The sequence below is a fragment of the Bombina bombina genome, chromosome 4, assembly GCF_027579735.1.
Source record: "Bombina bombina isolate aBomBom1 chromosome 4, aBomBom1.pri, whole genome shotgun sequence".
NCBI lineage: Eukaryota > Metazoa > Chordata > Amphibia > Anura > Bombinatoridae > Bombina > Bombina bombina.
In genome coordinates, this window is record NC_069502.1 from 1,161,903,295 (window position 1) to 1,161,975,383 (window position 72,089).

Below are 72,089 nucleotides of genomic sequence, written 5' to 3' on the forward strand. Positions count from 1 at the left end.
CCTAACATCGCCGACCCCTATATTATATTTATTAACCCCTAATCTGCCCTCCCTAACATCGCCGACACCTAACTTCAAACATTAACCCCTAATCTGCCGACTGGAGCTCACCGCTATTCTAATAAATGTATTAACCCCTAAAGCTAAGTATAACCCTAACACTAACACCCCCCTAAGTTAAATATAATAATTTAAATCTAACGAAATTAATTAACTCTTATTAAATAAATTATTCATATTTAAAGCTAAATACTTACCTGTAAAATAAATCCTAATATAGCTACAATATAAATTATAATTATATTATAGCTATTTTAGGATTTATATTTATTTTACAGGTAACTTTGTATTTATTTTAACCAGGTACAATAGCTATTAAATAGTTAAGAACTATTTAATAGCTACCTAGTTAAAATAATTACAAAATTACCTGTAAAATAAATCCTAACCTAAGTTACAATTAAACCTAACACTACACTATCAATAAATTAATTAAATACAATACCTACAATTATCTACAATTAAACCTAACACTACACTATCAATAAATTAATTAAATACAATATCTACAAATAAATACAATTAAATAAACTAACTAAAGTACAAAAAATAAAAAAGAACTGTTACAAAAAATAAAAAAATATTTACAAACATTAGAAAAATATTACAACAATTTTAAACTAATTACACCTACTCTAAGCCCCCTAATAAAATAACAAAGCCCCCCAAAATAAAAAAATGCCCTACCCTATTCTAAATTACAAAAGTTCAAAGCTCTTTTACCTTACCAGCCCTGAACAGGGCCCTTTGCGGGGCATGCCCCAAGAAATTCAGCTCTTTTGCCTGTAAAAAAACACATACAATACCCCCCCCCCAACATTACAACCCACCACCCACATACCCCTAATCTAACCCAAACCCCCCTTAAATAAACCTAACACTAAGCCCCTGAAGATCATCCTACCTTGTCTTCACCATACCAGGTTCACCGATCCGTCCTGGCTCCAAAATCTTCATCCAAGCCCAAGCGGGGGCTAGACATCCATCATCCGACGGCTGAAGAAGTCCAGAAGAGGGTCCAATCAGCCAATCAGATTGAGCTTGCATTCTATTGGCTGTTCCGATCAGCCAATAGAATGCGAGCTCAATCTGATTGGCTGATCGGATCAGCCAATCGGATTGAACTTGATTCTGATTGGCTGATTCCATCAGCCAATCAGAATTTTCCTACCTTAATTCCGATTGGCTGATAGAATCCTATCAGCCAATTGGAATTCGAGGGACGCCATCTTGGATGACGTCCCTTAAAGGAGCCGTCATTCTTCAGTTGGACGTCGTCGGAAGAAGATGGGTCCGCGCTGGAGGTCTTCATGATGGAGCCGGTCCTCATCGGATGAAGATAGAAGATGCCGCTTGGAAGAAGATGGTTGCCGGTCCGGATGTACTCTTCTTCCCGGATAGGATGAAGACTTTGGACCCTCTTCTGGACTTCTTCAGCTGTCGGATGATGGATGTCTAGCCCCCGCTTGGGCTTGGATGAAGATTTTGGAGCCAGGACGGATCGGTGAACCTGGTATGGTGAAGACAAGGTAGGATGATCTTCAGGGGCTTAGTGTTAGGTTTATTTAAGGGGGGTTTGGGTTAGATTAGGGGTATGTGGGTGGTGGGTTGTAATGTTGGGGGGGGGGTATTGTATGTGTTTTTTTACAGGCAAAAGAGCTGAATTTCTTGGGGCATGCCCCGCAAAGGGCCCTGTTCAGGGCTGGTAAGGTAAAAGAGCTTTGAACTTTTGTAATTTAGAATAGGGTAGGGCATTTTTTTATTTTAGGGGGCTTTGTTATTTTATTAGGGGGCTTAGTAGGTGTAATTAGTTTAAAATTGTTGTAATATTTTTCTAATGTTTGTAAATATTTTTTTATTTTTTGTAACTTAGTTCTTTTTTATTTTTTGTACTTTAGTTAGTTTATTTAATTGTATTTATTTGTAGATATTGTATTTAATTCATTTATTGATAGTGTAGTGTTAGGTTTAATTGTAGATAATTGTAGGTATTGTATTTAATTAATTTATTGATAGTGTAGTGTTAGGTTTAATTGTAACTTAGGTTAGGATTTATTTTACAGGTAATTTTGTAATTATTTTAACTATTTTAGCTATTAAATAGTTATTAACTATTTAATAGCTATTGTACCTGGTTAAAATAAATACAAAGTTACCTGTAAAATAAATATAAATCCTAAAATAGCTAAAATATAATTATAATTTATATTGTAGCTATATTAGGGTTTATTTTACAGGTAAGTATTTAGCTTTAAATAGGAATAATTTATTTAATAAGAGTTAATAAGAGTAGATTAGCTAAATGGAAAGGAAACACGGCTTGTCTCAGATGTAGATTCCCTTATGCTGATCTCTTCCATGTCTTTTATGCCTGTCCTAAAATCATTAAGCTATGGAAACAGGTAGAATTCTGGCTAAACAGATTTCTACCGGTCAGAATAACACTTAAGCCGGTACATATCTTTTTCCTGATACACGACCAGGCTCAAAATAAACCTCTGATAAACACAACGATATTATTAGTAAGACAGATGATCTTAAGAAGGTGGAAGGATAGAAATGCTCCAAGTATAGCTTCTGTTACCCGTAATATCCAATATCAAATGTTACTAGAACAGCAGGACCCACAAATATTCGAAGAAAACAAGATTAAAAAGTTTTTAGTAAAATGGGATAAAGTTATCTTAAGTCAACCTAAGGAAGTTCAGCTACAAGTACTAAGATACTTTAGTAAATCAGCAGAATTTTTACAACTAATGTTATCAGATAGTTACCCAGAACTCTGGAGACAATCGATTCTATAGATGAGAAGGGGAGAGGGGGCAGAGGACGGGGAGAAGACTTTTTTTTTTTTTTTTCTTCATTAGATAATATCTTTTTGATATCCTCTGCTATTTATTGCATGGTGTAGCACTGGGATCTGCTTTGTATACTGTGCAACGTTCTTTGTGTTGGTAACAGATAAATGCCTATAAAGAAGGGAAAAAAGAAGGAAAAAAGGGGAAAACAGAAATCAAGGTCTTTTTCTTGATGTTTAAGTTAAGGGTAAGATGGAACAGAATTGTTCCCAACCATTGTGATTTTTTTTTTTTTTCTTCTTTTTCTCTCTTTCCATTTCCTTTTTGCGTGTTCTTGTTTATTTGAGTGTTCAATCGTTTTCTCTGTGTACTTAAAATAGAAAAATCCCAGCTTAGTGTACAAATATCTCATATAAGGGGATCATTAATTTGCTAAGAGAAAGTGAATCTGTTGATCTAAACTGTTCCGCTTTGTTTTATATTTTGTTTTACCTAGCCCTGCGTGGCACAAAGAGGTTGAATCCATTTGATTGTACACTTTGTTGGATATAAATAAATATTTAAAAAAAAAAAAAAAAAAAAAAAAAGAGTTAATTTATTTCGTTAGATTTAAATTATATTTAACTTAGGGGGTGTTAGGGTTAGGGTTAGACTTAGCTTTAGGGGTTAATCCATTTATTACAGTAGCGGCGAGATTCGGTCGGCAGATTAGGGGTTAATAATTGAAGTTAGGTGTCGGCGATGTTAGGGAGGGCAGATTAGGGGTTAATACTATTTATTATAGGGTTATTGAGGCGGGAGTGAGGCGGATTAGGGGTTAATAACTTTATTATAGTAGCGGTGCGGTCCACTCGGCAGATTAGGGGTTAATAAGTGTAGGCAGGTGGAGGCGACGTTGTGGGGGGCAGGTTAGGGGTTAATAAATATAATATAGGGGTCGGCGGTGTTAGGGGCAGCAGATTAGGGGTACATAAGTATAACGTAGGTGGCGGTCGGCAGATTAGGGGTTAAAAAATTTAATCGAGTGGCGGCGATGTGGGGGGACATCGGTTTAGGGGTACATAGGTAGTTTATGGGTGTTAGTGTACTTTAGAGCACAGTAGTTAAAAGCTTTATGAACCGGCGTTAGCCCAGAAAGCTCTTAACTACTGACTTTTTTCTGCGGCTGGAGTTTTGTCGTTAGAATTCTAACGCTCACTTCAGACACGACTCTAAATACCGGAGTTAGAAAGATCCCATTGAAAAGATAGGATACGCAATTGACGTAAGGGGATCTGCGGTATGGAAAAGTCGCGGCTGAAAAGTGAGCGTTAGACCCTTTCCTGACTGACTACAAATACTGGCGGTAGTCTAAAACCAGCGTTAGGAGCCTCTAACGCTGGTTTTCACGGCTACCGCCAAACTCTAAATCTAGGCCTGTGGAAATAGGACTGGATAGAGGGCTGTGTGTGACATATAGGAGAGAGGGGGTCTGAGAGAGTCAGGAGGGTGTGTGTGTGTGTTTGTAAGTGAGAGGGGATATTTAAAATACTTGTAATTCTATAAGCTTTATTTGTATCTTTACATCTTTGTGATAAAAGAATTCTCATGACCTCTCTATCATAGTATGTATAACTCTCTATTTGTGTCGCAAGGTTTTGCATCACTGTAATGTCCTTGTTATCATCATAAAAAAAAACATAGAAATACGGCCCAGTGTTACTCAACTGTCGCTAATTGTCAGCATAATTCTTCATTATATACAGAAATATTGGTGTTCCACAAGTACAAATGGATGATTGCAATGTATACACTGTTATAGTGCTCCACATTTGTGGATTTGGTTGTGCATTACCTTAAAGGGACATTGTACACTAGATTTGTCTTTGCATAAATATTTTGTAGATGACCCATTTATATAGCCCATCTGGGAGTGTTTTTGTAAAAATGTATATTTTGCTTATTTTTAAATAACATTGTGCTGATTTTTAGACTCCTAACCAACCCCCAATGTTTTAGATGTATACTCATGTCTACAGACCCCAGGTTATGTAATGGGTCTTTTCATATGCAGGAGGGGGGCTGCCTGCTCTTGCTTTCCCAGCCTAACCTCATCAACAGAGCAAAACTGGGAGCTTCTAAGTAAGTTTTTAAAAGGCTTTATACTGGTATTTTTATATCAGTATCTGTGCATATTCTTCTTTATAGTAATGTCTATTACATGCAATTATATGAAAATTAGTGTATACTGTCACTTTACATAGTTCTTCTCCCATTTTTTTCATTTTAAAGTGGAGTTCGGGGCGGGATTGTTGGAGGGGTTGGGGGTGGGAGACAGGGGGCCCCATTTTGTCATCCTGCCTTTGGCCCCGCAATGGCTAGGGCTGGCCCTGCAGTGCAGTCCAGCACCAAAATACCAGGCAATCCCTCTCTGAACAAGGGAAACAGCAAAACCCTAGACGTACGTTTCGGCCTAATGTGGGCCTCGTCAGTGAGGTGCAGCGCTTCTCTCTTTTTATTTATGCAAATTTTGACACGTAGGAAAGTCTCCCTAAGTGTGATGCGGAAATCCAGACATGGACCCGTTGCTCAATGTGCCTAGAAGGATATGGCTGCACCTCACTGCTGAGGCCCACAATAGGCCGAAATGTACGTCTGGGGTTTTGCTGTTTCTCTCGTTCAGAGAGGGATTGCCTGGTATTTCGGGGCTGGACTGTACTGTGAAGTCAGGATCAGACTGATATGCTTCAGGAAAGTTCTTCTCTGTAAAAGGCACATGTTGAGCAAAAAGAGGCTGCTTCTTGGGTGGTAACTAGCCATAGAACAAGCTATTATGATATTGTTCCCAGGTTGAGTACTTCTCTCTTTTTATTTATCTTTAAATTGTTGCCTTCTGGAAGGCATCTGAAAGGGCTGAGTACTAGAAGATCCAGGCACAGGAGCAGCTTTTGACCACAGGACATTTACCTTAGGAACAAATAGTTTACCTCTATGGCTCTTATGAGAGGAACACTACCATGGCTAGAGAAATCCTTACTGTTAGTGTAATTCTCTATGGTAATACAGTCTATTAAACATATAACATTTTTTGCACATAAGTGTACTAACTCCCAGAAAATGTTATTCTTTCTTAGTAATTATGATTTATATTGTACATTTTATCTTGTTTTACTTATGTCTGTTGTGAAATTGTGTGTGTGTAACACGTAAGCCCATTCACTGAGAAAAAATCCTTGTGTGTGCATGCACACTTGTCAATAAAGCTATTCTGATTCTGATACTGCTTTTATATTACATCTGCCTATTGGAACAATTCCCAAAAAGATTCTAAAAAATATTTTTTTACTGTATCTTACTTTTAGGAGTTCTCTACATTTTTGGATGCAAAAGCAAATCAAGCACAGTACAAAATAGCACTGCATGAAATGAAAGATCGGTTACATTTACAATTTGTATTTTAATTGACTTTAGACTTCAGATTTTGTATTTTGAGTTTCATGCCATTTAAACTTTCTACTTTCTTTTTGTTTTAATGCATATAGATTTTGTTTGGTACATTTTATATACCAATGTATTTGGGGATGTGATTTCTACAAATTCTGCTTGTAGATTGCATGTTTCTGTGCAAAAAGCAAAAGAAAAAAAAATATAATTATTGCACTATTACATATAAACATGGGGTTAATCACAATACTTTCGTATGTCACCATTATTACAATGTGCAATTATAATTGTTTATTTGAAACACTTTTTTCATCATTTCAGTGAAAAAGGGCTCTATACTTAAAGGGACACTAAACCCAAAACTTTTCTTTAATGATTCAGATAGAGCATGCAATTTTAAGCAACTTTCTAATTTGCTCCTACTATAAATTTTTCTTCGTTCTCTTCTTATCTTTATTTAAATGCAGGCATTTAAAGCTTAGGAGCCAGCCCATTTTAGGTTCAGCACCCTGGATAACGCTTGCTTATTGGTTGCTACATTTAAAACAACTTTGCAATGTCTTTCCTTATTTATTTTGAGTCCTTTTCTTGTAATATAATTCTGAATATTGTTGGTTTCCCAAATTCCTATTAAAAGTGGAAGTGCAGCTTTATTCTACACAGTCATTGGTTGCCCACTCTAGTGAGCTATTTATAACTGTCCTTAACTGGCCATAGCAGAAAATGAAACCGAAGTTAAAGTCACAATAAGGAAATGTTTTCCTTATTTTTTTTAATGTTTAAACACTTAATAGCATTTTAAAAATACATGTATATAATTATTTATTTAGTGTGTAATGTCCCTTTAAACCTGCATGCTCTATCTCAGTGGTTTTTTAATCTCTCCTCACGCCTCCCTAACAGGCCACATTTTGAGGATATCTGAACTGGAGCACAGGTGGAACAATCAGCTGATTAGTAAACATTCACCTAGATTACGAGTTTTGCGTTAGAGGCTATGCGGTGCTAACAAGCAGTTTTCCCTCACCGCTCACTTACCTACAGCACTGGTATTACGAGTTTTAAGAAACCCGTCGTTAAAAGACAAGAAGTGAGCGTTGAGCAAAATTTTGCTCATTACCGCACTCCAATTCCAGCGCTGCTTAAGTGAGCGGTGAGCTGGTGTAACGTGCTTGTGCACAATTTCCCCATAGGAATCAACGGGGAGAGCCAGCTGAAAAAAGTCTAACACCTGCAAAAAAGCAGCGTAAAACTCGCAGCCCCATTGATTCCTATGGAGAAATAAAAGTTATGTTTACACTTAACACCCTAACATGAACCCCGAGTCTAAACGCCCCTAATCTTACACTTATTAACCCCTAATCTGCCGCCCCCAATGTCGCCGCCACCTACCTACACTTATTAACCCCTAATCTGTCGCCCTCAACGTTGCCGCCACTATATTGAAGTTATTAACCCCTAAACCTAAGTCTAACCCTAAACCTAAAACCCACTAACTTAAATATAATTTAAATAAATCTAAATAAATATTCCTATCATTAACTAAATTATTCCTATTTAAAACTAAATACTTACCTTTAAAATAAACCCTAAGCTAGCTACAATATAACTAATAGTTACATTGTATCTAGCTTAGGGTTTATTTTTATTTTACAGGCAAGTTTGTATTTATTTTAACTAGGTAGAATAGTTATTAAATAGTTATTAACTATTTAATAACTACCTAGCTAAAATAAATACAAATTTACCTGTAAAATAAAACCTAACCTAAGTTACACTAATACCTAACACTACACTATAATTAAATAAATTAACTAAATTAAATACAATTACCTAAATTAAATTAGCTAAAGTACAAAACCCCCCCACTAAATTACAGAAAATAATAAACAAATTACAGAAATTTAAACTAATTACACCTAATCTAATAGTCCTATTAAAATGAAAAAAGCCCCCCCCCCCCAAATAAAAAAAACCCTAACCTAAACTAAGCTACCAATAGCCCTTAAAAGGGCCTTTTGTGGGGCATTGCCCCAAAGTAATCAGCTCTTTTACCTGTAAAAAAAAAATACAAACAACACCCCCAACAGTAAAACCCACCACCCACACAGCCAACCCCCCAAATAAAAGACGTCTCCCGGTAAGTCGATCTTCAGGGGGTTAGTGTTAGGTTTTTTAAGGGTGTATTGGGTGGGTTCTATTTTTTAGATTAGGGATTGGGCGGCCAAAGAGCTAACTGCCCTTTTAAGGGCAATGCCCATCCAAATGCCCTTTTCAGGGCAATGAGAAGCTTAGGTTTTTTTAGATAGTATTTTATTTGGGGGGTTGGTTGTGTGGGTGGTGGGTTTTACTGTTGGGGGGTTGTTGTTATTTTTTTTTACAGGTAAAAGAGCTGATTACTTTGGGGCAATGCCCCGCAAAAGGCCCTTTTAAGGGCTATTGGTAGTTTAGTTTAGACTAGGGTTTTTTTTATTTTGGGGGTCTTTTTTTATTTTAATAGGGCTATTAGGTTAGGTGTAAATTTCTGTCATTTGTTTATTATTTTCTGTAATTTAGTGGGGGGTTTTGTACTTTAGCTAATTTAATTTATTTAATTTAGTTAATTTATTTAATTATAGTGTAGTGTTAGGTGTTAGTTTAACTTAGGTTAGGTTTTATTTTACAGGTAAATTTGTATTTATTTTAGCTAGGTAGTTATTAAATAGTTAATAACTATTTAATAACTATTCTACCTAGTTAAAATAAATACAAACTTGCCTGTAAAATAAAAATAAACCCTAAGCTAGCTACAATGTAACTATTAGTTATATTGTAGCTAGCTTAGGGTTTATTTTACAGGTAAGTATTTAGTTTTAAATAGGAATAATTTATTTAATGATAGGAATATTTATTTAGATTTATTTAAATTATATTTAAGTTAGTGGGTGTTAGGTTTAGGGTTAGACTTAGGTTTAGGGGTTAATAACTTTAATATAGTGGCGGCGACGGTGGGGGCGGCAGATTAGGGGTTAATAAATGTAGGTAGGTGGCGGCGATGTTAGGGATGGCAGATTAGGGGTTAATAATATTTAACTAATGTTTGCGAGGTGGGAGTGCGGAGGTTTAGGGGTTAATATGTTTATTATAGTGGCGGCGACGTTGGGGGCGGCAGATTAGGGGTTAATAAGTGAGGGTAGGTGGCGGCAACATTGGGGTGGCATATTAGGGGTTAATAAATATAATGTAGGTGTCGGTGATGTTGGGGGTAGCAGATTAGGGGTTCATAAGTATAATGTAGGTGGCTGCGGTGTCCGGAGCGGCAGATTAGGGGTTAAAATTTTTATTACAGTGTTTGCGATGCGGGAGGGCCTCGGTTTAGGGGTTAATAGGTAGTTTATGGGTGTTAGTGTACTTTTTAGCACTCTAGTTATGAGTTTTATGTTACGGCGTTGTACCATAAAACTCTTAACTACTGACTTTTAAATGCGTTAGGACTCTTGACGGGGTAGGGTGTACCTCTCACTTTTTGGCCTCCCAGGACAGACTCGTAATACCGGCGCTATGCAAGTCCCATAGAAAAAAGACTTTACAAAGTTTACGTAAGTCGTTTTGCGGTAAGGCCAAAGAAGTTGTGCGGTGACCCTAAACCTTCAAGACTCGAAATAGCAGTGGGCGTAAAAAAGCAGCGTTAGGACCTCTTAACGCTGCTTTTTTACCCTAACGCACAACTCGTAATCTAGTTGATTGTTATTTTACCTGCACTCATCTAAGGTAATCCTGAAAATATGGCCTGTTAGGGAGGGCTGCGGACAGGTTTGAAAATCAGTTCTCTATCTGAACCAAGAAAGTTTTTGACTTTTTATGTCCCTTTAAACAGTTTTAAAAAAACACACAGTATTTCCAAAATTTTATTTTTAAGCACTGAATTAAAAAACTCACCAATCATCAGCTAGCTCCCAGCAATGTATTACTGTTCCTTAGCCTACCTGAGTATGCTGTTCAACAAAGGATACCAAGAGAATGAAGTAAACTTGGTGATAGAAGTACATTGAAAAGTCTCTTTAAACTGCATGCTTTATCTGAACCATGAAAGCTTAAAGGGATATTAAACACTCTGAGATGGTAATATCTCATAAAAAATGATAAATTGTATGTATAAAACAAGTCTGCAATATACTTTCATTATTTATTTTGTCCCCTTTTCCTGTAATTCCATTCTGAAATTGTGAGCTTTTTAGTTCCTGTTAGAATTGGAAGCGCAAGAAAAACTGTTATATTCTACACAGCCATTGGCTGCACACTCTAGTGACCTGTTTATAATTATAACTGTTCCTAATTGGCCACAGCAGAGACGGTAACCTAAGTTACAACATGGCAGCTTCCATTGCGTTAAAGATACTAAAACATTACACTTATTTTGTCAATATTTAAACAGCTAATGAAACTTTAAAAAATACATCTACATGGTATTCTCATACTAATCTTTTCTTTGAATGTACCATTCTATATAGCATTTATTTAGTGTTTAATGTCCCTTTAATTTTGACTTCAATGTCTCTTTCACAAATTAAGATGTTATTTTTACTCATTTATCCCTGATTTACAGTATCTTGTCAATTGTATGATGGTGATGGTATGTATGCTAGCGAGGGATTGTTCAAAGTTCAAAATACTATTTAACTGATGGAAAAGAAGGTAGACGCATAGGAGCGCAGGAATGTGCATTGGCAGCAGTGTTTACAACAATGAGTAACATTTCTAAAACGTAACAAAATTTCTTTCATTTTTCATGTAAATTGAGGACATTTATTATTATTATTATTATTATTATTATTACAAATATTTTTTTCTTTTTCACCCCGACAATGGCGGAGAGGGAAGAAATATTATTTATCAAATTTAGTTTCCAAGTAACTTCAGGGCTCCTATGATTTTTAATAAAAAATACTGAAAATCAATACTTAAACTAGAGCATAATGTCTACAGAAATAGGCAGCTCTAATTTAGAAATGTTATGAAGCAATTAAGCAAAGTCAAGGGAGAAAATTAGTCTTTAAAATGATTTATATACTAATTAGAATAGTTTGTGTATTAATTACTAAAGACCATTATATTTAGAATAAATAAATCTGGCCAATTTATATTCTGAGGATCTCCAATGAAAAATATTAGTCAGTTCTGACTATACTATATCATAAATATTGATTATCAGGTTCCGGAAAAAAGATTATTTCAAGAAAATGAGTTATATGCTTATAATTATGTTTTAAATGTTACACTTACTAATATTGCTTAGAATATTCATCATATAAGACAGGCTGAAACTGAAATAAATAAAAAATAATTATCATTTAATTGGTCCAAAATATCTTGTTTTTAGTAGACCTTTTAAGAAACATACAGTTTGGTATTGTGAGGGTTAGTGTGTCCTCCAATATTATATCATATTTGTCTATATCTCAAAACTGAATTATTAGTTATAAGCTGCATGATGTCTGTACATAAAACACAATATTTTACATAAAACCTTCTAATAACTATTATAAAGCAGGGCTTTATTTCTGTATTTACCAAACATATACATTGAAAATGAATGTAACCCTTGTATTGCCAGTAACACACTTTAAGTACAGACACAACTCTCTTGCTGGGCACATAGAGAGACGGGGTTTAAACCATTTTCTGCCTCGGCACACACTTTCCTTCACCTGGATTTGGTGATTCCTGGTATCTACAAAGAGTGCACAGTTCTTGTTCAGCAAAGGGATGTCTGTAGCAGGAGAAGATCAGTGATATCACATGCAACATTGCACTTAATACCAAGCCTAATATATCACTTGCCCAGTGGGGTTACTGGGGTGATCTGGTTTACCTACGCATAATATATATATTTATTTATTTGCTAGCTGTTGGGGTGTGGTACAACAGTGAATGCCATGCAAGGACTCACAATTAAAGGGATACTAAACACAAATTAAACTTTTATGATTCAGATAGAACATGCAATTGTAAACAACTTTCTAATTTACTCCTATTATCATTTTTTCTTCTTTCTCTTGGTATATTTATTTGAAAAGCAGAAATTAAAAGCTTAGGATCCAGCCCATTTTAGATTCAGAACCCTGGATAGCACTTGCTTATTGGTGGCTACATTTAGCCATTAATCAGCAGGTGCTACCCACTGGTGCTGAATCAAAAATGAGCCAGCTCCTAGGCTTACACTCCTGCTTTTCCAAATAAACACCTAGATTACAAGTTTTGCGTTTGTGGCACCGCAGTCATTCCAAGTCTTGTCGGTATAGCTGTACCGCAAGCCTTTTAGCCTGTAACGCAATGTCAGTCCCGCACACATAAAAATGATGTTTTTTTCATGGGACTTCCATAGCACAGCCATTACGAGTTTTGCGGTGAGGCTAAAAGGCTTGCGTTGCAGCCTATTAAAAAAAAATCCGTTTCGCAATCTGAGAGCAGTAGTTATGAGTTTTACGCAACAAAACTGTTACATAAAACTCATAACTAAACTGTCACAGCGGGTCCATCCTGAAGACATCCAGCGCGGAGCATCCTCTTCATATGGTCGCCATTGTATACTGAATCTTCAATGCAAGGAACGCGTTTCAAAATGGCGTCCCTTGCATTCCTATTAGCTGATTTGATTTTGGAAATTCAAATCAGCCAATAGGATGAGAACTACTGAAATCCTATTGGCTGTTCAAATCAGCCAATAGGATGAGAGCTACTGAAATTCTATTGGCTCATTTGAACGGCGGCGACCGTATGAAGAGGATACTCTGCGCCTGATGTCTTCAGGATGGACCTGCCGGGATGAAGATAGAAGATGCCGCCTGGATGAAGATGGAGCCGCCTGGATGAAGATGGAACCGCCGGGATGAAGATGGAGCCGCCAGGATGAAGATCTTTCAAGTGGGACTTCAGCAGGCCATGTTGGTTTGCCTTTTCTGCTTATCTAGGCACAAGACCATAGGCCTTTTCAAGGAACTTTGATTGTCTCTACACTGAGGATCACCAGTTAGCTGGACTACTGTGAAGCTCCAGCCTGCTCCATTAGCACCGCGGGGTGCTTCACGTTTGTGAGTATCCACTTCTACCTGTACTTCGATATTTACATGTTTTGGTGGTACTAGGCCATGGTGGCGCCTCTGTTTTCTACCTTTTTTTTTAATTTAGTTAATAATTGTAACTTTAATTTAGTTCTATTTTAATTATGTTAAAGTTAGGGGGTGTTAGGGTTAGGTTTAGGGGTTAATAGTTTAATTTAGGTTGTTGCGATGTGGGAGGCTGGCGGTTTAGGGGTTAATTGGTTTATTTAGTGGTAGTGATGTGGGAGGCCAGAGGTTTAGGGGTCAATAGCTTTATTTAGTGGTTTTGATGTCGGGGAGCGACGGAATAAGGGTTAATAGATTTATTATAGTGTGGGCGATGTTGGGGTGCGAGGGAATAGGGGTTAATAACTTTAGTATAGTGGCATTGATATCGGGAGTGGCAGATTAGGGATTAATAGATTTATTTAGGTGTCGTGATATCGGGAGTGGCAGATTAGGGGTTAATAACCATTATGTAGGTGTCGGCGATGTCGGGGCAGCAGATATGGGGTGTTTAGACTTAGGGTTTATGTTAGGGTGTTAGGTTTAAACATAATTTATCTTTCCCCATAGACATCAATGGGGCTGCGTTACGGAGCTTTTCATTCTGCGCTTCAGGTGTTAGGTTTTTTTCTAACCCGCTCTCCCCATTGATGTCTATGGGGAAAGCGTGCATGAGCACGTCAAAACGCTTGTATTTTGTGCGGTATGGAGCTCAACGCAACCATATCGCATGCACAACCCGGCTGTTTCAAAACTTGTAATGGCAGCGCTATGGAGGGTGAAATAACGCAACTTTTGTTGCGTTCGTTAAAATCCCTATAGCGCGCATAACTCGTAATCTAGGCGAAAGATAGCAAGAGAATGAAGAAAACTTAATAATAGGAGTAAATTAGAAAGTTGCTTAAAATTGCATGCTCCATCTGAATCACAAAAGTAAAAAATTGGGTTTAGCATCCCTTTAAATACCACCCTAGACATAGGTCTCAAGAACTACCGAGAGGTAAACGATCATGCTCCAACGTATCTATAAATCAAGTTTTTTTACTCCAAACACATAGAAGTATTTTCTACATTTATAATAGAATAAAGAAAAAAACATTATTATTTTATTAGTCACAAATGGGATAAACTTTATTAAGCATGACTTTATTTTTATTTTGCTAGATTCTCCTCTATATTGTAATATGATGTTTTATCTTTCAGCATGGGAGCTTATTGAATGGACATAAAATGGCAAAAACGACATGAGCTAATGAATATTTTATTATAGTTTCCTGTAAATGTGTTGAGTCAATGGCGAGGCATATGTGTGTAGCTTCATTCCAGTAGTGCATTGCTGTTTCTGAGCCTACCTAGGTATGCTTTTCAACAAAGGATAACAAGAGAATGATGTCAGCGTGATAATAAAAGTAAAAAATGTCTCTTAAAATAAAATGTTCTATTTAAACCATAAAAGTTAAATTGATAATAATATTTAGCTGGTATTACTTTGCTCATACATATCTAGATTTGTTTATGTATTGTATTTGTTTTTTATTCTTGTATTCTTTCAAAACTGATTTATAGAAAAATGCCTATACACTATTAGATGGTAGCTACATTATTCATTTCATTTCTGGTACATCACATCAACATATACATCATAGTCTTAGGACGATCTGACATTAAATCTATAGCAGGTGACCAAAACAGACATACGGTTTGAGCCGCTCTGACTTTTGTCAGATTTATACGCTAAATCTATGGAATATCAAGTGGTGTACCTGCTTTTTACTGTGTGAGATGGGCAGGATGACATCTTACCAGGGTTTCCTCTGGGAAGGAGAATTGTAAATTAGTGTATAAGACAGATCCTAAGCCTGCAGCTGTATATAGAGCTGAATGTAAAAAAATAAAATATATGCATCTTAATAGGTCAGCCAGGGAACAGCAGACCTTGTGGAGCAGCAACAGATTTTATGAACACTGGGAATAAAGTAGAAAATTACCTGATATATCACAAAACATGATCTCATCATTGCAATCTAAAAATCAGGTAGCATTAGAATAAAATAATTGTATCCCAGAATGAGAAACACAAGAATCTGTTATTAAATGAACATTGCGTTCGAAAAATAGAGAGCCTGATTTCAAATGGAAAATCAGATTTTTTGGCTTGTGCACTAACTGCCCTCAAGGTAAATTTTAACGAGGTCGGGATAGCGTGAGTATTACAAGTTGAAAGTAAAAAGTTAGCGTGAGAGCAAAACCTGATGTGCGCTCACTTCAGAACTTTGGACATCGTGAAGTTAACTTCTTCTTCCCCATAGACGTCAATGGAGCACGATTAATAAACTAACACACTAACACTTATCGCTTGAGTGATAACCCAACGCTGAGTAAGGGCTATATATACCTGATATATTTTGTAAAATGTACATTTATATTATATATCGATATGAATATATACAGATATATATATATATATATATAGATAGATAGATAGATAGATAGATAGATAGATAGATAGATAGATGATAGATAGATAGATATTTAAAAATACTAAGGATATTGGAATGTAAAATATTTACATTAAAGACATAGCAAAACACATTATAGAATATTAAAAAATCAATCTAAAAATTGATTAGAAATTATTTTTTAAGTTTTGAGGTATTTAACTGGAAAGTGCTCCAAAGTGTATATATGTATACGTATATACCGGTATGTATGTCTATGCATGTGTATATATGTATGTATCTACATTTTTTATATACATATATACACACATAAATACACGTGTATATATATATATATATATATATATATATATATATATATATATACAGGGAGTGCAGAATTATTAGGCAAATGAGTATTTTGACCACATCATCCTCTTTATGCATGTTGTCTTACTCCAAGCTGTATAGGCTCGAAAGCCTACTACCAATTAAGCATATTAGGTGATGTGCATCTCTGTAATGAGAAGGGGTGTGGTCTAATGACATCAACACCCTATATCAGGTGTGCATAATTATTAGGTAACTTCCTATCCTTTGGCAAAATGGGTCAAAAGAAGGACTTGACAGGCTCAGAAAAGTAAAAAATAGTGAGATATCTTGCAGAGGGATGCAGCACTCTTAAAATTGCAAAGCTTCTGAAGCGTGATCATCGAACAATCAAGCGTTTCATTCAAAATAGTCAACAGGGTCGCAAGAAGCGTGTGGAAAAACCAAGGCGCAAAATAACTGCCCATGAACTGAGAAAAGTCAAGCGTGCAGCTGCCAAGATGCCACTTGCCACCAGTTTGGCCATATTTCAGAGCTGCAACATCACTGGAGTGCCCAAAAGCACAAGGTGTGCAATACTCAGAGACATGGCCAAGGTAAGAAAGGCTGAAAGACGACCACCACTGAACAAGACACACAAGCTGAAATGTCAAGACTGGGCCAAGAAATATCTCAAGACTGATTTTTCTAAGGTTTTATGGACTGATGAAATGAGAGTGAGTCTTGATGGGCCAGATGGATGGGCCCGTGGCTGGATTGGTAAAGGGCAGAGAGCTCCAGTCCGACTCAGACGCCAGCAAGGTGGAGGTGGAGTACTGGTTTGGGCTGGTATCATCAAAGATGAGCTTGTGGGGCCTTTTTGGGTTGAGGATGGAGTCAAGCTCAACTCCCAGTCCTACTGCCAGTTTCTGGAAGACACCTTCTTCAAGCAGTGGTACAGGAAGAAGTCTGCATCCTTCAAGAAAACATGATTTTCATGCAGGACAATGCTCCATCACACGCGTCCTAGTACTCCACAGCGTGGCTGGCAAGAAAGGGTATAAAAGAAGAAAATCTAATGACATGGCCTCCTTGTTCACCTGATCTGAACCCCATTGAGAACCTGTGGTCCATCATCAAATGTGAGATTTACAAGGAGGGAAAACAGTACACCTCTCTGAACAGTGTCTGGGAGGCTGTGGTTGCTGCTGCACGCAATGTTGATGGTGAACAGATCAAAACACTGACAGAATCCATGGATGGCAGGCTTTTGAGTGTCCTTGCAAAGAAAGGTGGCTATATTGGTCACTGATTTGTTTTTTTTTTTGTTTTTTTGTTTTTTTTTTTTAAAAAAGTACAGACATAGTAGGTAGGGCAATATCTCAAACAAAATTACATGACATCAGCTCCATCATTCAAACATAAATACAGTAGACAATAGTAGGAGCACGGTATTGACCCTAATGGAGCCCCATTTTATAACTTAATAGTAGGACAAACATGTGTCAACAAAGTAAAATAGATCCACTTATGGGACCTGGAAATTAGTACTTGTCCGAAGACAAAACTCACAGGGATAAAGATTCTCAATATTTAAACACTCTGGCGTCTTCAATATATTAGAGATCCACTCATGGGATCTGGTGGCAAGGGTTAATCTGAAGACATCTATAGAAATTCAAAGAGTCCTCATCCTATGTTAGCTTGTTATTGTATATGGATTGTAGGCAAACTTTGAGTGAAGTAAATAATCATACAAATAAAGTACAAAATAACACTATCAAAATTACTCCTACTAAATGATATCAGTGATGTACCAGAACTGATCACAGTTGCCACTATAGGGATAGATTGACATTCATACTGAACATTAATAAGAACTTGAACATTAATGAAACTATAGTTCCAAAACTCTTTGATTAACCAAAATACAATAAACAAAGGAGAATTTCCTATGTTGAGGCCCGAAGAGCCTTTTCACATGTATGCAGGGGAAAACATAGATTTAGGACTTCGGACTGGGTAGAGACTGCTCAACTCTACCAGAAGAGAGTGCGGAGGAGAAGGTATTCGTCCCTACCGCACAAGAATGGTGGGGGGCGGGAGATAGTCCAGCAATAAGTTACTCTAACTTTGCTGGATAGGATACTCAACAATTATATAAGTACTAATATTTTAGATAGGGTTGTAGAGAGGTTTCAGGTGCAGCCAACAAAACAGTTACTCACATTTTTACATTACGTTAGATAAATAGCTGCTCCCAAAGAGCATAGACAGGAAGTAACCTCTGTATAATGCCGCCTTAAGGGATCTACCTACATATACACATACACACAATTTTCTGGAGGAGCACATGAATAGTGTAACTAAATAGTTGTTTATCTTTTCGCATATTAGGAGGAGCTAGTATGAATCTATATACCTGGTCTCCCAATTATAGTCTAAGACAGTATTTCTAAAGCAGGCACTCACAATTTTACATTGCATTAGATAAATAGCTGCTCCTAAAGAGCACAAACAGGGAGTAACCTCTTAAGGGCCACAAGATTCAGAACCCAGTGTATAATGACACTTGAGAGAATCTACATACATATACATATACACTCAGTATATTTTCGGTACAGAATTAGCAATGAACTAGTTGAAGCACATATTGTACATACACATATCCAACTTTTTCAAGCCTTCATAAAGTATCCTCTGACACATTGTGGGTAGTGATACTAACGTACTGACAAGCAAATGTATGTAAGATATGCTGGCTGCAACAAGACGTTACAGCTCTAGACCTAAGGCTCAACCTATCCCCTGCCTAAATCTCTTATGTGCAGGGGGGTAACAATAATTCTGATTATGTCTCTGGTGCTGAGGTACCCCGCAGAGGGACAGTCGCTCATACTCCCCAGGTTGCAAGTCCAATGTAAGCAGCAGTCTTAAGGGGACAGTTGCACTGAGGTAACAGCTTAACACTATTTAAAACATTATTTATCCCTTATCCCACGTAAGTGGGGGGGGAGGGAGTGACTAAAATCACATAATTTCTGGTGTACATACTGAGCAAAATAAATACAGAGGGCACTTACTCTAGAGGAGTTGATCATGTAATTCTCCTCATTGACCCAGAAGAAAACACATATACTTCAAGCTAGGAGGCTGTCAGTAAGTTAAAACGTTTTGTGCTTCCAATGATAAGTCACCTCGCTGGGGGGATGTTTACCCTATGCCAGTTCTATAGGTGCAGTTCTCTTGGTCCTAGCACAGCAAATACTAGTTATGCAGCTTTAGGTAGGCCAATATATCATTCTAATACACAGAGTAGGATAATAACATTAAGGCTAGTATAGTGGACTGTACGGTATGTAAGGCAAGTTACAGGACATATCACAACGGTATGTACATATGTTATATTTAAATTAGCCCCAAAAAGCTCACCCCAAGCTAGGGAATAGAAATACATAACACACCAAGAAAAGTCTATAGTTTACAGCATTTCATTACCCTAGACATGTAATTCCATAATTGAACAAAATGTTTTTCACGGAGGATATGTCCCACATAGGAGATGGCATATAGGAATGTCTGCAGTGTCAACCCACAGCATGTCTTCAGAGGTTGGGCCCCACAGGTCAGACCTTTCAGGCTAAAGATTTGTCATTTAGGGTTATGAGGCCACAGTATTCAGAGACAAGCCGCAAAGATATAAGTATAATTAGCCGATACCAGTTCTGCATATGCGGGTCAGTCGTGTGGCGCGCCGAGCAGCGGACAGCCCCGCCGAACCCAGCAGCTGCCAAGATGGCTCTGAGAGATCTCCACATCCATGCGATGTGCCCGCAAAGCTAATGTCCCAGAGAAGCGTGCGTAGCAACGTACGACACCTGCCATTCTCCACAGAGCCCCCTCCGCTGCACGAGCGGCCGCACTGTATTGCCTCACCTACTTGCAGGCTGCTTCTGGTAATAGAGGGAGAGCGGAGCTCGAGAAGGGAATCCACTCTCACCGGCAACAGTGACAGAGAAGGTAACTGAGATTCTATTGGCGCTGCGGTACACTGCAACTCCGACGCTGCTCCCTTCCTTTCAGCAGCTGTATCTCTACGTGTTTGCGCCGCCTGGATTATAGCATTAAAGGCATCAAGTTTCTCACATATCTTCCTCCCATGCTCCTCTAGGAGGTCTCTGATGCCAAAATACAATTGCTGGGTCTTCATGGCGGGCAGCTTTGTATCTATCCCCAAAATGGCGCTTCACTGTGTGACAGGAAGATCCGTAACAGTTTGTCAGCTTAGCAATATTCGCTCACCAGCTCATCCTTTCTCTCCATATTTTCTTCCTATGTTAATGTCCTTTAGGCACAAGCTGAGTAAATTAATTTTTACCAGAGATAAACTTCAATTTTTAAGTTTAAGGTCGGGAGCTCCTGAGTAGTGCGTCCTGTAGCTTTGGCGGTTAACTCCGCCCCCCCTTTTGTTTTGTTTTTGAATGTCAGAAATGTATATTTGTGAATGTTGAGATGTTATATTGGTTTCACTGGTAAAAATAAATAATTGAAATGGGTATATATTTGTTTTTTGTTAAGTTGCCTAATAATTATGCACAGTAATAGTCACCTGCACACACAGATATCCCCCTAAAATAGCTATAACTAAAAACAAACTAAAAACTACTTCCAAAACTATTCAGCTTTGATATTAATTAGTTTTTTGGGTTCATTGAGAACACGGTTGTTGTTCAATAATAAAATTAATCCTCAAAAATACAACTTGCCTAATAATTCTGCACTCCCTGTATATATATGTATATATACATACATTATAGCCCTTTCCAGCCAAACAATTGTCATATACCATGTATATTTATATGAATATTTTTTTATCAGAAACTGTATATATGAGTGTTACATTTATTTTACTTATTTACACACATTTTACTGTCTTTTTGATTAGCTTGATGCACATTTTTTATTTTAAATCTCCCAATTTACACAAGGTCTTAACTTGAGCGCACCCATTTACTTTCAACTTCTAATACGCTCGCAAGTTAGCACGGATGCAATATTGCTTATCACGCCCTGCGCTAACAAAAGAGTGCCAGTTGTAATCTAGCCCAAAATGTTTTGATTGTTGAAGGATTTAATTTTTTAAAATATTAATTTTTTCTATATGTTTATGCAAATGGGTTAAATATTGTCAAAGCTGTGCTCTTGTACCACTCCAGGTGTGAATACAGCTGTTGAGAAACTGAGAAGCAGGTATACATGTGAATGCGCCATTCACTGACTGTATACTCATCTGGAGCCAAAAGGGTATGTTCTAGGTGTGCAAACTGTTTAACCATTTTGGTGCATTTATATACATAGTAAATATACTTATATATATGCAAAAAAGTGGCCAGACTGTTATCCGATGGCCACTTGTCCAACTGACATTTGTCTGACGGATAACAGTCCGGCCCGGCCAAGGCCGAATGTGTCCAATTCTACTCACGCTCCACTCCGCATGGATTATTACTATTATTACTTTATTTCAAATAAACTTTATTTCTAAATGCACTAACATAAAACTTTATTACAGTATATTGACGTATTGTGCAAACTTTATTTAAATTATTACAAAAAGCACAAGCATAAAACAATTAAATTAGTACTTTTTTTATATTTATTTTATTGGTAATCCGAAGCATTTTATACAGATACAAAAATAAAAAATAAAAATTTGAAGCAAAGACACAATGGAGCTACAACAAAGATTCCATCTTCTGGTATGATACAAAAGCAAAAAAGAAACAGTCTAACATCAGGATCTATATTTTTCCTAGTAAAGACATCAACATTTATTTATTTTATAGTAATCAATATCCCTGGTGAGTTCAAAACCGTAAATTAATTATCAATCGAGACATATTACTAGAAAATGCTTCGGACGTTATATTTCACCACAGATAATAATCTAACAAAAAAAGTGATAAAGAAAAAAGGAAAACTCTCTCTCCCTCCCTCCCTTTTCCCCCTCCTGTATAGATCCAACTCCAGTCTAGTTGCAAGAATAGTTAAGTTACCAATGACCGGTAAAATTACTTACCGTATCATTACGGAAAGCTAATATAATTTAGTGGCTAATATTAAAAAATTCACGAAAGGCTTTCGTAAAAGCTAGAGGGGCAAAAGTTTGTTTTTGAATTGATAGTGGGAATAGCTTAATTATAGGACCCCAGTTTTTTTTTTAAAAGTCTTGAGCTTTAGAGAAGGAATCCAGATTATATGCCTCAAAAGCTATTTGTTGTAAGAGTGTATTGCGGAAGCACGAAAAGTGTAGCAAATACTGATTTTTCTAATTTTTCAAAATTAAAAGTCTGATCACCATAATTATAGTGTTCAATCTTCCAGTATTAAATGGTTCGATAACTTCTATATTGAAGTGTATAAGGAGGATTACTTTATAGGCCTGAATTTTGAATTTCTCATGATAAAGCTTATTGTACCAGTAATTGACTTTACCTCAGAATTGCTTTATTTTGGGACAAAAGAAAAACTTATGCACAATGTCAGCCTTTTTCAAGTGACATTTTGGACAATATTGGTCTATGTTTGATGAAAATTTAGAAATTTTAAACTGAATAAGTTTAGTATGTGATTCTTTCCAATTACTTGAAATGTTTAGTTTATCTAAAGCAGAGAAGCTATATTTAATATTAGATAGATCAATAAAAGGAAAATGTTGAGACCAATAGTTAAACATTTTGATAAAGATACATTTGACCCCGTTTGGCTAACAATGTTATGTTATATAAGAGAGAGATTGAAAATTTGCCTGCTACAAACTTCTTAATGCATTCATTAAAGGGACAGTCTACACCAGAATTTTTATTGTTTTAAAAGATAGATAATCCCTTTATTACCCATTTCCCAGTTTTGCATAACTAACACAGTTATAATAATATACTTTTAACCTCTGTGATTATCTTGTATCTAAGCCTCTGCAAACTGCCCCTTTTTTCAGTTCTTTTGACAGACTTGCAGTCTAGTCAATCAGTGCCTGCTCCCAGATAACTTCACGTGCACGAGCACAGTGTTATCTATATGAAATACGTGAACTAACACCCTCTAGTGGTGAAAAACTGTTAAAATGCAATCTGAAAGAGGTGGGCTTCAAGGTCTAAGAAATTAGCATATGAACCTCCTAGGTTAAGCTTTCAACTAAGAATACCAAGAGAACAAAGCCATGCGATAACTATGTTCTTAAAAGACAATAAATCGGATACATTCACCGGAAGCTTTTTAAATGGACAATGGAGAATTGGTCTTAGAGAAAAAGGAAAAATAAGCATATTCTCTATCTCAACAAACTTTATTTGATTCCGTAAGCCAGTCCAGAGCTATCTTGGCTAGGGTGGTCAGATTATAAATTAGCTTTTATAATATATTAACTTACATATTTATTATATTTTTTATAAAATATTAACTTATAATTACATGCAAACTTTATTTAAATTATTACAAAAAGCACAAACATAAAACAATTAAGTTAGCTTTTATAATATATTAACTTTCATATTTATCATTTTTTATAATATATTAATTTATAATTATATTTATGGGGAAGGTAATAGGATATGTATGGAGAGGGGAATGTGTTAAAAGCACGTCGTGGGTGGTGGGACCCATGGTTAGGTTCCCAGAGGCGGGTGCGGCGCCGAGGCACTGATTATAACAGAACTCTCTGGAGCGTATCTGCCCTTGGCCGAATGTTCTTGTATAATGAGGCTTTATGATTTTATATCATTTTATTTTAAATATTATAGTACAGTAAAATGGGATAAAATCATGGGACACTAATTGTAATAGAGCATTCTGGAGCTCATATGCCCCGAACAGGAAAAGTGTGCCTCTGGCTGGTTGGCATCTGGTAAACGGAAAAGTCCCCTTTTTTTAATTTAACTAGATCTTATATGTTATGATCTATTGACTTTTAAAAGTCTAATCTTGATTATTCACTGTATTTTTTATCATGTTGTTTATGATTTCATTTTTTCAATGTTTGGGTGGGTTACAGACATTTGTTAACCAAATCCTCTGTGCCATCCTTCTAGAGAGTTGTTTGTTTTAGGTAACCCTAGTTTTGTTCTTTCAAAAATGTTCCGTATTGGGATGTCGATAGTAGGTTTTCTTCTTGTACCTTGTTGTACTTTGCCAATCCAGGTTTTTTCAAAATAATTAATAAATTAATAAATTCTGATAAAATGTTACTGTTTTGTTTTTCTAATGATTTTATAAAGTCATTAAATGTTTTGCCTACATCTTCCACCAACACAAATGCTAATGCTTTTAAGCATTTTATGATCACTGCATTTTTTTCATTATTATACCATATTTTTAAGCTCAAAGATTGTATTTTCCTCCACAGGCTTTGTGAAAAATGGAAAAAGCATCCGTAAATGATTGTATTTTGAAAAAAAGTTGTCAAGCTATTTATTGTTGCTCTTTCATCTAGGGTAATTGATATAGGATTAATATCTGGATTTTTTTCTTTTACAATGCTAAATATTAAATTATAAATTTCCTGATTTTTGTTTTTTTTATATGCAGTATACTAATAGTATGTTATCTTCTATTAAAACATGTATTGTATACAACTGAAAACCTAAAGGAGCTGTTTCAAATGTTGCGTCACAGAGCCAGTACTGTTTTCTTTAAATAAGATATACATTTTTTTAGTTGACAGAATGATTAAATTTTTACTTTAGTGCATAATGAAATCTTCTCCTCTGGTTGTTTTTCTTAAAGGGACATAATACTCATATGCTAAATCACTTGAAACTGATGCAGTATAACTGTAAAAAGCTGACAGGAGAATATCACCTGAGCATCTCTATGTAAAAAAGGAAGATATTTTACCTCACAATTTCCTCAGCTCACCAGAGTAAGTTCTGTGTAAAAAGTTATACTCAGCTGCTCCCAGCTGCAGGTAAAAAAACTAAAAAAATGAAGAAATGAACAGCAGCCAATCAGCATCAGCAGTGCTGAGGTCATGAACTCTTACTGTGATCTCATGAGATTTGACTTAACTCTCATGAGATTTCATAGTAAGCTTCCCTTACCCGATTGGTGAAATAATATGAGAGTGCACGATGCTCATCCTTTCAGATGTCCCGGGACAGACATACTAATATGCTGCTTAGAAATCCTTTACAATGGGAGGTGGCTACTGAGGAACTTTTAATGTTTAAACATTTGGGTATTATGGCCCTTTAATTCATCATTTATAATGTTTCCATTTGGTGTTGTTCGCTGTTGACGTATCATTCTGGCAAGAGTATTTTTTTTAGGTAGTGCTCCTGTTGCTTCAAGTGGGAGATTACATGTGCAATGATGTATTATGCTTGATGTTACTGCCTCTGAATTTTTAGCCACTTCTTTTATTTTTTCAATTGTTTCAGAGATAAAATTCTTGCTGCATCAGGCGGATGTGAATGATTCAATGCGTCTTTTTCAATTATATCATTTATGTTTTTTAGACTTCCACAAAAAACTTTTTTTCACATCTCCAATATGTAACATTTTCTTTTTTTTGTATCTACAATGTATGCGTAACGTTTATTCAACATTTTTCTTCCTCCCTTACTTGTCTTTATAAACTCCATATTTTTAATTTATTTTTTTTAATATTTTTATTTATAGATATATACTTTTGAGCACTTTCATGTTAAATACCATGAAACATTAAATAATATTTTTATTCACTATTAATATTTTTAATGCGTTTTACTGTGTTTTGAAAATAAATACTTTACATTCTAATGTTCTTCACTTAGAAGAAAATTAAGTTAATGCAGTCGCGATATCCGAAGATTCTCGCATTAACTTTTTACTTTCAACTTGTAATACGTGCACTAACCCGGCTACATTAAAATGTCCCTTTGAGTGCAATTAGCGGGTGAGCAAAATAGTTATTTAGCACGCCACTTGTAATCTAGCTTGTAATCAATCAATGTTGTACTGTACCATTCTAAGGGATTTAATCCTTTTTCAAAAGTATATACTATATATATATATATATATATATATATATATATATTAATAATAATCTCTTCATATAAGGGCACTCGTAGGTATTTAAAATCTTCTAACATTATTAGTCAATCTTCATAGAAAGTCAGATGTCAGATTTGACATCTGACTTTTTATGAAGATTACCTAATAAAGTTTGAAGATTTTAAATACCTGCGAGTGCCCTTATATGAAGAGATCATTTTATATTACAAATCTTTTGGATTGCACCCGGATTGTATTAAGAGTATAGTGGTGGAGTGCTTGCCTACATACTGTTTATATATATATATATATATATATATATATATATATATATATATATATATATATATATATTATATATATATATAAATATATATATATATATATATATATATATACATACAGTATATATAAATTATCCTCCATTAACATTGGTAAGTATGAGCAAAGAAGGATGTGAAAACTTTTCTTTATTGGTTACCCTTTTGACATTTTGTGGAAAAAAAAAACACACACACAAAAATAAATCTTTGTTAAATATATGTGTGGCACAATTTTAGTCAATACTTTGCGCTACCTCCCTTTGCCAAGATAGCAGGTCTGATTCTTCCTATAATGCCTGATGAGGTTGGAGAATACATGGGAATGGATCTGAGACCATTCCTCCATACAGAATTTCTCCAGATCCTTCCAAATTTCAGGTTGACGCTGGTTTTCTATGGTGTTCAAGTCAGGGGACTGAGGGGACTGGGATGGCCGTGGCAGGACCTTAATTTTGTGGTCAGTAAAACATTTTTGTGCTGATTTGATGTATGTTCTGGATCATTGTCCTGCTGGAAGATCCAACCATAGCCCATTTTAAGCTTTCTGGCAGAGGCAGTCAAGTTGATATTTGAGAGTCCATGATGCCATGTATCCTAAAAAAATGTCCAGGTCCTCTGGCAGAAAAAAAGCCTCAAAACATTAAAGAGCCACCTCCATATTTAACCATGGGCATGAGGTACTTTTCCATATGGCTACCTCTCTGTTTTTGCCAAACCCACTTCTGGGCCTCTAGTTATCAAGCCCTCAACTGCAAATACGCTGGAATTCCACAGCGTATTTGTGGCGAGGCTGATTCGCCTTAGTTATCAACCCCTACTGCCCGGCAAAAGTAGAATATAGTGACGTAAGCTTCGATCCTCCGGACTCAGATCGACACAGATCGATGGTTACGTCACTACAGATGTTCCGAACGCAAGTTCGGCACAATGTGACTACTTTTGGTAGTTATCAAACTACTACCAGGTACGCTCACCACTATTCCGGGCAAGCGTACCTGGATTTCAATCCGCCGCCCTGGAGGCGGCGGATCCCATAGGAATCAATGGGAGTCTTACCATAGCGAAAGCTCATGTTCGCTGCTGTCCGATATCCCATTGATTCCTATGGGAAACGTCTACACCTAACACCCTAACATGTACCCCGAGTCTAAACACCCCTAATCTCCCCCCCCTACACCGCAGCAACTAAATAAATTTATTACCCCCCAAACCGCCGTTCCCAAACCCACCGCCACCTACATTATACATATTAACCCTAATCTGCCGCCCCCTATACCGCCGCCACCTACATAAACTTATTAACCCCTATCCTGTGGATCCCGGACCCCGCCGCAACTAAATAAATTGTTTAACCCCTAAACCGCCACTCCCGGATCCTGCCGCCACCTATATTAAAGTTATTAACCCCTATCCTGCCCCCCACTACACCGCTGCAACCTACATTAAACTCATTAACCCCTAAACCGCTTCTCCCAGACCCCGCCGCCACCTATATTAAAGTTATTAACCCCTATCCTTCCTCCCACTACACTGCCGCAACCTACATTAAACTCATTAACCCCTAAACCGCCGCTCCCAGACCCCGCCGCCACCTATATTAAAGTTATTAACCCCTATCCTGCCCCCCACTACACCGCTGCAACCTACATTAAACTCATTAACCCCTACACCGCAGCTCCCGGATCCCGCCGCCACCTACATTAAACTTATTAACCCCTAAACCTAAGTATAACCCTAACCCTAACACCCCCTAACTTTAATATTATTTTAATAAATCTAAATAAAAATTACTATTATTAACTAAATTATTCCTATTTAAAAATAAATACTTACCTGTAAAATAAACCCTAAGATAGCTACAATATAACTAATAATTACATTGTAGCTATTTTAGGATTCATTTTTATTTTACAGGCAACTTTGTATTTATTTTAAATAGGTACAATAGCTATTACATAGTTAATAACTATTTAATAGCTACCTAGTTAAAATAATTACAAAATTACCTGTAAAATAAATCCTAACCTAAGTTACAATTAAACCTAACACTACACTATCATTAAATTAATTAAATAAATTACCTACAATTACCTAAAATTAAATTAAATAAACTAAACTATAGTACAAAAACAAAACAAAACACTAAATTACAGAAAATAAAAAAGAATTACAAGAAGTTTAAACTAATTACACATAATCTAAGCCCCCTAATAAAATAATAAAGCCCCCCAAAATAAAAAAATGCCCTACCCTATTCTAAATTACCAAGTAACCAGCTCTTTTACCAGCCCTTAAAAGGGCTTTTTGCGGGGCATTGCCCCAAAGTATCAGCTCTTTTACCTGAAAAAAAATACAACCCCCCAACATTAAAACCCACCACCCACATACCCCTACTCTAACCCACCCAATCCCCCCTTAAAAAACCTAACACTAACCCCCTGAAGATCATCCTACCTTGAGTGGTCTTCACCCAGCAGAGCCGAATTCTTCATCCAATCAAGGCGATGTGGTCCTCCATCCGGGCGAAGTCTTGATCCAAGTGGCAAAGAAGAGGTCCTCCATCAGGGCGATGTCTTCCTCCAAGCGGCATCTTCTATCTTCTTTCTTCCGGCTCCATCTTCAGACCGCCGATGCGGAACATCCACCTTCCCCGATGGACTAACGACGAATGAAGGTTGCTTTAAGGGACGTCATCCAAGATGGCGTCTCTCGAATTCTGATTGGCTGATAGGATTCTATCAGCCAATCGGAATTAAGGTAGGAAAAATCTGATTGGCTGATTCAAACAGCCAATCAGATTGAAGTTCAATCCGATTGGCTGATCCAATCAGCCAATCGGATTGAGCTTGCATTCTATTGGCTGATTGAACTTCAATCTGAACTTCAATCTGATCAGATTTTTCCTACCTTAATTCCGATTGGCTGATAGAATCCTATCAGCCAATCAGAATTCGAGGGACCCCATCTTGGATAACGTCCCTTAAAGGAACCTTCATTCATCGTTAGTCCGTCGGGGAAGGTGGATGTTCCGCGTCGGCGGTATGAAGATGGAGCTGGAAGAAAGAAGATAGAAGATGCTGCTTGGAGGAAGACATCGCCCGGATGGAGGACCTCTTCTTTGCCGCTTGGATCAAGACTTCGCCCGGATGGAGGACCACATCGCCCGGATTGGATGAAGAATTCGGCTCGGCTGGGTGAAGATGACTCAAGGTAGGATGATCTTCAGGGGTTAGTGTTAGGTTTTTTAAGGAGGGATTGGGTGGGTTAGAGTAGGAGTATGTGGGTGGTGGGTTTTAATGTTGGGGGGGTTATATTTTTTTCTTTCAGGTAAAAGAGCTTATTACTTTGGGGCAATGCCCTGCAAAAAGCCCTTTTAAGGGCTGGTAAAAGAGCTGGTTACTTGGTAATTTAGAATAGGGTAGGGCATTTTTTTATTTTGGGGGGCTTTATTATTTTATTAGGGGGCTTATATTAGGTGTAATTAGTTTACACTTCTTGTAATTCTTTTTTATTTTCTTTAATTTAGTTTTGTTTTTTTGTACTATAGTTTAGTTTATTTAATTTAATTTAATTTTAGGTAATTGTAGGTAATTTATTTAATTTATTTAATGATAGTGTAGTGTTAGGTTTAATTGTAACTTAGGTTAGGATTTATTTTACAGCTAATTTTCTAATTATTTTAACTAGGTAGCTATTAAATAGTTATTAACTGTTTAATAGCTATTGTACCTAGTTAAAATAAATACAAAGTTGCCTGTAAAATAAATATAAATCCTAAAATAGCTACAATGAAACTATTAGTTATATTGTAGCTATCTTAGGGTTTATTTATAGGTAAGTATTCAGTTTTAACCTCTTAAGGACATATGACGGAATTTTTCCGTCATAAAACAATTGAGCAAACTGAAAGCTGTGTCCTTAAAGGGTTAAATAGGAATAATTTAGTTAATAATAGTAAGTTTTATTTATATTTATTAAAATAATACTTAAGTTAGGGGTGTATTAGTGTTAGTGTTAGACTTAGGTTTAGGGGTTAATAAGTTTAATATAGGTGGCGGCGGGGTCCGGGAGTGGTGGTTTAGGGGTTAATGAGTTTAATGTAGATTGCGGCGGTGTAGTGGGGGGCAGGATAGGGGTTAATAACTTTAATATAGGTGGCGGTGGGCTCCGGGTGCGGCGGTTTAGGGGTTAAAAAATTATTTATTTGCAGCGGGGTCCGGGATCCGCAGGATAGGGGTTAATAACTTGAATATAGGTGGCGGCGGTGTAGTGGGGGGCAGGATAGGGGTTAATAGGTATGATGTAGGTGGCGGCAGGGTCTGGGAGCAGCGGTTTAGGGATTAATACATTTATTATAGTTGCGGCGGGGTCCAGGAGTGGCGGTTTAGGGGGTAATAACTTTATTTTGGTGCGGGGGGGCTCCGGGAGCGGCAGTTTAGGGGGTAAAACAGTATAGTTTAGTGTGTGTGCTTAGTGACAGGCTATCAAAAAAGCTGTGAAGAAGCCGATGAGCAGCGAGATCGATGACTGTCAGTTAACAACAGTCCGCTGCTCATCGCTCCGTACTTGGTGCACGGCTTCTTGACAGCTTTTTTGATAACTTTGGTGAACGTATTCAGGTCTGCGGCGGCGATGGTATGCGAGCTTAGGCGAGCGTATTGGGCCGGCGAAGGCAGCTAAGTAGACGGCTTCATACATAGAGGCCCTGGTGTTTATTGCCAAAAAGCTCTATTTTGGTTTCATCTGACCAAAGAACCTAATCCCATTTGAAGTTTCTGGCAAACTGAAGATGCTTGAGTTTGTTTTTGGATGAGAGTAGAGGCGTTTTTTCTTCAAACCCTTCCAACAACTTGTGGTGATGTGACGTCGGATTGTAGTTTTGGAGACTTTCTGACCCCAAGACACAACTAACTTCTGCAACTCTCCAGTTGTAATCCTTGGGGATATTTTGGCCACTCGAACCATCCTCTTCACACAATCTTCCAGATTGATTCATAACATTTCCAGTTTACTGGAACTTCTTAATTATTGATCTGATGGTAGAAATTGGCATTTTCAATGCGTTTGCTAGTTTCTTATAGCCACTTCCAATTTTGTGAAGCTCAACTATTTGGCCCTTGTCAAAGTCACTCAGATCTTTTTGCTTGCCCATTTTTCCTGCTTCCAAAACATGAAATTCATTCAGTTTTACTTGCTGCCTAGTATATCCCACCCCTTGACAGGTGCCATTGCGGTGATATAATCAATGCTATTCTCTTCACCTGTCACTGGTTTTAATGTTGTGGCTTATCAGTGAATATATACTAGTATGTCTCCCAGAAAAAAGTACTAAAGTATTGGCTATATAAAGCCATGTAAAAAAAGAAGATGGAGATTTGTACTATAATGTTCATTTTTATTTACACTTACTTTTGTGTAATCCAAGAAAGATAAGAAAAGGAGTGAATTGTGTAAATAGAGATAAAATATACAGATATCTCATCTCCTAGCAGGCATGTGTCCTTTGAATAGGTTGTGGTTTCAACTAGAAAATTCAGCTCATAAATTCATAAAATTTCATATAAACAAATAAACCAAAAGGAGCAATTTCCCATGCATTTTATACTCTGCAATTGACACAAGTCATCAGAGACACATTAAGGGGAAACTAATTTTACAGTACAATCTCCCTTTAAACAATAATTACATTAGAATACTTTCACTGTCTAAGAAAAAATATTAAATTAAGGTAAACACAGCAAGATGAGATCGAAGATATAGAAGGGTAGGGGGGAGATTAATGACAGGCTTTAATAAAGCATGTGTCCATTGCCACTAAAAGATTGATTGTAGTTCACAGGTTTAAATTAGAAATGTCCTATAGGGTGCAAGTTAAGGCTACTAACCATCATATAGATCTAAAATTCTATTCCACCATTGCAATTCAGGTTTTGTCCTGTCCCATTGGAGGTCAATGATATGATACATGTTTTAGAATTCACTTTCAGGATGAGGGTCCAGATGGTTTCTAAAACAATTAAGGAATAATTTTAAAGCACAAGAGCACGTGATTGATGATTTTTCAGGATGAATGATAAAATGATTGCTTTGGATTCCAGACTGGGAGAGGTGGCATTTGATGGTACAGGGTGATAACTTTGGGATTTTAATGGTGGAGGGAAAGGTCAGAATGAAAATACAAATGAAAGTATAGACTTAGCAATGATAATCATGTTGTTGAAAAAGGCTTGTTGATATTGATGGATAGCTCTAAAAGAATGAAAGAATTGGCTTTTGTACTTTACAGAATGCACCGGTCTAGCACATGATTATGTTGTGAGATGCTGGTGGAGTAATGAGATTGTCTTATGGACCCCCTTTGGATATGTTCCTTGGTTTGTGACAGACCATAAGCTGCTATGGGACAGTAAGATAAAATGTTATAAATATTTTTGCCCCCCCCCCTAAAAGTAACTCAGTAGTAAGCAATAGTAAAAATATACATGCTGCTCTGTATAATGATTATGGAGGATAGTTAGATGGACCAGCAACTTGCCTAATAACATGATCCCCTGCATTAGGATTGTACACATTGTGCTCATGTCTGTGAGCCCTGGTGCTACCACACCTGCTACAACAGTGGTAGTTCCCCCCCGGCATGTACTATACATGATAAATAATATTGTTTTATTAGTCAAATAAAGTTTGGGTTAAACACTGATAAGGATTGCCTGATAATGGTATTTACTGATAGGATAATACGATCAAATGAGTTCCATAAAATAGTGACTGTAGAGGAGAAAGCTATATCTATGTTGGCATTTCCAACTTACAAAGAAGAAAAACTGTTCTGTCCAGATATAACCAAACAGTATTTGTGCCCCAGACTGTAAAATGTGTTTGGATGTAAAGTGGGTAATGGTCCACTGCTTAGTGCTGCCATCTTAAAAAATAAAATCTTGCACTTGAGGCTACAACAAAAAAATGCAACAATCTATAAAAAATGTTGTACATTGTTTTTAAACTTTCATTATTGTCATACCTCAAATGCAATATCAAAGCTATCAATAAAAATAAATAAATTGACACTCTTGGTGTTCTTCAGAAATCCTTTTTAGCATATGATGGAACACAAAGTATGCAACTAAATGATAATAATTAGGTACGTTGATAATTGTGAAACGAGGCACTGTGTATTTTTTGACAGATGGTTTACATCACAGACACCAAGCTGGCGGCTCATGGGCTACATGTGGCTCTCTGTACTCATTTTTGCAGCCCCTTGGAAAAAGCAGAACTAAGAATCTGTGCCATTGTTTTTGTAGGGCCAGAAAAAAGAGTAGTTGGGGACTTCTGGTATGGGGGCAAACAAAGCGGTCCTCTAGAGTGGTCAGGTAGATAAAATGTACTATGCAACCTTACCTACGTCTGATCCTGTTCCACTAGAAATGTTTTGGAAATATATTATTATTTGTGTTTTTAAAGCCTTGGCGATATCTTAAAAAAACACAACTAAAATAATAATAATGTGTGTGTCTGTGAGTGTGTGCATGTGTGTGTGTGTGTCTGTGAGTGTGTGCATGTGTATATGTGTGTGTGTCTGTGAGTGTGTGCATGTGTATGCATGTGTGTGTTTGTGAATGTATATGTGTGTGCGTATATGTGTGTGTATGTATATGTGTGCGTGTGTCTGTGAGTGTGTGCATGTGTGTGTGAGTGTGTGCATGTGTATGTGTGTGTGTGTCTGTGAGTGTGTGCATGTGTCTGTGAGTGTGTGTGTGTGCATGTGAGTGTGTGCATGTGTATATGTGTGTGTGTCTGTGAGTGTGTGCATGTGTATGCATGTGTGTGTTTGTGAATATATATGTGTGTGCGTATATGTGTGTGTATGTATATGTGTGCGTGTGTCTGTGAGTGTGTGCATGTGTGTGTGAGTGTGTGCATGTGTATGTGTGTGTGTGTCTGTGAGTGTGTGCATGTGTCTGTGAGTGTGTGTGTGTGCATGTGAGTGTGTGCATGTGTATATGTGTGTGTGTCTGTGAGTGTGTGCATGTGTATGCATGTGTGTGTTTGTGAATGTATATGTGTGTGCGTATATGTGTGTGTATGTATATGTGTGCGTGTGTCTGTGTGTCTGTGAGTGTGTGCATGTGTATGTGTGTGTGTGTCTGTGAGTGTGTGCATGTGTGTGAGTGTGTGCATGTGTGTTTGTCTGTCTGTGTGTATATGTATATGAATGTGCATGTATGTGAGTGTATATGTGAGTGTGTGCATCTGTGTGTGTATGTGTATGTGTGGAGTGTGTGCATGTGTGTGTGAGTGTGTGCATGTATGTGCGTGTGTCTGTGTTTGTATATGTGTGTGTATGTATATGTGTGTCTGTAAGTGTGTGCATGTTTATGTTTGTGTGCATGTGTGTGTATCTGTGTGCGTGTATGTATATGTGTGTGTATATGTGTGTATGTATGTATATGTGTTTGTGTCTGTGAGTGTGTGCATGTGTATGTGTGTGTATATATGTGAGTGTTTGTGCATGTGTATGTATATGTGTGTTTGTGTGAGTGTATGTGTAAGTGTGTGAGTGTGCATGTGTGTATGTGTGTATATGTGTGTGTCTGTGAGTGTGTGCATGTGTATGTTTGTGTGCATGTGTGTGTATATGTGTGCGTGTATGTATATGTGTCTGTGTATACAGGGAGTGCAGAATTATTAGGCAAGTTGTATTTTTGAGGATTAATTTTATTATTGAACAACAACCATGTTCTCAATGAACCAAAAAACTCATTAATATCAAAGCTGAATAGTTTTGGAAGTAGTTTTTAGTTTGTTTTTAGTTATAGCTATTTTAGGGGGATATCTGTGTGTGCAGGTGACTATTACTGTGCATAATTATTAGGCAACTTAACAAAAAACAAATATATACCCATTTCAATTATTTATTTTTACCAGTGAAACCAATATAACATCTCAACATTCACAAATATACATTTCTGACATTCAAAAACAAAACAAAAACAAATCAGTGACCAATATAGCCACCTTTCTTTGCAAGGACACTCAAAAGCCTGCCATCCATGGATTCTGTCAGTGTTTTGGTCTGTTCACCATCAACATTGCGTGCAGCAGCAACCACAGCCTCCCAGACACTGTTCAGAGAGGTGTACTGTTTTCCCTCCTTGTAAATCTCACATTTGATGATGGACCACAGGTTCTCAATGGGTTCAGATCAGGTGAACAAGGAGGCCATGTCATTAGATTTTCTTCTTTTATACCCTTTCTTGCCAGCCACGCTGTGGAGTACTTGGACGTGTGTGATGGAGCATTGTCCTGCATGAAAATCATGTTTTTCTTGAAGGATGCAGACTTCTTCCTGTACCACAGCTTGAAGAAGGTGTCTTCCAGATACTGGCAGTAAGACTGGGAGTTGAGCTTGACTCCATCCTCAACCTGAAAAGGCCCCACAAGCTCATCTTTGATGATACCAGCCCAAACCAGTACTCCACCTCCACCTTGCTAGCGTCTGAGTCGGACTGGAGCTCTCTGCCCTTTACCAATCCAGCCACGGGCTCATCCATCTGGCCCATCAAGACTCACTCTCATTTCATCAGTCCATAAAACCTTAGAAAAATCAGTCTTGAGACATTTCTTGGCCCAGTCTTGACGTTTCAGCTTGTGTCTTGTTCAGTGGTGGTCGTCTTTCAGCCTTTCTTACCTTGGCCATGTCTCTGAGTATTGCACACCTTGTGCTTTTGGGCACTCCAGTGATGTTGCAGCTCTGAAATATGGCCAAACTGGTGGCAAGTGGCATCTTGGCAGCTGCACGCTTGACTTTTCTCAGTTCATGGGCAGTTATTTTGCGCCTTGGTTTTTCCACACGCTTCTTGCGACCCTGTTGACTATTTTGAATGAAACGCTTGATTGTTCGATGATCATGCTTCAGAAGCTTTGCAATTTTAAGAGTGCTGCATCCCTCTGCAAGATATCTCACTATTTTTGACTTTTCAAGTCCTTCTTTTGACCCATTTTGCCAAAGGAAAGGAAGTTGCCTAATAATTATGCACACCTGATATAGGGTGTTGATGTCATTAGACCACACCCCTTCTCATTACAGAGATGCACATCACCTAATATGCTTAATTGGTAGTAGGCTTTCGAGCCTATACAGCTTGGAGTAAGACAACATGCATAAAGAGGATGATGTGGTCAAAATACTCATTTGCCTAATAATTCTGCACTCCCTGTATGTGTGTGCATATGTGTGTATGTATGTATGTATATGTGTGTGTGTGTCTGTGAGTGTGTGCATGTGTATGTGTGTGTGTATATATATATGTGAGTGTATGTATATGTGTGTTTGTGTGAGTGTATGTGTGTGTGTGTGTGTGTGTATATGTGTGTGAGTGCGTGCATGTGTGTGTATATGTGTGTGTGTCTCTGAGTGTCTGTGTATGGGTGTGTGTGTGTCTGTCTGTTTGTGCCTGAGTAGCATTGAAAGATATCCTCACACTCTGGACTTTTATTGTGAAAAGCAGTTTAATATGTTATGTTTTTGGGAACTTATTCCCCTTCTTCAGAAGACAAAATAACTGGAACATGAATCTAAAAATATGTGATGATATTTTGTGAAATTCTATATACGATGACTTTTGGTAAAAATTCTTTACATTTTGTTTTTATAATAACACAAAATCTATGCTTGGGAGATTTTGGACAGGGGTAGGAACATGCATAAATTGTCAGAATGAGTTAAGCCACCCATCTGGGAACTCATAGATTTATGTAATTTTAAATGTATGTAATATTTATATGGTTAGATATTTTATACCTTTTTAATTAACCTTTATATATTAACAGCATAAATTGTAAAATGGTGCATAGTGACAAAAAAAGAAACTGTTTTCCTTTGATGTTTAATTGTTAATTTTAATCATGTTATATTTCTTCCAACTATGTTCTAAAAAATTCTTGGTCTGCTGAAAAAAATAGGTATAATTTGTGTGGGTACCTGTTAGAAACAGTTAAAGTTTATGTGTAGATTCAAGGAGGGTCAAACAACTTAAAACATCTCTATCACAGAGGTATAAAATGGCTCAGCATTGAAAGTTTATAAGGACAGACAGTAAATGCATTAAAATTGTAACATAAAATGCTTAATGGGATACTTTAACCCAATTTTTTTTCTTTAATATTTCAGATAGAGCAGGCAAATTTAAGCAACTTTCTAATTTACTCCAATTATCAATTTTTCTTCCTTCTCTTGCTATCTTTATTTAAAAAGCATGAATTTAAAGCTTAGGGGTGAGCCCATTCAGAACCTTGGTTAAGCTTTCTTATTGATGGCTAAATGTAGACACCAGTAAGCAAGCGCTATTCAGGGTGCTGAACCTAAAATGGGCAGGCTCCTAAGCTTTACATTCCTGCTTTTTAAATAAAGACAGCAAGAGAACAAAGAAAAATGTATAATAGGAGTAAATTAGAAAGTTGGTTAAAATTGCATGCTCTATCTAAGTCATGTAATAAAAAAATTGGGTGTAGTCTCCCTTTAATTATACATAGTAAAACAATTTTGCAGTACACTTTCACGATTTATTTATTTACATCTTTTCAGTCCATAAAACTGAAAGAGCACATGGAAATCTTCGTACGTCTAACCTTGTCACATACATGTCCCTAATTTGCAGTTTCTCTTATCAATTCTGCTGAACTGAAACAATGGAGCTTTTGTTAACAATGAGTGGCAAACCCTGAGTATTTTAGAACCAAGTTTGGATTGGCTCTTCCAAATAAAGAAAGTGCTGGTATAATTTACACTTTTGCAGCAGATTGTTTCAGTACGAATATTCTAAAAAAGTTGTTTTTCAGAATATTCGTCAGCTGCACTATTCGGTGTTTGATTATTTTAAAACTAAGTGAATACGTAATATTCTGTAGCATTTACATTTGTTTTCGTTAAAACTAATGTAAATGTTCCTTTGCTACAGGTGAAAAAGTATCACCTGTAGCTTTATACTTACCTATAGCGCACTGGAGAACCGCTCTAATCCCAAGCCTTCTTTACAGACACAGGGCCGCACTAAAGCGGCGGATTCCAGAGCCTGCGCTAAAGAGCCTTCTTCTTTAGCACAAGCTCTGGAAACCACTGCTATAATCTGTCTATTAATGCGTTCCTGGGCTCCGTAAAGAAGGCTCGGGATTAGCGATGCTTTCCAGTGCGCTATAGGTATTTTATCTTAAAAATCTAAATTTATAGGAAACAAATGTATACTAAGGAATTCCATTAGTATATATTAGTTTCCTTTAAAATTAGTGCATTCATTCAGATATTCTTTTCGTTAAAATTAAAAATGCACAAGGCTACTGTCATTTGACTATTGAAAATCAATTGATGCAAACAAATTAAAGGGACAGTATACACCAATTTTCATATAACTGCATGTACTAGACACTACTATAAAGAAGAATATGCACAGATACTGATATAAAATTCCAGTATGAAACCTTTAAAAAACTTACTTATAAGCTCCACGTTTAGAGCAGACACTCCCCCCCCCCTTCCCTGCATAAGAAAAGTCAGATAACATAAACAGAAGCCTACGGTATTCTGTAAACGCGTGTATACATCTGGCACTGTAGGGCTGGGTTAGGAGTCTGAAAATCAGCACAATGTTCTTAAAAAATAAGCAAAACTATAAATGTTTATAAAAACACTCCCAGATGGGCTATATAAATGGATCATCTACACAATATTTATGCAAAGAAAAATCTAGTGTACAATGTCCCTTTAATCTGCTCTAATAACGCTCAGGCATTGCTGATATGTTAAACTATTGGAAGACTGTAGAAAAATGTTGTAATTACAAGGTATTAAATGTCCCTTTAAGTATTACAGGTGCAAAACCCTTTATCCAAACTGACTGAGACCGGAAAAGGTTTAGATTTTGGAATAGTTTGTAACATAGTAACATAGTAGATAAGGTTGAAAAAAGACTGAAGTCCATCGAGTTCAACCTATACAAATCTAAAATACTTACAAAAAGCTCCAATTAAGCTTAAATAACCCCATTAAAATGTGACCCATTTAATACTAGCAATCATATCCATGAATTTTGTTTATATACAGAAATTTATCCAGACTATTTTTAAATGTATCTATGGTATTGGCATTCACTACCTCCTTTGGTAATGAGTTCCACAATTTTATTGCTCTTACAGTGAAAAAACGTTTCCGTTGCAGGAGATTAAATCTCCTTTCCTCCAACCTTAAATTATGACCTCTTGTCAGAACCAATTTTCTTGGAATAAAAAGAGCTTCTGCCATCTCTGTATATGGGCCTTGAATATATTTATATAAAGTAATCATGTCACCTCTCAAGCGCCTTTTTTCTAAAGAGAACAGACCCAGTTTGGCTAGCCTCTCCTCATAGGTTAATTTCTCCAATCCCCTTATTAGCTTTGTGGCCCTTCTCTGAACTTTTTCTAGTTCTGCAATATCTTTTTTAGCAATCGGTCCCCAGAACTGCACTCCAAACTCAAGGTGAGGTCTTACCAGGGCTTTATATAATGACAGAATTATGCTTTCCTCCCTTGAATCAATGCCTCTTTTAATACATGCTAGTATCTTATTAGCCTTTGAAGCCGCTGCCCTGCATTGTGCACTCATCTTTAGCTTGTTATCTATTACTACTCCCAAATCCCTTTCCTCCTGTGTTTGGCTAAGTCTTGTCCCATTTAAAAAATACATAGCCTGCTTATTTTTACTTCCAAAATGTAGAACCTTACATTTTTCCGTATTAAATCTCATTTTCCATTCACTTGCCCATAGTTCTAATTTTAGCAAATCCCTTTGCAAAGAGAGAGCATCCTGCTCTGACCTAATGACCTTACTTAACTTAGTATCATCTGCAAAAATAGAGATGTCGCTATTTAATCCTTGCTCCAAGTCATTTATAAAAATATTAAAAAGAACAGGGCCCAGTACTGATCCCTGGGGGACGCCACTGATTACCTTTGTCCAATCTGAGTATGATCCATTTACTGCTACTCGTTGCTCCCTATCTTTTATCCAGTTATTTATCCATGAGCTAACATTTTCAGCTATTCCCAGTCCCTTAATTTTGTGCATTAATCTCTCATGTGGCACTGTATCAAATGCCTTTGCAAAATCTAAGTATATCACATCAACTGATTCCCCTTTATCTATATTTTTACTTACTTCCTCGTAGAATCTAATTAGATTAGTTTGACATGATCTATTTCTCCTAAAGCCATGCTGATTAGAACTCATAATCTTGTTTACACGAATATGCTCATCAATATAATCCTTTATAATCCCTTCAAATATCTTCCCCACTATTGATGTCAGACTAACTGGTCTATAGCTTCCTGGATCATCCCTGCTTCCCTTTTTGAAGAGTGGCACCACATCAGCTTTACGCCAATCCTGGGGTACCATGCCTGAGGATAATGAGTCTTGAAAAATTAAGAGTAAAGGTTTGTCTATAACAGTGCTAAGTTCACTTAACACCCTTGGGTGTATTCCATCTGGGCCTGGAGTTTTATTTACCTTAATATTTTTTAGTTTTTTCCTGATATCCTCTAAACAAAACCCAGTTAGTGGTATGGACTGGCATGTTCTATTCTGTTCCAAAGTATCATTCAATGGTTCCTCTCTTGTGTATACTGAAGAAAAAAAACTGGTTTAGTACCTCAGCCTTTTCCCTGTCATTATTTATCATGCTACCCTCCACACATTTTAATGTACCTATATTATCCTTCTTAGATTTTTTGCTATTTATGTACTTAAAGAACCTTTTAGGGTTAGACTTAGAATCCTTGGCAATTAATTTTTCATTTTCAATTTTGGCTAATTTGATTGCTTTTTTGCATGCTTTGTTACATTCCTTATAAATATTGTATGCTGAGTCTGTACTATTTTCTTTTAATAATTTAAATGCCCTACGTTTTTTCCTAATTTCTTTTAACACATTTTTATTTAGCCATAACGGCTTATTTTTATTATTTTTATTTTTATAACCATATGGTATGTATTGATATGTATATTTATTTAACAAATTTTTAAATATTATCCATTTATCCTCTGTATTTTTATTAGAAAATACATTGTCCCAATTTATATTATTTAATGATTTCCTTAAATCGTTGAATTTTGCTTTCTTGAAATTAAAAGTCTTAGTTAAGCCTTTAAAACACTGCATATGAAAAGAGATTTCAAATGTGACCATGTTATGGTCACTGTTACCCAAATGTTCTTTAACTTCTATGTTTGATATTATATCTGTATTGTTTGATAGCACTAAATCCAATATAGCTTTACTCCTAGTTGGCTCCTCTATTAATTGTGACAAGAAGTTATCCCTGAGAACATTTAAAAATCTATCCCCCTTAGCTGAATTACTAGTTTCATTGGCCCAGTTTATATCAGGGTAGTTAAAATCTCCCATAATTACAGCACTGTTATTAGCAGCCTTACCTATTTGGATAAGTAGTTGAGTTTCCTCTGGGTCACTAATGTTGGGAGGCTTGTAGCATGTTCCTAGTAATATTTTTTTAGGATTTTTCCCCCCACTCTTTATTTCAACCCACAGGGTCTCTACATTGTCACTTGTATCATAAATATCTTCCCTTATTGTAGGTTTAAGGTCAGGTTTAATATACATGCAGATTCCTCCACCCCTTTTATTATTCCTGTCCCTCCTAAATAATGTATACCCCTCTAAGTTAACTGCCCAGTCATGTGAATCATCCCACCAAGTTTCAGTTATACTGATAACATCATAGTCCTCTTCTGCAACTAAGAGCGTCAGCTCCCCCATTTTACCTGTCATGCTTCTTGCATTTGTTGTCATACATTTAATTTTCATGTGCTTTCTGCTGCTACTTGGTGTACTTTCCTCTATACTTTCTAATTTGACATTTTTTAAGTCATCCCTTCCTTGAGATATTAATGGAGTGACATATTCAGACACTGATCTCTCTGTTCTATTTTGTTCAAATTGACCCTCCCCCCCTTTGCCTAGTTTAAAAGGTTCTCTAAACGTGCTACCATCCTTTCCCCCAACACACCTGCACCCATGTCATTCAGGTGCAATCCATCCTTACTGTACAATTTGTACCCTAGTGAAAAATCAGCCCAGTGTTCTAAAAAGTCAAACCCCTCATTTTTACACCATGTTTTTAGCCATGAATTAACAGACCTTAGCTCCTTCTGCCTTACTGAGTTAACACACGGCACTGGTAATATCTCAGAAAATATTACTTTGGATGTCCTTGCTTTAAGCTTGCTACCTAACTCCCTGAAGTCATTTTTTAGGACTCTCCATCTCCCACTGATTTCTTCATTAGTACCAATATGCACCATGACTGCAGGATCAGACCCGCATCCCTCTAACAATCTATCAATACGCTCCACAATATGCCTAACACGAGCCCCTGGAAGACAGCAAACTGTTCTATGTAAAGGGTCTGGATGACAAATTACCCTATCAACCTTCCTTATAATAGAGTCTCCTACCACCAACATCTGCCTCTGGCCCTGACTTGTATGCCCCTCTTCCATGACTGAAGGACTGCCCACCATAGTATGCTCCTCTTCCACAGCTAAAGGACTGTTCACTATACTAGGCAACACGGCCCTCTCTGACACTGCCACCCCTGAACTGATATCCCCAACATCTTCACTTAATCTTGCAAATCTATTGGGGTGTACCAGCTCAGAACTGGCCTGTCTCTTCCGCTTACTTCGCCCTCTAACTGTGACCCAGCTACATCCTGGAGTCTCCTCATCTGAATCCTCCCCATTCCCACTGCTGGAACCATTAACAACCAGCTCAGTCCTATCCATTTCCCTTTCAAGTGTCTGAATTTCATGTAGCGTTGCAATTCGTTCCTCCAGATCCCCAATACGAGTTTCTAAAGAGACAATATGCTCGCACTTGCCACAAACATATAATCCCAGAAGTGGCTGCTCCAGTGATTTGTATATTTGTATATTGCATCTTTAAAATTAGACAGCTTATTTGCATCTTTTAAATGGGACAGCTTAGAGAGGGGATGGGACCAAGTGTAAATAACAAGATCTCATGTCATTTAGGCAATATTTACATAATACAGATTATACATGTAACCTAAAGGTTGTTTTATATTATTTTTGTATAATTAGTACCATAGTTAAAAAAGAATATTAAATGGATATCCAACTAAAAATGTTTCTTTCATGTTTCAGATAGAGCATACAATTTAAAACAACTTTCCAATTTACTTCCATGATCTAATTTGCTTAGTTCACTTGGAATCCTTTGTTAAAAAAGTATACCTAGGTAGGATCAGGAGCTGGAAGATATCTTCTGATTGGGTATGCTCATATGCCCCTTGTCATTGGTCTACTGATGATTTCAGTCAACTCCCAGTAGTGCTTTGCTGCTCCTTCACAAAAGAATGAAGCCAAATTCATTAAGTTGTTTAAAAATGTATGCTCTATCTGAATCATGAAAGAAAATGTATGCTCTATCTGAATCATGAAAGAAAATGTATGCTCTATCTGAATCATGAAAGAAAAAAATTGGGTTTCATGTTCCTTTAATGAAGGGGATTTTGGAATAATTCTGAATTTTGGAATTCCGGATTTGGGGATCTGGGCCTGCCTATGTAAGTAAACATTTAGGGCAAGATTACAAGTGTAACGCTTAGTGAAAGAGATATTTGCGCTCCACTGTATAATACCAGCGCACGCTAATGTGCGCTGGTATTACAAGTTGTCCGCAATGCGAATGCAAGCTCGTGTTCGCATTGCTGGGAAGCATTGTGCTCAAGAAAGCGCGCTTCCAAAGGCTCTGAAGGGGGGACGTAGGGCAGCGATGGCAGCTAATTGTAAATATCTATGTATATGCTTATATACATATATATTTGTTAATATGTGTATACACACATATTAACACATCAATTTATATGTATATAAGCATATACATATATATTTACTGGGAGCACACAGTTCCTATAGAACACAATGTAAAGGCTCTTTTTAGTGCCGTTCTTTGTTCTAACACCCCACTCCTGCCAACTTTAGCCCCAGAATACTACCTAGTGCAGTTATTTTATTAAAAAATAAAGATGCTGCTATCTTTATTTTTTAATAAAATACAATACACAGTATTTTAGGGGCATGTGGGGCACATTTATAAAATTAACCAGAGATCTGACTTCTGGTTAATTATATAAACACTAATTGCTACCGTAAGCTCGCGGTAGCAATAACCTGTCATTTGTAATGGCTGGTTAATTATTGCGTTCCCGCAAACTGTCAAATTTGCTAGTTTGCAGGCGCGCAATAATTTAGCGCTCCACTTGTATTCTTGCCTAAAAATGTTTAATTTTTAGTTAAAGGCACCTTTAATTTAATATAAAAAAATAATTATTTCATTTTCTTGAGGAATAGTTTCTGTGTAAAACAGAATAAATCATTTTAATTTGAAATGAAAGACATGACAATCATAAGTGTGATTATTTTTTTCTGAATTTATAATAGTTGATGTAGAATGTACAAGTAAAGGAAATTGGCACTTGAAATTGTCTAGAGTTTCTATGCAATTATGTTGTCCCCAGCCATGCTCCCGCAACATAGTCTGGATCTGGGTTACTGCAGAGCAAAATGCAGGCCTGAGATGAAGTATATGGAATCAGGTACATGTCGAGCAGATTTCAATAACGGCTATCCAGCTGTGCTACCCCCTGTGTCAATGTAACATTAATTGTGTTCCATGTGTCAGAAATACAGCATTTTTATTATATATATGTATGTATAAATATAACACACACACACATATATATATATATATATATATATATATATATATATATATATATACTGTATACAGTATATATATATATATATATATATATATATATATATATATATATATATATATATATATATATATATATATATATATATATATATATATATATATATGTGTGTGTGTATATATATTATAATTGACCTTAGAAAGATGTTTGGGGTAAACACCCAAAAAAGACTGTGTAAAATGCACTGGCAGTTTGGAAAAAAATAAATAATATATATGTTTTATTATTGTGAGAAAAGATCACACACATATATTAATTAAAGCAAAAACATCACCCTAGCTTAGCAGTGATAGATCAATGTACCAGAACAACTTGCAATAAAACCGTACAATTGTAGTGAAGCTAATCATAAAGGGTGTATCCTTAAAGGGGGAAAAAGGGAGGGGCTTGCAAGCAAAATTACTTTTCTAGCATGAAGAAAACGCACTGAAAATAGCAGTTTTAAGGTTCAATAACGTCTCTGTATTATTTGATCCAAACAAAAAAGATTTTAACTTGCCATTTTTTACATGCATATTATCCACCACTGGGAAATGAGATGAAGTCAACAGTTTCAAATACTATATTGAACGATATATTGAAAAAAAAATATTAGTAGCAAGCACTAAATTATCTTCTTTTTGCTTGAAAGCAGAGAACTTGAAGGATATACTGTTCTAAAGTGTAGCAATACATGATAAAAAAGTAACCTGACCGGTGTTCCTAATGACGATGATTACAAATTGTACCGGCTTTCACTAGAACAGACGCCATTTGATCAAAAACTCCACCATCACATGACCGGCATTTCTAATATGGGTAACAGCTTCACACTAGAATTCGTTTGCACAAATGCTGTCTGGTTACCTGCCTCCAACCTTGCAGATATCATATCAGAGCCTCTGATTTTTGGATTATTTTCTTATAATAGCAAGAGTTTTATGTCGTACAGTAAATGTGTTCAGAGCACGAGTATAGCGCCGGTACAGCATGCTATGTATCTCTCACATTAGAGCTTGGGGATCCCAAAAGCAACTTTTTATATATATATATATATATACAGCTCTGGAAAAAATGAAAAGACTACAAAATTATCAGTTTCTCTCGGTTTTTTTCTATTTATAGGTATGTGTTTGAGTATAATTAACTACTTGTTTTATTCTATAAACTACGGACAACATTTCTCCCAAAGTACAAATAAAATATTGTCATTTATAGCTTTTAACTGCAGAAAAGGACAACTGGTTTAAAAATGATTAAAAAAAGATGCAGACCTCAAGTAATGCAAAGAAAACAAGTTCATATTCATTTGTGAACACAATATTGCTGTTTTAACTTAGCAAGTGTCAGAAATCAATATATGGTGGAATAACCCTTATTTTGAGTCACAACTTTCATGCTTGTTGGCGTGCTCTTCACCAGCCTTTTACATAGCTGTTGGGTTACTTAATGCCCCTCCTGGGGCAAAAATTCAAGCAGCTCAGCTTTGTGTGATGGATTGTGACCATTAATCTTCCTCTGGATCATATTTCAGATGTCTTCAATAAAGGTTCAGGTCTGGAGATTAGGCTGGCAATGACAGGGTCTTGGTGGTCCTCCATCCATACCTTGATTGACCTGACTGTGTGGCATGGAGCATTGTCCTTCTGGAAAAAATGATCCTCAGAGTTGGAGAACATTGTCAAAGCAGAATGAAGCAAGTTTTTTTAATCCTTCACAAAGATAAAGCTTCCCGAATCCAGCCTTGCTGAATCCCCCCCCCCCCCCAATCATCACTAATCCTCCACCAAATTTCACATTGGGTGCAAGACACTCTGGCTTGTAGCGCTCTCCAGGTCTCTGTCTAACCATTAGACGACCAGGTATTGGGCACAGCTGAAAAACATAATTTATGCTTACCTGATAAATTCCTTTCTTCTGTAGTGTGATCAGTCCACGGGTCATCATTACTTCTGGGATATTACTCCTCCCCAACAGGAAGTGCAAGAGGATTCACCCAGCAGAGCTGCATATAGCTCCTCCCCTCTACGTCACTCCCAGTCATTCAACCAAGGACCAACGAGAAAGGAAAAGCCAAGGGTGAAGTGGTGACTGGAGTATAAATTAAAAAATATTTACCTGCCTTAAAAACAGGGCGGGCCGTGGACTGATCACACTACAGAAGAAAGGAATTTATCAGGTAAGCATAAATTATGTTTTCTTCTGTTAAGTGTGATCAGTCCACGGGTCATCATTACTTCTGGGATACCAATACCAAAGCAAAAGTACACGGATGACGGGAGGGATAGGCAGGCTCTTTATACAGAAGGAACCACTGCCTGAAGAACCTTTCTCCCAAAAATAGCCTCCGATGAAGCAAAAGTGTCAAATTTGTAAAATTTGGAAAAAGTATGAAGCGAAGACCAAGTTGCAGCCTTGCAAATCTGTTCAACAGAGGCCTCATTCTTGAAGGCCCAAGTGGAAGCCACAGCTCTAGTAGAATGAGCTGTAATTCTTTCAGGAGGCTGCTGTCCAGCAGTCTCATAAGCTAAACGAATTATGCTACGAAGCCAAAAAGAAAGAGAGGTAGCGGAAGCTTTTTGACCTCTCCTCTGCCCAGAGTAAATGACAAACAGAGAAGACGTTTGTCGAAATTCCTTAGTTGCCTGTAAGTAAAATTTTAGAGCACGGACTACATCCAGGTTGTGCAGTAGACGTTCCTTCTTTGAAGAAGGATTTGGGCATAAAGAAGGAACAACAATCTCTTGATTGATATTCCTGTTAGTAACTACCTTAGGTAAGAACCCAGGTTTAGTACGCAGGACTACCTTATCCGAATGAAAAATCAAATAAGGAGAATCACAATGTAAGGCTGATAATTCAGAGACTCTTCGAGCCGAGGAAATAGCCATTAAAAATAGAACTTTCCAAGATAACAACTTTATATCAATGGAATGAAGGGGTTCAAACGGAACGCCCTGTAAAACATTAAGAACAAGGTTTAAACTCCATGGTGGAGCAACAGTTTTAAACACAGGCTTAATCCTGGCCAAAGCCTGACAAAAAGCCTGGACGTCAGGAACTTCTGACAGACGTTTGTGTAACAGAATGGACAGAGCTGAGATCTGTCCCTTTAATGAACTAGCAGATAAACCCCTTTCTAAACCTTCTTGTAGAAAAAGACAATATCCTAGGAATCCTAACCTTACTCCAAGAGTAACCTTTGGATTCACACCAATATAGGTATTTACGCCATATCTTATGGTAAATCTTTCTGGTAACAGGTTTCCTAGCCTGTATTAAGGTATCAATAACTGACTCAGAAAACCCACGTCTTGATAAAATCAAGCGTTCAATTTCCAAGCAGTCAGCTTCAGAGAAGTTAGATTTTGATGTTTGAAGGGACCCTGTATCAGAAGGTCCTGTTTCAGAGGTAGAGACCAAGGTGGACAGGATGACAAGTCCACCAGGTCTGCATACCAAGTCCTGCGTGGCCACGCAGGTGCTATTAGAATCACTGATGCTCTCTCTTGTTTGATTCTGGCAATCAATCGAGGAAGTAACGGGAAGGGTGGAAACACGTAAGCCATCCTGAAGTCCCAAGGTGCTGTCAGAGCATCTATCAGGACTGCTCCTGGATCCCTGGATCTGGACCCGTAACGAGGAAGCTTGGCGTTCTGTCGAGACGCCATGAGATCTATCTCTGGTTTGCCCCAACGTCGAAGTATTTGGGCAAAGACCTCCGGATGAAGTTCCCACTCCCCCGGATGAAAAGTCTGACGACTTAAGAAATCCGCCTCCCAGTTCTCCACTCCCGGGATGTGGATTGCTGACAGGTGGCAAGAGTGAGACTCTGCCCAGCGAATTATCTTTGATACTTCCATCATAGCTAGGGAGCTTCTTGTCCCTCCCTGATGGTTGATGTAAGCTACAGTCGTGATGTTGTCCGACTGAAACCTGATGAACCCCCGAGTTGTCAACTGGGGCCAAGCCAGGAGGGCATTGAGAACTGCTCTCAATTCCAGAATGTTTATTGGCAGGAGACTCTCCTCCTGACTCCATTGTCCCTGAGCCTTCAGAGAATTCCAGACGGCACCCCAACCTAGAAGGCTGGCGTCTGTTGTTACAATTGTCCAGTCTGGTCTGCTGAATGGCATCCCCCTGGACAGATGTGGCCGAGAAAGCCACCATAGAAGAGAATTTCTGGTCTCTTGATCCAGATTCAGAGAAGGGGATAAGTCTGAGTAATCCCCATTCCACTGACTTAGCATGCACAGTTGCAGTGGTCTGAGGTGTAAGCGTGCAAAGGGTACTATGTCCATTGCCGCTACCATTAAGCCGATTACCTCCATGCATTGAGCCACTGACGGGTGTTGAATGGAATGAAGGGTGCGGCAAGCACTTTGAAGTCTTGTTAGCCTGTCCTCTGTCAGGTAAATCTTCATTTCTACAGAATCTATAAGAGTCCCCAGGAAGGGAACTCTTGTGAGTGGAACGAGTGAACTTTTCTTTTCGTTCACCTTCCATCCATGTGACCTTAGAAATGCCAGCACTAACTCTGTATGAGACTTGGCAGTTTGAAAGCTTGAAGCTTGTATCAGAATGTCGTCTAGGTATGGAGCTACCGAGATTCCCCGCGGTCTTAGTACCGCCAGAAGAGCACCCAGAACCTTTGTGAAGATTCTTGGAGCTGTAGCCAATCCGAATGGAAGAGCCACAAACTGGTAATGCCTGTCTAGGAAGGCAAACCTTAGGTACCGATAATGATCTTTGTGAATCGGTATGTGAAGGTAAGCATCTTTTAAATCTACAGTGGTCATGTACTGACCCTCTTGGATCATAGGTAAAATTGTCCGAATAGTCTCCATCTTGAACGATGGAACTCTTAGGAATTTGTTTAGGATCTTTAAGTCCAGGATTGGTCTGAAAGTTCCCTCTTTTTTGGGAACCACAAACAGATTTGAGTAAAACCCCTGTCCCTGTTCCGATCGTGGAACTGGATGGATTACTCCCATTAACAAGAGCTCTTGTACGCAGCGTAGAAACGCCTCTTTCTTTGTCTGGATTGTTGACAATCTTGACAGATGAAATCTCTCTCTTGGAGGAGAGTATTTGAAGTCCAGAAGGTATCCCTGAGATATTATCTCTAGCGCCCAGGGATCCTGAACATCTCTTGCCCAAGCCTGGGCGAAGAGAGAAAGTCTGCCCCCCACTAGATCCGATCCCGGATCGGGGGCCCTCAATTCATGCTGTTTTAGGGGCAGCAGCAGGTTTCCTAGTCTGCTTGCCCTTGTTCCAGGACTGGTTAGGTTTCCAGCCTTGTCTGTAGCGAGCAACAGCTCCTTCCTGTTTTGGTGCAGAGGAAGTTGATGCTGCTCCTGCTTTGAAATTACGAAAGGAACGAAAATTAGACTGTCTAGTCTTGGCTTTGGCTTTGTCTTGAGGCAGGGCATGGCCTTTACCTCCTGTAATGTCAGCGATAATCTCTTTCAACCCGGGCCCGAATAAGGTCTGCCCTTTGAAAGGTATATTAAGCAATTTAGACTTAGAAGTAACATCAGCTGACCAGGATTTTAGCCACAGCGCCCTGCGTGCCTGAATGGCGAATCCTGAATTCTTCGCCGTAAGTTTAGTAAGATGTACTACGGCCTTCAAAATGAATGAATTAGCTAGTTTAAGGACTCTAAGCCTGTCCGTAATGTCGTCCAGAGTAGCTGAACCAATGTTCTCTTCCAGAGACTCAATCCAGAATGCCGCTGCAGCCGTGATCGGCGCAATGCATGCAAGGGGTTGCAATATAAAACCTTGTTGAACAAACATTTTCTTAAGGTAACCCTCTAATTTTTTATCCATTGGATCTGAAAAAGCACAGCTATCCTCCACCGGGATAGTGGTACGCTTAGCTAAGGTAGAAACTGCTCCCTCCACCTTAGGGACCGTTTGCCATAAGTCCCTTGTGGTGGCGTCTATTGGAAACATTTTTCTAAATATCGGAGGGGGTGAGAACGGCACACCGGGTCTATCCCACTCCTTAGTAACAATTTCAGTAAGTCTCTTAGGTATAGGAAAAACCTCAGTACTCGTCGGTACCGCAAAATATTTATCCAACCTACACATTTTCTCTTGTATTGCAACTGTGTTACAATCATTCAGAGCCGCTAACACCTCCCCTAGTAATACACGGAGGTTTTCCAGTTTAAATTTAAAATTTGAAATATCTGAATCCAGTCTGTTTGGATCAGAACCGTCACCCACAGAATGAAGCTCTCCGTCCTCATGTTCTGCCACCTGTGACGCAGTGTCTGACATGGCCCTAATATTATCAGCGCACTCTGTTCTCACCCCAGAGTGATCACGCTTACCTCTTAGCTCTGGTAATTTAGCCAAAACCTCAGTCATAACAGTAGCCATATCCTGTAATGTGATTTGTAATGGCCGCCCAGATGTACTCGGCGCTACAATATCACGCACCTCCCTCTGAGCGGGAGATGTAGGTACTGACACGTGAGGCGAGTTAGTCGGCATAACTCTCCCCTCGTTGTTTGGTGAAATTTGTTCAATTTGTACAGATTGACTTTTATTTAAAGTAGCATCAATACAGTTAGTACATAAATTTCTATTGGGCTCCACTTTGGCATTGCAACAAATGACACAGGTATCATCCTCTGAATCAGACATGTTTAACACACTAGCAAATAAACTTGTAACTTGGAAATACAATTCAATTAGAATAATATTAAAACGTACTGTGCCTTTAAGAAGCACAGAAGATCTATGACAGTTGAAAATTAATAAATTGAAACAGTTATAGCCTCAATCCTTGTAAATAACACAACTTTAGCAAAGGTTTAATCCCATTAGCAAAGATAACAAATTCTGAAAGCAGGAAACAAATTACAGAATAAACGTTTTTTATCTCAGTCAAACTATAATTCTCACAGCTCTGCTGAGACAAATTACCTCCCTCAAAATAAGTTTTGAAGACCCCTGAGCTCTGTAGAGATGAACCGGATCATGCAGGGAATACAATGAGTTGCTGACTGAAATATTTGATGTGTAGTAAAAGCGCCAAAAAACGGCCCCTCCCCCTCACACATAGCAGTGAGGGAGAACAGAAACTGTCAGAAAACAGATTAAGCAACTGCCAAGTGGAAAAATAGTGCCCAAACATTTATTCACTCAGTACCTCAGTAAATGAAAACGATTTTACATTCCAGCAAAAACGTTAAACATAATCTCTAGTTATTAAACAGCTTTATGTATTTCTTACAGTGTAATTCTAGTGAAGTACCATTCCCCAGAATACTGAAGTGTAAAGTATACATACATGACATTATATCGGTATGGCAGGATTTTCTCATCAATTCCATTGTCAGAAAATAAAAACTGCTACATACCTCTATGCAGATTCATCTGCCCGCTGTCCCCTGATCTGAAGTTTACCTCTCCTCAGATGGCCGAGAAACAGCAATATGATCTTAACTACTCCGGCTAAAATCATAACAAAAACTCTGGTAGATTCTTCTTCAAACTCTGCCAGAGAGATAATAACACACTCCGGTGCTATTTTAAAATAACAAACTTTTGATTGAAGATATAAAACTAAGTATAATCACCATAGTCCTCTCACACATCCTATCTAGTCGTTGGGTGCAAGAGAATGACTGGGAGTGACGTAGAGGGGAGGAGCTATATGCAGCTCTGCTGGGTGAATCCTCTTGCACTTCCTGTTGGGGAGGAGTAATATCCCAGAAGTAATGATGACCCGTGGACTGATCACACTTAACAGAAGAAATTGGACTCATCAGAGAAGATGATGTGGAATCAAGCAGATTTATCTTTGTGAAGGACGCATGAATCAAGCCACGTACAAGGTTATCCTTAAAGAAAACTTGCTTCCTTCTGCTCTGACAAGTACAACACTTTTTTGAAAAGTCGTTTGTAAAACAGGAAATGTAAATTTGTGTAAATTTTAAATGTCTGTTTTGTTATCTTAAAGGGAGAGTAAACACCAAAAATGTTATTGCTTAAAAAGATAGGTAATCCTTTTATTTACAATTCCCCAGTTTTCCATAACCAAGACTGTTATAGAAATATACCTTTTACCTCAGTAATTACTTTGTATCTAGGCTTTTGCAGACTGCACCCTTATTTCAGATCTTTTGACAGACTTGCATTTCAGGCAATTAGTGCTGACTCTTAAATAACTCCACGTGCGTGAGCACAATGTTTTTTATAGGAAACACGTGAACTAACATCCTCTAGCTGTGAAAAATTATCAAATGAATTCAGATAAGAGGTGGCCTTCAAGGGCTTAGAAATTGGCATATGAGTCTACCTAGGTTTAGCTTTCAACAAAGAATACCAAGAGAACAAAGCAAATTTGATAATAAAAGTAAATTGAAAAGTTGTTTAACGTTACATGCCCTATCTGAATCATGAAAGTTTAATTTGTTTTACTATCCCTTTAAAGTAGTTTCACAGGATAGAACAGTATACTGTATATCTTGCTAGTGTAAAAAGGGGTTGACACCTGCTGTTCCAGGGTGTTCTCAAGGTTCTGCTGGGATTTTTCAAAATGCCTATAGGATTTAGAAAGACATGATGTGAAATATCTTGTCTTGTGGTTGTGACTCACTATATCAAAGCTGAGAAGGTTGTCTTTTATTTTATTATATTTTTCAAGGCTCTTTTGTACATGTTAGAGTTGACTGCTTTATATAAACTGTTATATTTTTTGTTGTTGCTTTTATTCAGTTTAAGTAAAACATTTTTAAAAAGTGTCTGTGATGACAGTATCCTTGACAGTAGAAGTGGTTCTGATCGGCAGGAAGTTAACGGCTGCAGCATCGAAATGTCCCCATTGATTTACATAGATCTGATCTCCCCACTAGGATGATAGGCAGGAACAAATCTCTTTGAATTTCCCTTTTTTCAAGCAATGATGTTGTGGTGAGTGTTTCTCAGAGGATATTAGTTTCGCAAAAGGATTTTATTTAATCTAGTTGAATGTCATGATCCCATAACTATTGGCTAACAGAGAAGGCTGTGACACACTGCTGTACCCATCTTTGACAGCCTGGGCATTAAGTGCAAAGTATGTTCCTGCACTGCTGAGGGTCCTTTTAGAAAGTCCATCTTGCATGCTTACTAGTCGACTATTAGCCTCTATAAGCAGGATTATTTATTATTATTATTATACGTTATTTATAAAGCGCTGTCCATATTCCGCAGCGCTGTCCATGGGTGCAATTGTTAAATGTAAAGCAATGATGCTGGCACTTGTAAGAAACAAGACAAGATTTGACAAACAAATACAGGTTAATTTGAGGGCTCTATTTCTGTGGGAACTTAAAGAAGGGTAGGAGGATGAGAAACAGGAGGTGAGGACTGCAAGGGTGAGAATGATGTTAATGCATAGTTAAATGAGGGCAATTATTAGGTAAGGTAAATTCATATGTTACTGAGTTGGCTTCCCTGAAAAAAATGTTTTTGGGGAGCGTTTAAAACAAAGCAGATTAGGGGAAAGTCTGACAGGAAGAGCATTCCAGAAGGTAGATGACGCACAAGAGAAGTCCTGCAGTCCAGTATGGTAAGTGGTGATAAAAGCAGATGCAAGGGGCAGGTCATTGTTGGATCTTAGGGGGTGGGCTGGAGTAAATACGTTGATTAGTGAGGTGAGGTATTGTGGCACTGGCACAGCATTGGTAAGGGCTTTGTAAGTCATAATGAGAATTTTGAATTAAATTCTGCTTAGAATGGGTTGCCAGTGAAGGGACTTGCAGAGATGTGCAGTAGATGCAGAGCATCAGGAAATGTGGATTAGCCTGGCAGAGGCATTTAGGATTGATTGAAGGGGAAAGAAGCTGGAGTGAGTAAATAATTGCAGTTGGGAAATTACAAGGGAGTGGATTAGTTGCTTAGTGGTGTCAGTGCTCAGAAACAGGCAATTTTTGGAAGGTGGTTGTGGCAGGATGAAGAGAGAGATTAGATGTGTGTGGGGGATGAAGGACAGATTGGAGTCAAGTGTAACTCCGAGATAGTTGACTTTTCTGCTCTTCTCCCTACCCTCTTTTCACGCTCAAAACGTCTGTTCTCCACTTTCCATTCCCTTCTCAGCCCACCCCCAACTTTTATTACAACTTTTCTCTCAGCTCAAGATTATTACACTCACTTTAACAACAAAATATACTTTATTAGAAATTAAATTATCTCCACCCCCCCTCAACCCTTCTTAAACATCCAACTCCTTTGCCCCTGTTACTGAGGATGGAGTTTCTGCCCTTTTATCACACTTCCACCTCACTACTTTCAATCTCATCTCCTCACTACTACCTGACCTCCCTCTTGCCTACTCTTACTCATATCCGTACAAATATTTTCAATCTCTCCCTCAGCACTGGAATATTTCCTTCATCATTTAAAGATGCTCTAGTCACTTATTCTCAAAAAACCTTCTCTCATTCCAACCAACCCCTCCAACTACCTTCCAATTTTCTCTTCTCCCCCCTTACCTTAAAACTTTTGGAAAGGCTAGTATATAAACATTTATCACATTTCCTCACATCAAACTCCATCCCTGATCCACTGCAATCTGCTTTTCATCCACATTCCACCGAGACCGTAATCATTAAGGATTTTCAAACTTTTCAGTCTACACATATTTAGACATGTACCATTTTCGCTGCCATCAATCAGACATTTCCAAGTTTATTCATATCATTCTGGATATCTCTACAACTATTTTAAATAATTAAGATACGCCCTGACCTTTGCATCTATAAAATAGCATTAAACACATATTCTGCTGATAATATCTCTTACTATGCAACCTCAAACCTTCCTATGCTGTATCCAACTGGCCTTTTCTGCCGCACTACTGCATTGCTTATCAAACTTCAAATCATTTGAAATAATAAATCCCAAGTCCCATTTTACTGTCAGTAAAGTGCTGTTGAGTCTGTTTATCATTTTTCATTCTAAATATATAATTTTTATTTTATTGGTGTTATATTTGAGATAATAAACATTTGTCAATCCTCCACTATTTTAAAGGGACAGTGAATCACTTGAAAATGATGCAGCATATCTATAAAAAGCTGACTAGAAATATCATATGAACATTTTAGTGTAAAAAAGAATGATATATTACCTCAAAATATGTTCAGTTGCCACATCATATTGTAAAACAATTTTAAGTATCCAATCATAATATATGTCCCAGCACTTGCAAGGGGGAATGTATATGGCAAGTGCAGGCAAATGCCAGTTTAGGGAAATTTACTATGAAATATGGCAACAATATGATGAAATCCCATAATCAGAGTAAAGTAAAGTGTGAATGCAGCACTGATGATGCTGATTGGCTGTTTTTTCTTCACAATGCAGTTATAAAAAGAGTAGATGAAGGATAAATGCTCACAGAGAACTTACTCTGGTGAGCTGATGAACTTTTGAGGTAAAATATATTCCTTTTTACATAGAAATGTTCAGGTGATTTTTTCCAGTCAGCTTTTTATGCTGCATAACTTTCAAATGATTTAGCATAAGGACATTATGTCCCTTAATATTAATAATCACTTGATATAGCCCCTCTCTTACAAATGTTTCTATAGTTTCTTGAAGCCCATTGTCAATACAATTGAAAAATATGTTGAACAACACATTTTATTTATGTATGCATTTATGTATTTATGTTTGCACAAAATAAATGATCAAATTGATATTAAAAGTGTCAGGAAGTGCATATTAGAGCATAACTGATCTGTAGGGAGGAATTTATCATTGGGTAATAATAAAGACAACTCTCACTGCTCTTAAAAACTGTATATATTTTACAATTTTAGGTGCATCAAATTAAAAAATAAACAGCGAGATTACGAGTTTTGCGTTATGAGCTGTGCGGTGCTAACGAGCAGTTTTTCTCACCGCTCACTTACCTACAGCGCTGGTATTACAGGTTTTTACAAACCCGGCTTTAAAAGGCAAGGAGTGAGCGTAGAGCAAAATTGTGCTTCATACCGCACTTCAATACCAGCGCTGCTTAAGTCAGTGGTGAGCTGGTCTACGTGCTCGTGCACGATTTCCCCATAGACATCAATGGGGAGAGCCGGCTGAGAAAAAGTCTAACACCTGCCAAAAAAGCCCCATTGATTCCTATGGGGAAACACATTTTATGTTTACACCTAACACCCTAACATAAACCCCAAGTCTAAATACCCCTATTCTTACACTTATTAACCCCTAATCTGCCGCCCCTGACATTGCCGACATCTACATTATATTTATTAACCCCTAATCTGCCACTCCGGACACTGCCGCCACCTACATTATACTTCAATCCTATTGGCTGATTGGATCAGCCAATAGGATTGAGCTCACATTCTATTGGCTGTTCCAATCAGCCAATGAAATGTGAGCTCAATCCTATTGGCTGATCCAATCAGACAATAGGATTTTTTCTACCTTAATGCCAATTGGCTGATAGAACTCTATCAGCCAATCGGAATCTAAGGGACGCCATCTTGAATGACGTCATTTAAAGGTACCTTCATTTGTCATTAGTCCATCGGAAGAAGAGGATGCCCCGCGTCGGATGTCTTGAAAATGGACCCGATCCGCGCCGGAAGGATGAAGATAGAAGATGACATCTGGCTGAAGACTTCTGCCCGTCTGGAGGACTACTTCTGTCCGTCTGGAGGACCACTTCTGCCGACTTCCTTGAGGACATCTTGCCGCTTTGATGAAGACTTCTCCCGGTAAGTGAATCTTCGGGGGTTAGTGTTAGGATTTTTTTAAGAGTGTATTGAATGGGTTTATTTTTTAGGTTAGGGCTTTGGGCCTGCAATAGAGCTAAATGCCCTTTTAAGGGCAATGACCATCCAAATGCCTTTTTCAGGGCAATGGGGAGCTTAGGTTTTTTTAGTTAGCATTTTATTTGGGGGTTGGTTGTGTGGGTGGTGGATATTTCTGTTGGGGGAGTTGTTTGTCTTTTTTTTTTTACAGGTAAAAGAGCTGATTTCTTTGGGGCAATGCCCCGCAAAAGGCCCTTTTAAGGGCTATTGATAGTTTAGTTTAGGCTAGGTTTTATTTTCATTTTTTTTTTTTTTTTTGTGATTTAGATAATTTAATTTAACTTATTTAATTGTAATTTTAATTTAGGGAATTGATTTAATTGTAGTGTAGTGTTAGATGTAATTGTAACATAGGTTAGGTTTTATTTTACAGGTCAATTTGTATTTATTTTAGCTAGGTAGTTTATTAAATAGTTAATAACTATTTAGTAACTATTCTACCTAGTTAAAATAAATACAAACTTGCCTGTAAAATAAAAATAAACCCTAAGATAGCTACAATGTAACTATTAGTTATATTGTAGCTAGTTTAGGGTTTATTTTACAGGTAAGTATTTAGTTTTAAATAGGAATAATTTAGTTAATGATAGTAATTCTTATTTAGATTTATTTAAATTATATTTAAGTTAGGGGGTGTTAGGGTTAGACTTAGATTTAGGGGATAATAAATTTAATATAGTGGCGGCGACGTTGGAGACAGCAGATTAGGGGTTTATAAATGTAGGTAGGTGTCGGCGATGTTGGGGGCAGCAGATTAGGGGTTATTAAATAGTTATTCTCAAGCTCTTTAAAAATTGTCATTTATATCTGGAAAATGAGGGCACAGTATAGTTGCAGCTTAGATTGCAAAGATTGAGATTCCAAGTTTACAAAAGAAAATATTAGTATGTTATTATTTAAATAATAAATTCACTTATCAATGCTACCACCTATATTTTGCTATATAACGCCCAAGAGTCATTGAGCATTAGTAGATTAATAAGAAAGGTAAATGGGCTCCATTTAAGAAGCTACAAATGCAGCTTTGGAGCATTTCTCAATCCTCCCGGACTTCTCTGACCAGGGTGATTGACAGCCCCTGCTCGCTCACGATTGGTTGCTAGCTGTAGGGGAGATGCCCTATGAGTGAGAAATTAACAGGGAATGGGTTCGACCTCTGTCCTGTTTTCCTCTCTATCGGCTAGATTTAGAGTTCTGCGGCCAAAGGGGTGTGTTAGCTATGCTGGCTTTTTTTCCCCCGCACCTTTTAAATACCGCTGGTATTTAGAGTTCACAGAAGGGCTGCGTTAGGCTCCAAAAAAGGGAGCGTAGAGCATATTTACCGCCACTGGAACTCTAAATACCAGCGTTGCTTACGGACGCGGCCAGCATCAAAAACGTGCTCGTGCATGATTCCCCCATAGAAAACAATGGGGCTGTTAGAGCTGAAAAAAAACCTAACACCTGCAAAAAAGCAGCGTTAAGCTCCTAATGCAGCCCCATTGTTTCCTATGGGGAAACACTTCCTAAGTCTGCACCTAACACCCTAACATGTACCCCGAGTCTAAACACCCCTAACCTTACACTTATTAACCCCTAATCTGCTGCCCCCGCTATCGCTGACCCCTGCATATTATTATTTAGCCCTAATCTGACGCTCCGTACACCACCGCAACCTACATTATACCTATGTACCCCTAATCTGCTGCCCCTAACACCTAATCTGGTAATTATTAACACCTAATCTGCCGCCCCCAACATCGCCTCCACCTACCTACAATAATTAACCCCTAATCTGCCGACCGGATCTCACCGCTACTCTAATAAATGTATTAACCCCTAAAGCTAAGTCTAACCCTAACACCCCCCTAAGTTAAATATAATTTAAATCTAACAAAATAAATTAACTCTTATTAAATAACTTATTCCTATTTAAAGCTAAATACTTACCTGTAAAATAAACCCTAATATAGCTACAATATAAATAATAATTATATTGTAGCTATTTTAGGATTATTATTTATTTTACAGGCAACTTTGTATTTATTTTAACCAGGTACAATAGCTATTAAATAGATAATAACTATTTAATAGTTACCTAGTTAAAATAATTACAAAATTACCTGTAAAATAAATCCTAACCTAAGTTACAATTAAACCTAACACTACACTATCAATAAATAAATTAAATAAACTACCTACAATTATCTACAATTAAACCTAACACTACACTATCAATAAATTAATTAAATACAATACCTACAAATAAATACAATGAAATAAACTAACTAAAGTACAAAAAATAAAAAAGAACTAAGTTACAAAAAATAAAAAATATTTACAAACATTAGAAAAATATTACAATGTTAAACTAATTACACCTACTCTAAGCCCCCTAATAAAATAAGAAAGACCCCCAAAATAAAAAATGCCCTACCCTATTCTAAAATTAAAATAGAAAAGCTCTTTTACCTTACCAGCCCTGAAAAGGGCCCTTTGCGGGGCATACCCCAAAGAATTCAGCTCTTTTAAACACTCAAACAGGGGTTGGAGATGGCGCCTGAGGCTATCTGGTTGAAAATATTGAAATGTGAAAATCACAATAAAGAAATATGACCATATACATATATAAATGTAGCTACTAAGTGCAATTTAGACAATCGTGGTAATAAGGCAATCCACTGTTGGAAATAAATAAAATAAATTTAATTGAATATACAATTAATCATACAACAGATATTACACTTCTCTTAACTGATAAAATACTATAAGACACCGGTGTCTAAATTATTTTAAAATTGCATTGGTAATTTACTTATGCATTTAATGACATTCAAATATTCTATGCTAAAAATGCAATAGATAAAAAGCTTAACACAATAGCTGAATAAATTCAACAATATGCTACTTGGGAACCGGGTTGAATAAACCAAAATGACACAGTCCTTGACTGTTCTCAATAGACACTAGTCTTTTGAATAGGAACAGTCTTTTGAGCTCAGTAGGTTAAGTCACAGGATTCAAATTGATGAATATTCAATCTGATAAGAAATTGGTGATTGAACGAAAATGTCCTTAGGGTGGAAACAGAACTTATAACTTTGCGTCTTCTCCCTCACTAGTGAGGATCTTTCAAATTAAACAGTCAGTTGTAGGCAGGTGCCACTTACCCGGTGTTCCGGTGTTATGGGCGGACCTCTTCACTCCGCTCACCTGTAAGACACCTTGTACACCTATTCTGTTGGTAGTGGCCTTATGTTAACTCCAAAAAAGTTTCACTTCAAAGTGTGCACACTTCAGATCCTCCTCAGAATAATGCTCCTACCGTTTCGCTCAGTACTTCGGTCAATCAACTTAGTTCTGGCGTAGCAGTCCTGGGAGCTAATCGTGTCTGTGTCTTTTCCAAATACAAGCCGGATACTGGTATGGTCTACGCGTTTCAGCTCACCAGGGAGCCTTTGTCAATTCAGCTCTTTTGGCTGTAAAAAAAAAATATAATACCCCCCCAACATTACAACCCACCACCCACATACCCCTAATCTAACCCAAACCCCCCTTAAATAAACCTAATACTAAGCCCCTGAAGATCTTCCTACCTTATCTTCACCACGCCAGGTTCACCGATCGATCCAGAAGAGCTCCTCCGATGTCTTGATCCAAGCCCAAGCGGGGGGCTGAAGATATCCATGATCGGGCTGAAGTCTTCATCCAAGCGGGAGCTGAAGAGGTCCATGATCCGACTGAAGTCTTCTATCAAGCGGCATCTTCAATCTTCTTTCTTCTGGATCCATGTAGTTCATCCCGCCGACGCGGAACATCCATCTTCACCGACGACTTCCCGACGAATAACGGTTCCTTTAAGGGACGTCATCCAAGATGGCGTCCCTCAAATTCCGATTGGCTGATAGGATTCTATCAGCCAATCGGAATTAAGGTAAGAAAATTCTGATTGGCTGATGGAATCAGCCAATCAGAATCAAGTTCAATCCGATTGGCTGATCCGATCAGCCAATCAGATTGAGCTCGCATTCTATTGGATGTTCCGCGTCGGCGGGATGACCATGGATCCGGAAGAAAGAAGATTGAAGATGCTGCTTGATAGAAGACTTTAGCCCGATCATGGACCTCTTCAGCTCCCGCTTGGATGAAGACTTCAGCCCGATCATGGACATCTTCAGCCCCCCGCTTGGGCTTGGATCAAGACATCGGAGGAGCTCTTCTGGATCGATCGGTGAACTCGGCGTGGTGAAGACAAGGTAGGGAGATCTTCAGGGGCTTATTGTTAGGTTTATTTAAGGGGGGTTTGGGTTAGATTAGGGGTATGTGGGTGGTGGGTTGTAATGTTGGGGGGGTATTGTATGTTTTTTTTTTTTTTTACAGGCAAAAGAGCTGAATTCTTTGGGGCATGCCCCGCAAAGGGCCCTTTTCAGGGCTGGTAAGGTAAAAGAGCTTTTCTATTTTAATTTTAGAATAGGGTAGGGCATTTTTTTAGTTTGGGGGTCTTTGTTATTTTATTAGGGGGCTTAGAGTAGGTGTAATTAGTTTAAAATTGTTGTAATATTTTTGTAATGTTTGTAAATATTTTTTTATTTTTTGTAACTTAGTTCTTTTTTAATTTTGTACTTTAGTTAGTTTATTTAATTGTATTTATTTGTAAGTATTGTATTTAATTAATTTATTGATAGTGTAGTGTTAGGTTTAATTGTAGATAATTGTAGGTATTTTATTTAATTAATTTATTGATAGTGTAGTGTTAGGTTTAATTGTAACTTAGGTTAGGATTTATTTTACAGGTATTTTTGTAATTATTTTAACTAGGTAGCTATTAAATAGTTCTTAACTATTTAATAGCTATTGTACCTGGTTAAAATAAATACAAAGTTGCCTGTAAAATAAATATTAATCCTAAAATAGCTACAATATAATTATAATTTATATTGTAGCTATATTAGGGTTTATTTTACAGGTAAGTATTTAGCTTTAAATAGGAATAATTTATTTAATAAGAGTTAATTTATTTCGTTAGATAAAAATTATATTTAACTTAGGGGGGTGTTAGGGTTAGGGTTAGAATTAGCTTTAGGGGTTAAAACATGTATTAGAGTAGCGGTGAGCTCCGGTCGGCAGATTAGGGGTTAATGCTTGAAGTTAGGTGTCGGCGATGTTAGGGAGGGCAGATTAGGGGTTAATACTATTTATTATAGGGTTATTGAGGCGGGAGTGAGGCGGATTAGGGGTTAATACATTTATTATAGTAGCGGTGCGGTCCGGTCGGCAGATTAGGGGTTAATAAGTGTAGGTAGGTGGCGGCGACGTTGGGGGCGGCAGATTAGGGGTTAATAAATATAATATAGGGGTCGGCGGTGTTAGGGGCAGCAGATTAGGGGTACATAGGGATAATGTAAGTGGCGGCGGTGTGCGGTCAGCAGATTAGGGGTTAAAAATTTTTAATAGAGTGGCGGCGATGTGGGGGGGCCTCGGTTTAGGGGTACATAGGTAGTTTATGGGTGTTAGTGTACTTTAGAGCACAGTAGTTAAGAGCTTTATAAACCGGCGTTAGCCCAAAAAGCTCTTAACTACTGACTTTTTTCTGCGGCTGGAGTTTTGTCGTTAGATTTCTAACGCTCACTTCAGCCACGACTCTAAATACCGGCGTTAGAAAGATCCCATTGAAAAGATAGGATACGCAAATGGCGTAGGGGGATCTGCGGTATGGAAAAGTCGCGGCTGGAAAGTGAGCGTTAGACCCTTTCCTGACTGACTCTAAATACCAGCGGTAGCCCAAAACCAGCGTTAGGAGCCTCTAACGCTGGTTTTGACGGCTACCGCCAAACTCTAAATCTAGCCGTTTGATTGTTTTTATGCTCCCTGTCAAATTGAGTAATAAGGTGAATTTTCTGCAGTCTTGCAACAAATTTGCATACTAGGTCAATGTGATTTTTTTAAATGCATTATCACCTTGTTTATTACAATAGTTTCTTACTTGCCAAATTCCCCCTACCACTTGCCTTATTTGTAGAATCCAATTCTGATTTGTTGGTTAGCAGCTTATCAATTGTTTAGCAGTTCCAGTTCCTTAATGTATAATCTCTTTTGAGGACAGTTAGAAACAGATATGTAGCAATGTTTGGCTTCTTTGTCTGCTATATGCACTGGCTTTTCTCAGAAATTCACAACTTTTATAATTAAATTATAGGAAAAAGAGGGAAAATAAGTAATAAAGGTATATTGCAAAGTTTTTTTTTACTATGCATATTCAACATTTTACATTACAATCTGAATGTGTTTCATCTCCCTTAAATTTTATTTAATAAAGACTATGAGCTGTGCAACGCTTGCAGTTTAGAAAGAGCATCTAACACTATAACATATCCCATGGTTTCTTTATTGTCTTATAATGTAAATTTAAGACTAAGTTAGAGACCTTTTTTCTGCGGAGAGAATGAGATTGAACAATTCTCTTTCTGAATGTGGTACCCCTTTAAAATGTATGCAACTAATAAACATATTTACAAGTAATGCAAGTGAAGAGCATAGCCCCTAGATTCACAATTACTATATGTTAAATCAACAAACATTAGTAAAAACAAAACGTGAACACAATCTAAAGAGAGGCTATTAGCCCACCTGAACTGCCCCTCTGCAAGCACATGTTTTGCTGGGATTGCACCTGATGAATAAATACTAAGGGTTAAAGGCCTATTTGGTAACTACCCAGTCTAAGACTTAACAAGCTTAACTAATAATGAATAAATTAAACTGACACACTTTTTGTGGGTATAAAAAAGAGGCTGTCACGGCCAACTTTATTGAATACAATTCTATAACTCAAGCTGACAAGCCCAACTATGGCGGCATATTTACATATCTATAGAGACCCAGATAACAAGAGGACAGCTGCTTTCGGATTACTGCAGAGGGCCCTCTGCTCGGTAGGAAATTATACTTAGCGGTTTTCTGAGTTCTTCTGGCCTACCTACACGGGGGAAGGGCATACAGGTGAACCTGTGGGGGACCACCCCTCCCGTCAGCCTGGCCATGACTCCCCCTGGCAGGCGGACAGACATCGCTGAATTCAACCCGACCATTTGGCCGCAAGTCTGCAGGGGGCGGCGTTGCACCAGCAGCTCTTGTGAGCTGCTGGTGCAATGCTGAATACGGAGAATGTATTGCTCTCTGCATTCAGCGAGGTCGGATCAGGTCCGCAAGACCTTTGCTAAATAGAGGCCTATGTCTCATAGCAGGGTGCGAATCACTTTTCTAATATTCTGTAAATATAAGTCTATACCAGTATCCGATAGATGCACCCTATCAGGTCTATATAAATGTTTCTTATCAGCTCTGATGGACCTGTGTTTAACCACAAATCCACCCCCTGCCATGACGGCCTTTCCTATGTCCCGATTGATACTCTTATGTACCCTATACGTGGCACTGGCAGATGTCATATGGCGCCAGTAGCCTCGGGAGATTATATTGGACCAACCCAATCGAACACCGTTAAAAGCCGCTTGGATCCACTTAATGTCTGTTTTCATGATGTTAACTAATTCTAGGGACTGGCAATGCTTCAATATCATTCTCTCCTAGATGTAGGATATTAACGTGTGGTTTCCCCCATTTTCTGGCATCTGACAGGACCCCCGGTAATTGTGGCCAAACCATTCACCTACTTCCCAGGCACATGATGACTAGATTTTGTCCCCCAGGCTGGGATATAGCGCAAATGGCGGCCCAATGTACAAAAGAGTGTCCCACAATCCAAATCCTGGTGGGACCACGAACAGAACCTGCAGCGAAAATTTTTTTAGCAACTGGAAAAATAGGTTGTCTCCTATAGGACGCACATACATTTTATATTTATTGGAACACCAGCGATCCAGGCACCTGATGACGTCTCCTGTAGAGCCCTGCATTGCTGCTAACATAGCAGCCCCTATTCTAAATGAATGTGGGGCAATTCTGCTAACATCTAAGGTTTGCTGCACGTGACGTCAGTTTATGAAATTGGAATTTAGACAATGCACTACCATCCTGGTGTATTAACAATGTACCCAGCGTTGCTGGACACATGGTTAGAAATTATGAACTGGGTATGCTAACTTCCCTGGATTTGCTGCCAACTTTAACCAAATTCTTTTTGCTTCCTGGTTCATCTTAGACGAGGTATAAACAACAACACTGCACTATCTGTTAGCTTAACATGTTCCTTAAGAATCCCGTGTTGAATATTAGTTTTTGAATTAGATACCAGTTCTCCTATTCTCAAGGCTGCTGTGAAAGCTAATGTAAATGCCAATTTGAACAATGTAACCTCATAATACGAAGTGCAAATATTAGGTAACACGGAGACTAGCTGCTCAAGCCGGTCTCCTGTTATGGGTTCCCTAATATCCTTTTTACATGGTTGACTTCTGCCCCATCCTTTGATTATCTGCCTGATGATAAAGGAGGAAGTGGGGTCAGGCAACGCCAGGAGTTTAAAAAATAAAGATAGTGCTGAAAGACGAATTTGTACAGCATTCTTGGTGCAGTTATCATTACGTAAACTCACCAACCATGCTCCTAACTGATCCTTCAACCGTTGAATGGCCTCAGTTCCCTGAGACTGGCAAAACTGATCCCAATCTTGCCAATACTTACAATATGACTGCCATGGAGCTGGTGCCAACGAAGAGTGAACTAAGGGGAGGAGGGCGATCCAGGCTGGAGAAGCTGCCAAAGAAAATCAGGACATAACAAGCCTTGCGGAGCTGCATTAGGTGCTAGTTTACTAAATGTCTCCCAGTCACATCTTGACAAAGGGTCCGCAAATGTATTATTTACACCTGGGATATGCCTGGCCTGGAAGTGAATGTTGAGTTGTAGACAGCGCAATACCAAGTGCCTCAGCAACGTTACCACCCAAGGTGATGAGGCTTATAAGCTGTTGATTGCGTTTACCACACTTAGATTGTCTGTCCAAAATACAACAAATGTATTTTTAAATTTAGAGCCCCATAACATAACAGCTAGGATTATAGGAAAAAGTTCTAACAAAGTCATGTTCCTGATTAATGATCTATCTCTCTAGGTGTGCGGCCAAGGTCCCGCACTCCATTACCCTTGAAAGTACGCCCCATAACCACAAGACCCTGCAGCATCTGTGAATAAATGCAAGATTTGGTTGGGAATATGATCTGAGCGCCAGTAACAGATCCCATTAAAACCCTGAAGGAAGTTATGCCATACTTTCAGGTCAGCAATCAAACATTTAGAGATAGCAATCTTATCACATGGTCTTTTTCTACCACTGAGTTTGGCTTCTAGCCTCCTATTAAAGACCCTACCCATAGGTATCACTCTGCATGCAAAATTTAGAAGCCCAAGTAAAGATTGCCTTCCCTTTAGTGTTATGAATGAAGACTGAATGGCTTGTTCAACTGCTAATGCCATCGCCTGAACGAAAGCCTACACTGCATGTTCACCATATCAATCTCAATACCTAAAAGGTTAAAAAGGTTAAACAGGTGCATGGCCCTTGAGTCTTCTCACTCGCCAGAGGAACACCTAAGGAAGACATTATCATATTCATACTCGACATCACCCGCCAATATTTATCTGATTGTCCCTCACCTACGACCAAGAAGTCATCGAGGTAATGCGCTATGCTATCAAAACCTACACTATGAGCGAACGCCCAATGTAAGAATATACTAAAACATTCAAAGTACGAGCAAGATATTGCACAACTTGAAACCCATCAAATAAAATGAGTCTAGGTATAATGGTAGCAGTCTGAATGCTGACTCAATGTCTAGTTTCCCTAACAAAGCACCCCTGCCCACCTCCCGAATTAGCTGAATAGCCCCCTCGAAAGACTGGTATTTAACTGAGCTAAGTTGAGGATCAATTGCATCATTTACTGATCGACCCTTTGGATAAGATAAATGGTGAATCATGTGGTATTTGCCATGTTCCTTCTTTGGGATTACTCCTATAGGTGAAATAATTAAATTGGGAATGGGGGACGACGACGAAAGAACCCACTTTTCTCCCTAAGTCTATTTCTTTGTTAATTTTTAATTGTACTATACTTGGGTACAGATAAGCTGATTTCATACTGTGATACTGCGAAGAACCCCAAAACCCTTCCTCGGGCGACTTCCTGTTGGGGGTGGTCATGATCCTCTGCAGCGGGTTCTCATCAGAAGTATCCCACATTTTCATCTCCCCCAGCCTTAGCCCCATGGCCCTACGCATCTCAAGGGCTTTTTTGGGCCTCGAGCTGGTCAACATCTCTCGCTGAGGAAGTCCAAGAAGTGCGGTGTAAACCACTAGCACCGCAGGAAGATTTGGATTGAAGTGGTGATCCGAGAGGAATCTGGCTCAAGCAAGTTGTGCTGCCATCCACAGAGCCCCTGGTTAGCCAGGATATAAGCAAGGAGGAGCTGGTGATGTCCCGAATTTGTAATACCCACTTGTAGATAGGGGTTGATGGTGCTCGGAGGGATCCGGGCATCCCCCCCTGTCTCGTGGGCTGAGAAGTTATTTGCAGGACGCCATACCTACCTTGGAGAGACGGCAGGTAGTCAAATCATAGAGAGTTTTCATCCCAGCAGTGATACAAGCCTGTGGAGTAACCAAATTCAGAATCTCTGTTGGAGGATCCGGGTTGGAGCCATATCGTTCCCCTGAAGTTGCAAGTATTCTACAGTTATAAACATACATGTTAGCAGAGGGGCTAATAACGGTATATATACGTGTGCATGACTCTATTGTCCTTTTTCTATTTCAAGCAATAATATCTGTAACATAAAGAGTCTGCCTTTGCTTTTTTTCAAAGTTACTGAGACTTAACAACAAATGAAAGAATGCTGCAATAATCCCAGGAATTCCATTGTGTTTCGTATTTTGGTGCTCTATTCCTGTCATTTGGAGTATTAGGAACTGTTCTGTATACACCATCTGAGAGACTGTGCAACATACTCAAATTTGTAAAAAAAAAAACAATAATAATAATAATCTCAACAGCCTTCAGAATTTTATATTGTTCCATATACTTATGTGCAATTATACATGAACTGCAGACGTTGAAACTCGATAAGAACTGCTAAGTATTCTGTTATTGTGAATTTTCTGGTTATCATATCTAGGAGTAAAATTTGGCTGTATCTTTTTAGTCTGTAGTTTCCCAGAAGAGCAAAAGGGTTATTTAAGGCTTGCTGGTGACCATAAGTGCGTTTAAGCAAAAAAAAAAAAAAAAAAAAGGATCTAAAAGTCAAATACATGTAAATTTTGGTGCTATATTGCAATATATTGTTCCTATTTTTTAAATAGCATCTTACCCCTATATTTATATTTATAGGCTTTATAGGCAGATGTTTATATTTTGAAGAAAGTACTTAAACTTATTTTTGTGCTCTAAAATGGGCTGCCTTGTTGGTTAAGAGTAGAACGGAGTATATTGCTTCCCGCAGTTTTTGTCATCTTTTTTGGTGGTTATGATCCATGAACCTCTGGGTTTAGTTTTTATAGATTGATCTGTTCAAACTTTCACTAATTGTTCAACAGGATATGTTTCCTACACGCATATGTTAAGCTATTTGATAATGTTGGCTGTATAAGTATCTGACTAATCTATCTTGAAGTATATACAGCAGTATTATTTGATTTCTGTTACAACTTGGAGTTTCAGGTTAGAGCCAGAGTGTTTAATTAAATAAGGAAATAAGGGGTTTTCTTATTTTAAGAATTCAAAAAATTTGATATACAAAAAGGGAGGCATTTTTCCTAATATAAATAATACACAGATTCACACTTTAAAGGAAAAAAAAAAATCCTTCACTAGAATAGTAAATTTTGTTTTTGGTAGAGTCACTGCACCAATCCACAAGAAAATCAAACTGTCTCACTCACATGTTAAGAATACTTTAATGGTCCACTAGGTAACGACTGACCACTTTCCCCCTACATACAGTTGGTAGGCTTAGTGAGTTTTTCACACTTTTTTGGGGTTTTTTTGGTCTTTCTCTCTTTGTTTTTTTTGTGTTGTAGTGATATTTTGCTTTTTGTATGGAAAGATTTATCACTCAGGGAAAACACAGTTCACCCACAATGCCCCCTAAAATAAAAGATAGGAAACCCAAATCTTTGGATATTAGCTCAGATGCCAATACAGAAATGATAAATCCCTCCATAGATCTACAGCCAGCAATGGCTCAATTATCGGATCTTTTGTCGCCTCAATTTAATGAAATTATAAAGGAATTAGCCAGTATTTCCACTAACATTATTTCTCTTTCCACCAAAGTAAGACAATTCTCAAATAGACTATCAGAGGCTGAGAGTAGGATATCAGACCTAGAGGACCTAACTAATTCTCAAGACACTCAAATTCATTCACAAGAATCTTTAATTAACAATTTGCAAAATCGTCTGGAGGATCTAGAGGATCACTCCAGACGAAATAATATCAGAATAGTGGGTCTCCCTGAAACGGTGGAATATAATGATCTGCTGAAATTTTCCTCCACAATATTACCCCAGGCACTAGGTTTCCCTCCCTTGCTACTTCCACTAGCAGTAGAAAGAGCCCATAGGATTGGGCCTTACAAAATAAATGTAAATGGTTCACGCAGGACTAGAATGTGTATAGTTAAATTATTAAAGTTTCAGGATAAAATTGAACTATTAAAATTATACAAGAAAATGGACACATTTATATATTTTCTATAGCCTATAATATTATTATTTCAGGATTTCTCAAATGAAACCTCAGCAAAGAGGAAACTCATGACCCCTTATTGCACACAGTTTATCAATAAAGGTCTAAAAGCCCAACTGATTTATCCTGCTAAGATTATAGTTGAAGTACAGGATAAGCGTATTATTCTCAATAATGTAACTGAGGCTAAAGAATTTGCTCTAACCAAATAATATATCATTTAGGTAGCACGTTGCTTAAGTTGGGGTTATAGCTCAAAAATACTGATGATAGTGCATATTGTTTTTTCTTTTTTTTTTGGCCTTTTTAGGTATAATTGCTCTAATTCTCAATATGTGTATTCATATAAGAGCCAGGTAGCCTGTATTTTTTACCTACTGCACAGATTGTCATTTTATTTTTGTCTTTTTTTTCCTCCCCTCCCTGTTATGCTTCCTCGTGTCCTATTCTCAGATTTTCATTTCGTATCATTAGGCGATATTTTAAATGATCTTGGCTGCGAATAAATTTGCTGTTGTGCAGAATTTTTTTTTTTTTCTTCTCCTCCCCCTCCCCCGTTTTGACTGGTTCCCCCTCCTAGCCTCCCATCCAAGATGGCGTCCCTCGAATTCCGATTGGCTGATAGGATTCTATCAGCCAGTCGGAATTAAGGTTGGAAAAATCTGATTGGCTGATTGAATCAGCCAATCAGATTGAGCTTGCATTTTATTGGCTGATCGGAACAGCCAATAGAATGCGAGCTCAATCTGATTGGCTGATTGGATCAGCCAATCGGATTGAACTTGATTCTGATTGGCTGATTCCATCAGCCATTCAGAATATTCCTACCTTAATTCCGATTGGCTGATAGAATCCTATCAGCCAATCGGAATTCGAGGGACGCCATCTTGGATGACGTCATTTAAAGGAACCGTCATTCGTCGTTCAGTCGTCGGCCAGGATGGATGTTCCGCATCGGAGGTCTTCCGGATGCTGCCGCTCCGCTCCGGATGGATGACGATAGAAGATGCCTCTTGGATGAAGACTTCAATCGGATGGAAGACCTCTTCTGCCCCGCTTGGATGAAGACTTCTACCGGATGGAGGACCTCTTCTTGCTCCGCTTGGATGAAGAATTTGGCTCGGCTGGGTGAAGACGACTCAAGGTAGGGAGATCTTCAGGGGCTTAGTGTTAGGTTTATTTAAGGGGGGTTTGGGTTAGATTAGGGGTATGTGGGTGGTGAGTTGTAATGTTGGGGGGGGTATTGTATGTTTTTTTTTACAGGCAAAA